Here is a 60948-nt window from a genome sequence, read left to right as displayed (position 1 = left end):
TGGAAGGAAGTCCCTGCTCACTATCTTTTGGGTGTTCAACTGCACGTTTAAAGGCTCATTTTTTGGGGGGGGGCACACTCTGCAGTGCTTAGGGTTTAGTCCTGGCTCTGCAATCAGAGATCACTCGAGGATGAGGGGGAACCATATGGGCGGATTCGAACCACCGTCCTTCTGGATGCAAGGCAAACGCCATCCCTCCGTGCTATATCTAAGACGCTGCCCCGAATCAGCAGCGGAGCAGCCGAGGCCACGCCCCGACCGGAAGAGGTGCTGTCGCGGGGAGATGACGCAAAGACACGCCGCGGGGCGATGGCGTAGCAGGCGTCGCGGAGCGATGACGCAGTCGGCGAAGCGCCGGCAGACCCGCGAGCCGAGGAGGACGTCGCGTTGCGCTGCTCACTCCCGGGCTTGCTGAGCCGGCGTCGGAGGAGGAGACGCCATGGCGGTGCTCCTGGAGACCACCCTGGGCGACGTCGTCATCGATCTGTACACGGAGGAGCGGCCGCGCGGTGAGGCCCGGCCCTGCCCTGACGCCTTCTTGCCGGGCCGCGCGGCCTCCCTCCCCCCCGCGTCCCCGCTTCTCGGGCGAGTCCCGCGACCGTCCCTTGAGGCTTTTTGGGCTTCGCGGCCGCCGCCCGCCGCCGAGTGTGTGTGTGTGTGTGTGTGTGTGTGTCTGTGTCTGTGTGTGTGTGTGTGTGTGTGTGTGTGTCCGTGTGTCTGTGTCTGTGTCTGTGCCAGGGAGCTGGTGGTCACCCCGGGCGAGCTGGGCGGGTCTGAATGCGCATGCGCACCGGCATCTCCACGCACAGTAGTGCAGTCTGCATAGACGCGGACCTTGGCTTTGGCGAAGTCTTGCACGAGAGCAGGGGATGGCTGTGCCCTGCTGGAAGGAAGAAGGGCTGCCCCGACGTGGGCACCGACCGACCCTTCCTCGGCAACCGATCCTCCATTCATTGGTCTGCGAGACTTAACTGCCTTGAAGCTTTGATTTTTATTTATTTATTTATTTATTTTTAAATGTTCCCTTTGGGGCCCTGGTGGCCACAGGCCTCCAGAACCCTTTGAACTTTTGGAAGCTGCGGCGTTGCTATGGAAACAGGAGGAAGCCGGTGTCCAATGGGGCTTCGCAGGAGCCTAGCGAGCCAGGAATGCAGAAGGCAGAAGGCAGAAGCTTGGAATGGTTCCCTGGAAAGACCACATGCTGGGGGATGGAGAGGGAAGTTTTTCCTAAGTTTGTTTTGGAAGTTTTCTTTTGCAGAATTCTTTTCTATAAGTTACACATCCCTGCATTGACTTAGTAAGGTTCCAATAATATATACATATATATGTACTGTATTTTCCGGCGTATAAGACGACTGGGTGTATAAGACGACCCCTACTTTTGCAGTTAAAACATAGGTTTAGGTCTATAATCGCTGTATCAGACAGAACATTCCTGTGCTGCAACTGTATGTACCACAGTGAGCCAATCTCAACAAGCAAAGGTTCAAAGGTTATACTGTCATAGACTTCCTCTCTGATTGGCCAATCTGAGCAGGCTTTTGACAGTGTAGATTCGGTACAGAACACTGTCTAATTTGCATGCATAAAAAGCCTGCTTGGATTGGCCGAGTTAGAGAGGTGGTCCCAGTAGTTTGGCAGTGATTGGTGCAGGATCGAGTTGGAAAATTCGTTTTGTGGCAATATTCAGACAATTTTCGTTTAGTGGCATATTGAAACATTTTTCGGGATATACTTTTAGATTGACTTTTTGTTTCAAAAGTCGTCTTATATGTGGGAAAAAACGGTACACTTTAAAAGCTGCATTTGCAGGCCTGGCCACTCTTGCTTTTAGCAAGATAATTGGCAGTAGAGCATAGAATGTATCATATCCTGGGGAGAAACTGAACAGATATCTCCCCCCTTGGAATGCAGTTTATTGAAACATGTAAGGGTACTCTGTGTCTGTTCTCACTGCATGCTCTATGCGAACTTCCACACGCAGACCGAGCGCCTCTCATGTGTGTTGTCTCACCCATTATGATTTTTTCTTTCTTTTTCACCCAGAGGGTGCCTATGGCAATTCTCTGTGCAGTGCTCCTGGAAACTTGCCAGGGAAGAAACCCATGCCTTTTACTTTCCCCCCATTCCTTGGAGCTATTTTCAGTCCCCTTTCTGAAGTTACTTGTGTGTCTTATCTCCTCAAGAATGTAAATTCCAGGGGACAAAAAAAGAAAAATTCCAAGAGGGCAAGGAACCATTTTATGTAGGTAGTAGAAACTTAGCTCAAGGTGGACTAAATAAACTAGTTGATTGCTTTATGTTTCTTTTTGGGTGGGTGGGGGGCTTGTTTTAAGTATGGTGAGATCCAGAGACTTCAAGGGTGATACAGAGAGCTATACTTATTTCTTGATTTTTTCTGTTTTTTTTTTTTTTTTTGGTTTTTGGGTCACACCCGGCAGTGCTCAGGGTTACTCCTGGCAGTCTGCTCAGAAATAGCTCCTGGCAGGCACGGGGGACCATATGGGACACTGGGATTCGAACCAACCACCTTTGGTCCTGGATCGGCTGCTTGCAAGGCAAACACCCGCTGTGCTATCCTCCAGGCCTCTGTTTTTTTTTTAATGTGTGTTTTTATGTTTTGTGTGTGTGTGTGTGTGTGTGTGGTGTGTGTGTGTGTGTGTGTGTGTAGCAGCAGCTATCAAATGAGTGGGCCATTTTCCTTGAAGTTGAAGGAATTAAACAACGAGAATTGGGTACAAGTGAGCACAGAACTAGGATAAGTAGTGTTTCTGCAGAGATAACTTGCAGTAATGAAAATGCAGTGTTTGAATATATTTATTGGTATGGGATAGGCTATTTACTCTTTATATATCACTGCTTTCTAATATGTAGTAACATATTCAGGCTTAGTTTCTTCTTTCCTCTTTCTTCCTTTACATTTTTACTATATAAAACTTTAAAACGTACAGAACTAGACATAGGCAGGTGTGTCAATGGTGTCAATGACAGTTAAAAATTATTATATTATTTTTTTTTTTTGTAGTTTTTGGGGTCACACACCGCAGTGCTCAGGGTTACTCCTGGCTCCATGCTCAGAAATTGCTCCTGGCAGGCACAGGGGACCATAATGGGACGCCGGGGATTCGAACTGATGACCTTCTGCATGAAAGGCAAATGCTTACCTCCATGCTATCTCTCCGGCCCCTAAAAATTATTTTAATGGATGGACATGGAAACTTAAGCTGAGTGAACTGAGTCAGGGGGAGGTAAATTGACACAGAATAGTCTCATTCATCTGTGGGATTTAAGAAAATAAAAAGTATGTTAATAATCTAGAGACAGTAGAAATGAGTGCTGGAAGGACCAGTTTGTGATATGAAGCTTATCACAAAGAGTGGTGAGTGCAGTTAGAGAAATAACTACATTAACAACTATCATGACAGTGGTAATGAGTGAGAGAAGTAGAATGCCTGTCTCAAATACAGAGAGGGGCTGGGGGAATAGGGAGACGCAGGCATTGGTGGTAGGAATGTTGCACTGGTGAAGGGGTGTGTTCTTTTTTATAACTGAAATCCAATTGCAAACATGTTTGTAATCATGGTGCTTAAATAAAGATATTAATAAACAAATATTTTTAATTGAATCACTTCGAAATAGTTACAAAGTTGTTCCTGGTTTAATTTTGGTCATATAACGTTTTACACCCATCCCTTCACCATGCACATTTACAATGTCTCCATTTTCTCTTCTGTCCTTCCCATGGCACATTTTCTTCCTGTCCTTCCCATGGCAGATTTCTCTCTCTCTGCTACAGCTGTCTTGGTCTGGATACATTAGAGAATTTCTTGGAATCCTCTCAGGAAAGTGTGTGTAGGGATTAGCAGTTTATGATAACGGGAGCCACACACACTTGTGTGGGAGAAGAGTGTGTTCTAGTTTGTTACAGGAATATGGGGGGTATATATGCAGAATTTTTGCCAGTCACAGGTTTTTTTTTTTTTTGGCTTTTGGGTCACACCTGACAGTGCTCAGGGTTTACTCCTGGCTCTATGCTCAGAAATCACCCCTGACAGGCACAATGGACCATATGGGATGCAGGGATTTGACACACTATCCTTCTGCATGCAAGGGAAACGCCCTACCTCCATGCTCTCTCTCCGGTCTCTGCCAGTCAGTTTTTTATGTTATGTAAAAAAAAAGCTCACATTTTTTCTTGCAAAGTAAAACATATCTCTTGTCTGACTAAGAAACAGATTTTTATAAGAGGGCAGTAAAAGAGACAAACTTGAGGGCCGGAGAGATAGCATGGAGGTAAAGCGGTTGCTTTGCATGCAGAAGGACGGTGGTTTGAATCCCCGGCATCCCCGATGGTCCCCCAAGCCTGCCAGGAGCAATTTCTGTGCGTAGAGCCAGGAGTGACTCCCTGAGCACTGCTGGGTGTGACCCAACCCCCCCCCCAAATAAATAGACAAACTTACTTGAAAGAGATGTAAGTCTTTACTTTGTAAAGCTTTTTTTTTAACAACCCATGGCTACTTCAGGCCATACTTCAATGTTATATCGGAGGTAAAAAATTAGCAAATCACTGAAACCCGTTAGAGATGTCCCAAATCAACATTCCTTTTAATTGACTAGCAGTCGGCTTAAAACTACAGGCTTTTAACAAAATAGTCTTATGAGGATTGGGGTCCGAGTGGGGGCGGCAGAAGCCGTAAGGATCTGCCTTGCCCGCCTAGGATGGACAGACCACGGTTTGATCCCCTGGCGTCCCATATGGTCCCTCCCTCATGCCTACCAGGAGTGATTTCTGAGCGCATAGCCAGGAGTTACCCCTGAGCATCACTGGGTGTGGCCCAAACCCCCATCATCGCAAAAACATTTAATCAGTGGCTATATTTGCCTAATATCCCACAAATGAATGCTATAGTTTTATGTCAGTGATCAGTTTTTACTTTGAGTTTTTTTAGATTTTTTTTTGTGGGGGCCATACCTGGCTGTGTTCAAGGGTTACTCCTGCCTCTGTACTCAGAAATCATTCCTGCAAGCTTGGGGTGACCATATGGGATGCTGTAATCGGATCCAGCTTGTCACTGCGCAAGGCAAAGCCCTACCCACTGTGCTATTACTCTGGTCCCTAAAATACTTCTTTATTATTTTTATTATTTGCGTTGATTAAAAATAAAATGTGAAGTCTAAACAGAGTCCACGTGTTGAATGAGGCTGCTCTTTGCCGGAGGTTCTGAAAAAAGGATAATTGCAGAGAAATAGTTCACAAACAGTCTAAGTTTCATCGGTGTCAGCTCACTTTATTCTCTCTTGGCTTTTCTCTGCTGTGAGCCTCTGTGCTGTCTGTGTAATACATGTCTTTTCTCTCAGGAGCTCTGTCTGTCTCTTGCTGTCTTTCAGCTAAGCTTCCTATCCCGAGCAGCTTATTGCTGTTCTGGCTCTCTGCTTTTTTTTTGCTCCTCCTCATCCCAAGCAGACTCATTCTTTATTCAGAGTATCTGGGTTGGAGCCCAACTATTCTAGTCTACACCATTCTATTCACTGTTCTTTTTTTTTTTTTTTGGGTCACACCTGGCGGTGCTCAGGGGTTACTCCTGGCTGTCTGCTCAGAAATAGCTCCTGGCAGGCACTGGGGACCATATGGGACACCGGGATTCGAACCAACCACCTCTGGTCCTGGATCGGCTGCTTGCAAGGCAAACGCCACTGTGCTATCTCTCTGGGCCCTGTTCTTTTTTGTTTTTGTTTTGTTTTGTTTTTTTGGTTTTTCGGGCCACACTCGTTTGATGCACAGGGGTTACTCCTGGCTAAGCGCTCAGAAATCGCCCCTGGCTTGGGGAGACCATATGGGATGCCGGGGGATTGAATCGCAGTCCATTCAGTGGCTAGCACTTGCAAGGCAGACACCTTACCTCTAGTGCCACCTCACTGGCCCTCTATTCACTGTTCTTTACAGGCCCTTGCTGTAGTTTCACTTGCCCTACAAGTTTCTGCTTTGAACTGTTAAACTCTTGTGGCATTTTATTTATTTTTTTAATTTGTTTTCTATTTTGGGTCACTCCTAGCAATCCACAGAGGCTCCTCCTGGCTTGGGCTCAGGGGTCATTGTCCTTATGGAACCAATCTGTGCCAGGTTGAACTCATGCTTCCTGCATGTAAATTATGCACTCCAGTCTGTTGAGATCTCTCTGGCCACTTGTGACATTTTATGTTTTGTGTGTGTGTGTGTGTGTGTGTGTGTTTCCAACCACCTAGAAGGGACTCAATTTTTTTTTGTGTGTGTGTGTGTGGTTTTTGGGTCACACCCGGCAGTGCTCAGAGGTTGTTCCTGGCTCCGGGCTCAGAAATTGCTCCTGGCAGGCATGGGGGACCATATGGGACGCCGGGATTCGAACCGATGACCTCCTGCATGAAAGGCAAACACCTTACCTCCATGCTATCTCTCCGGCCCCAGGAACTCAATTTTTATTGGATGAAGTATATCTAAGACAGTTGATATATAATAATTGGATGGGTTTTTGATTAAGGAACATTTAATCACAATGGAAGAAAGTGGTCCTAGGTATTTGATTTTCTCTAACATATATAATTTATACCCACTTCAGATCTCTGGGTCCCATCACATCAGTGCATCCTTTTTAATTCCTTTTTTTATTACAAGACCGATCTTTTTTTTTTTTTTTTAAAGTCAGTCAAATTGAGCAGTGGGGGGTTATATACCAACTTTTGTGATACTAATAAGTTCTGATAAACCACTGCCATTGGACCAGCCAAGACCAATCTTTTAATGAACAATTATTTATCCCTAGTAAATGTATACCTTGTATGAATTCAGGAAATACGGACAAAAGAGAAGAAAAAGATAATTTAATGCCTTTTGTTGTTGTTGGTTTTTGGGACACACCTGGCAGCGCTCCAGCTACTCCTAATTCTGCACTCAGAAATTACTTCTGGCAGGATTGGGGGCAATATGGAATACTGGGGATTGAACCTGGGTCAGCTGCATGCAAGGCAAATGCTCTATCCACTGTACTATCACTCCAGCCTGTATGTTGCCATTTTAAAGGCATTCTGCTTTCTCAGGGTTTTGAATCTGACTTGTAGAGTGTTTTTTTGTTTGTTTGTTTGTTTGTTTTGTTTTTTCGGGCCACACCTGTTTTGTGCTGAGGGGTTACTCCTGGCTAAGTGCTCAGAAATTGCCCCTGGCTTGGGAGGACCATATGGGACGCTGGGGGATCAAAATGTGGTCCTTCCTTGGCTAGCGCTTGCAAAGCAGACACCTTACCTCTAGCGCCACCTCACTGGTCCTGTAGAGTGTTGTTTTTTTTTAATTTTAGAAATTAGATCTTGATGCTTTTATATGCATGAAAAAATTTTTGTATGATACTGATAAATTTAATATTTATTTTGTTTCAGCTTGCTTGAATTTCCTGAAGCTATGTAAAATAAAATATTATAATTATTGCCTTATTCACAATGTGCAGGTGAGTTGGTGGATATTAGTTATATCTGTTTTTAAAATTGAAACCGTTGATCAAATTTTGAATTAAAAAAGTATTTTATATATTGTAGAGGGATTTTATCATACAGACTGGTGATCCTACAGGGACGGGCCGAGGAGGAGAATCTGTTTTTGGGTAAGTTCCTTTATTTTTTAAATTATTTGTATTTGGCCACAGTTGGTGATGCTTGGGCTGATTCCTGGCTCTGTGCTCAGGATCCCTCCTCGTGAAGCTTGGGGGACCATCTGGGGTGCCGGGATCAAACCCAAGTCAGGCCAGGCAAACAGTCCACCTGCTGTGCTATTACTTTGGCCCAGTTCTTTGATATTTTATTGAACTAAAATTTAAAAAGTTTCTCAATATTGTTGAGAATATGGTTTATTTTCATCTGCATTTTAAAATATAGTTAAAATATACATTTTCTAAATAGAGCCAAAAATGAAAAGTATTTGGAGTCATAGTGACATTTCTATAAAGAGCAGGGAACTGAATATGTTGTCAGTATTTCTGTAATTCATGCTGAGAGCACTGCTCTTACATAATCTCACTGTATGTGCTTTCAGTCAACTGTATGGTGATCAAGCAAGCTTTTTTGAGGTGGAGAAGGTGCCGAGAATTAAACACAAGAAGAAAGGCACTGTATCTATGGTGAACAATGGCAGTGACCAGCATGGATCACAGGTTAGAATATAGGTGAAAAGGAGTTTTAAGTGGAATAGACGATGTGGGAGGAGCTGCCAGTTACTGCCCTCTGTTTTTGGTGGTGGGATTTACTGATGGTGCTCAGGGCTCACTCCTGACTCTGTGCTGAGGGATCACTCTTATGGGGCATAAGGGACTATAGTATATTGCAGGGAATTGAACTGGAATAGGCTGGGTGCAGGGCAAGAGCCTTTTACCCTGTACTGTTTCTCAGGAACCAGCATTATCTCTTCTTTACTGACATTATTTTTTGTTGTATGCAGTGCTGGGGATTGACCCAGATTCAGCTACATTGTGCAAAACAAGCGCCTTGCCCTGTCTCCCTGATTGTTATCTTTTTCTTTTTTAATTTCATTTAATTGATTTTTGTTTGTTTTCTGTTTTGGACAGTTCTGGGGATAAAAACCATGCCTTACACATGTAAGGCAAGGACTCTGCTGCTGGACTGCTTTTCTATTTTTTTCTTTTTGTTCTTTGTTAGACTGCTTTTCTAATTCACAAAGTTATCTTTTTTTTTTTTTTTTTTTTTTGGTTTTTGGGTCAGACCCGGCAGCACTCAGGGGTTACTCCTGGCTCTGTGCTCAGAAATCGCTCCTGGCAGGCTCGGGGGACCATATGGGATGCCAGGATTTGAACCACCGACCTTCTGCATGCAAGGCAAATGCCTTACCTCCATGCTATTTCTCTGGCCCCCCACAAAGTTATCTTTTATTTTTACTTGTTTTTTGGCGACATCTAGCCATGCTCAGGGTTGATTCCTGACTCTGTGCTCAAGGATCACTCCTGATGGGCTCAAGAAACCATATGGAATGTTGGTGAGCAAACCCGAGTCCACTGAGTGTGAGGCAGGCAACTTACCTGCTGGACTGTTGCTCTGGCCTTCAATGTTATCTTTTTTCCCCCAGCTGTCTTTTTAAATTACCCCAGAATGAAAGAGTTTCAGCTAGCAGTTAGAAGGAAAAATTGCACAATGTATAAAACTGTGCAATGTATAAAATGTATTTACTTGTGTAAATATATATAAACTTTGGTAATTTAGTTCTTTTCTGTGTTCTTTATCCATTTTGAAGAATGTTGATAATACAAAAATGTACAAAATAACACTACCCACAATTTCATCATCTAGGGATCTTCACTATTCACATTGTGACCCAAATAAACACATCCTCTTAATGTTTTTTACTTATTTTACAACTGGTCAGGTTGAACACCTTTTATTCAATATGCAAAAGATGAACACATTTCTTTTTTTTTTTTTTTTTTTTTGGTTTTTGGGTCACACCCGGCAGTGCTCAGGGGTTATTCCTGGCTTCACGCTCAGAAATTGCTCCTGGCAGGCACGGGGGACCATATGGGATGCCGGGATTCGAACTGATGACCTCCTGCATGAAAGGCAAACACCTTACCTCCATGCTATCTCTCCGGCCCCCTCATGATTTTTTTTTTTTTTTTTTTTTTTTAGATGAACACATTTCTACTTGTTTACCCACTTGTTTCTACTTAGTAAAAAGTATAAAGTGACTCAGCTTCAATACATTTAAGCAGTGAAGGAGGAAAACATCTACTCATTGGAATTTTTTTTTTTTTTTGGTTTGGGGCCACATTTAGCTGTGACTCCTATTGGGCTCAAGGGACCCTATGAGGTGTGGAGGATTGAACACAGGTTCGCTGCGTACAAGGCCTTATCTCTCTCTCTCTGTGTTCCCTCTGTACTTCTCTCCAGCCACTTTCAATGGGATTATTTGAGGATTAAACTAGATAAACTGCTTTCATGTGACTTATATATGTATGTATTTTTAAAAATTCTGTGTCTTTTTATGTAGTTTCTTATTACCACAGGAGATAATCTAGATTACCTTGATGGTGTTCATACAGTGTTTGGTGAAGTGACGGAAGGCATGGATATAATTAAGAAAATTAATGAGACCTTTGTTGACAAGGACTTTGTACCTTATCAGGATATCAGGTGTGGTTAAAATTTATTGACTGAATTTTCTGCAATATCTTAAGCTATGGTGACAGTGTCCAATAGAGTTAGATGCTACGTAACTCTAAAATGTAAATTAATATAGAACTGTTAGAGTCCTTCTAAAAAGCTTTTGTTTTTTTATACTTGTACGAATTATTTATACTTGCTTTTGTTGGGAAGAACTACTCTTTTTGTGATTTTAAAATACTGATTATGGGGCCCGGAGAGATAGCACAGTGGCGTTTGCCTTGCAAGCAGCCGATCCAGGACCAAAGGTGGTTGGTTCGAATCCCGGTGTCCCATATGGTCCCCCGTGCCTGCCAGGAGCTATTTCTGAGCAGACAGCCAGGAGTAACCCCTGAGCACCGCTGGGTGTAACCCAAAAACTAAAAAACTAAAAAAAAATACTGATTATGGAACAGTAGGAAAAAACTCTTAAAATTTTGAAATTTGCATATTACATCTTAGAGTAATGCAGAAAAATAAATGCAGCAAACAAAAACCAGTATCACTAATATTCTAGTAACATCCTTATACAATAAAATTTAAGAGCTTATGCTTTTTAGACATTGTAAAGACTTAAGACATGGGGCCCGGAGAGATAGCACAGCAGCGGTGTTTGCCTTGCAAGCAGCCGATCCAAGACCAAAGGTGGTTGGTTCAAATCCCGGTGTCCCATAGGGTCCCCAGTGCCTGCCAGGAGCTATTTCTTTCTTTTTTTTTTTGGTTTTTGGGCCACACCCAGAGGTGCTCATGGGTTACTCCTGGCTGTCTGCTCAGAAATAGCTCCTGGCAGGCACGGGGGACCATATGGGACAACGGGATTTGAACCAACCACCTTAGGTTCTGGATCGGCTGCTTGCAAGGCAAACGCCGCTGTGCTATCTCTCCGGGCCCCAGGAGCTATTTCTGAGCAGACAGCCAGGAGTAACCCCTGAGCACCGCCGGGTGTGGCCCAAAAACCAAAAAAAAAAAAAAAAAAAAGACTTAAGACATTTGTTAAAATAGATGAAATAATATAAAAGTAAATTTGACTTGGATTTCTTTTGTAAGGATAAATCATACAGTGATTTTAGATGATCCATTTGATGACCCTCCTGATTTATTAATTCCTGATCGGTCACCAGAACCTACAAGAGAACAACTTGATGTAAGTAGATTTCTCTTTTGATGGAATGTTCATGAATATTAATACTTTGTATATACATTTGTTCCCTTTTTATTTTATTTTATTAGGGCCCTGAGGGCCACATCCATGCTCCTCTTGATTACTCCTGTGCTCAGGATTCATGTATGGACCCTGTATTCAGGGAGATCATATGCGGTGCTGGGAGTCAAACCAGTATCAGCCACATGATACTCAATACATCTTAACTTCCGCTATCTTTTCCTCCAGCTTCTTAGTGTGTTAAAACATTTCATCTGTGTGGTTATCATTTTTTTTTTTTTTTTTGTGGTTTTTGGGTCACACCCGGCAGTGCTCAGGGATTATTCCTGGCTCCAGGCTCAGAAATTGCTCCTGGCAGGCACGGGGGACCATATGGGACGCGGATTCGAACCGATGACCTCCTGCATGAAAGGCAAACGTCTTATCTCCATGCTATCTCTCCGGCCCCGTGGTTATCATTTTTACTAGAATAAATTTAGTGTCACTTAGAGAGAGTCTTACTTTTCTAGCTATCTTTTTAGGTCTCATAGTGAGTGAGTGAGTGGGTGGGTGGGTGGAAAATTTTTATTGAAACTTAAAAAGATGTGAGGGGAGGGAGATATATATATGTTTCTCCAAAGTGGAAATAAGCAAAGAAATATAGTGACAAGTAATTGAGACACTGCATTCAAGGGAAAACATGGTGTTGTAAAAGCAAGCTTCCTTCCAGATTTGTTTGTTTGTTTAGGGCTTAGAAATTACTCTTTGCTTAGGACTTTGTACTCAGGCATCACTCTTGGTGTACTCAGAGGACCATATGGAGTGCTGAGGATTGAATCTAGGTTAGATGCAAGTAAGACAAGCAAGTGTCTTACCTGCTATACTATTTCTCTGGCCCCATAATTATTTTATGTTTCCTTAACACTTTTGTTAAGTCTTTTATGCAAAAAATTAAATATGGAAATGTGATATAGACATAGAAAATGTTTTAGTCTTTGATTCTTTTTTTTGTTTGTTTGTTTTTTGGGCCACACCCGGCGATGCTCAGGGATTACTCCTGGCTGTCTGCTCAGAAAAAGCATTTGGCAGGCATGGGGGACCATATGGGACACCGGGATTCGAACCAACCACCTTAGGTCCTGGATCGGCTGCTTGCAGGGCAAACGCCGCTTTTCAATCTCTCCGGGCCCTGATTCTTTTTTTTTTGTTTTGTTTTATTGGGCTGCACCTTGTGGGCTTGTTCTTGGCTCTGTGATCAGGGAACATTTTGAGTGGACTTGGGACACCATTTGGGGTGCCAGGGATTGAATCTGGGTCAGCTACATGCAAGTCAAACTTCTTGCCTACTGTACTATCACTTGGCCCTCCTCCACATCTTTTAAAGTTAGAGGTCTGCTTACCCAATTACCTTTGTAGTAGGATAGATACACCAAAACACACAGAATGGGATCTATTACTTAATATCTAAGATCACTGACTTCTTATTTAATTAACTGCTATAAATATGTTTGATTTCTATACATTTTGATATTATAAAGTCAATGTGAATACTATTATCAAATTAACTGAAATCAGTTATCAGTGCTTTTTTGTTTTGGATTTTGGGTTACTCATAGTCAGGGGTCTCAAACTCGAGGCCCGTGTCCCCAAATGGCCCTTCGTACATTTTGTGGCCTTGCCCTAGAGGAATCTTTTTTTGTTTTGTTTTGTTTTAGGTGTTTGGGTCAAACCCCCCAATATTCAATGTTCAATGTTCAATGTTACTGACTTTGCACTCAAGGATCACCCCGACTTTGCCTCCTGCGGCCCCCAGGTAAATTGAGTTTGAGACCTCTGCTCATAGTGGTGTTTGGGAGACTGAATGCAGTGCTGGGATTGAACCAGAGCTAGTAGTGTGCAGTCTTAGTACCTTAGTTCCTTTTACTAGCTCTCTGGAACAATATGGGATGCAGAGTATCGAACCCAGGTTTGCTGCATACAAGCCAGATGCCCTAACTGATGTATTATTGCCCCCCCCCAATTGTTTCTATTCAATATCACTTTAGAAGTGATCATGGGATTAAATTTTATGTATATTAAAGAACATTTCAAAGTTTAAAATTTGATTTCCATGCCTTTCTTAATATTTGATGGACTAAAGCAGGGGTCCCCCAACTATGGCAGTCTACATGTGGCCTGCCGGGTGTGCTTGTCACTGCTGCCAGTACTGCTTAGCATTCGACTCATCCTGGACTCTTAGTGCGTATGTGTGGGATGTGCCTGCACTCTCCTACTCCCCTTCTTCTCTCTGTCTCTTGACTCAGCCTTTCAGTCTTGTGCAGGGTTCCTCAAAATATGATCCACCAAAAGCAGCCCATAGTTCCCATTGTAATACTGGTAACTTCCAGGATTGGAACCACCGACTTTCTGCATGCAAGGCAAATGCCTTACTTCCATGCTATCTTTCCGGCCCCAGTTTTTTTTTTTTTTTTTTTTTTTTGGTTTTTGGGCCACACCCGGCAGTGCTCAGGGGTTACTCCTGGCTGTCTGCTCAGAAATAGCTCCTGGCAGGCACGGGGGACCATATGGGACACCGGGATTCGAACCAACCACCTTTGGTCCTGTATCGGCTGCTTGCAAGGCAAACGCCGCTGTGCTATCTCTCCGGGCCCCGGCCCCAGTTTTTTTAAACTATAGTTCGGCCCTCAAACAGTCTGAGGGACAGTGAACAGGCCCCTTGTTTAAAAAGTTTGAGGATCCCTGGACTAAAGTATGTATCTTCCTTGTGTCTCAGATTTAATTATTTTCAGTGACTGTGATTGGACCCGTGGGGTCTCACATATGCAGGGCAGGCTCTCTATTGCTGAGCTACCATACTCTGCTCCCTTGGTTCTTATTTTTTGATGTGGGGGTTTGGGCCACACCCAAACCTCAGAGGTTACTTCCTGGCCCTGTATTCGGAAATCGCTCCTGGCAGGCTTGAGGGACCATATGGGAAGCCGAGAATTGAACCTGGGTCTGTCCTGGTTGGGCTGCATGCCAGGTAAATGCCCTCCTGCTGTGCTATTGCTCCGGCCTGGTTCTTATTCTTAAAATATATACATATGTGTAAATTCTGCTTTACAGAGTGGGCGAATAGGAGCAGATGAAGAAATTGATGATTTCAAAGGAAGATCTGCTGAAGAAGTAGAAGAAATAAAAGCAGAAAAAGAGGCCAAAACTCAAGCTATTCTATTGGAAATGGTAAGATAGTTAATCTTTGTTCAAGTGGTCTGACTTTATTTTGTGGGGAGGATTGGGAAGAACCTCCCCAGTGTTTCTGGGAGCCTAGGAGTACACCCTCCAGCTTGGGGTTCCATGTATTTTGCGAGTATTTAATGCTTACTTATTGTGACCTACTGTCACAATGTTACTTTTTGACCATCTTAAAATGTTAAGAAGCTGTTTTCTGATTAGGTTTTATATGTTTATTGTACAAAAAAATTTTTCTAGAGAGTAGTAAGTGCTCTTTTAAAAAATGGGGTTTAAAAACTTAGAAACTGAGTTTCAATAGGTTTTTTGTCTGTTTGTTTCTTTGTTTTGGGACCAGATCCAGTGGTGGTCAGTGTCAGTGGTTAGTTCTGGCTCTGCATTCAGGAATCATTCCTGGAAGGCTCAGGGTACCATTTGGGGTGTTGGGGATTGAACAAGGGCCAGCCACATCAAGCAAATACCCTACCTGAAGTACTGTTGCTCCTGCCCCTTAATTGTTTATATTCATATTATTTTAAAAGTGTTTATAAGATTGAATTTTATGTATATTAAAGAACATTTATTTTTCACAACTGAAGTATTAAGATTAAATTTTGGAGTAGTTATGGAATATTATAGGATAAAATAAACTTCAATAGAAATTGCCCACTCTTGAGGCCGGAGAGATAGCATGAAGGTAAGGCGTTTGCCTTTCTTTTTTTTTTTTGGTTTTTGGGCCACACCTGACGTTGCTCAGGGGTTACTCCTGGCTGTCTGCTCAGAAATAGCTCCTGGCAGGCACAGGGGACCATATGGGACACCGGGATTCGAACCAACCACCTTTGGTCCTGGATCAGCTGCTTGCGCGTTTGCCTTTCATACAGAAGGTTGGTGGTTCCAATCCTGGCATCCCATATGGTCCCCTAAGCCTGCCAGGAGTGATTACTGAGCGTAGAGCCAGGAGGAACCCCTGAGCGTTGCCGGGTGTGACCCAAAAACCAAAAAAAGAAAGAAAGAAAGAAGGAAGGAAAGAGGGAGGGAGGGAGGGAGGGAGGGAGGGAGGAAGGAAGGAAGGAAGGAAGGAAGGAAGGAAGGAAGGAAGGAAGGAAGGAAGGAAGGAAAGAAATTGTGCACTCTAGAAGGAAGGTATGTATTTTTTATTTTTGTTTGCTTTTAAGCTATATGCAATAGTATTCAGGGCTTGTTCCTGGCTCTGCACTCAGGGATCACTCCTAATAGGGCTCAGGAGGTCACCTGGGTTTGCTGGGGATTGAACCCAGGTTGGCCCAGTACAAAGCAAGCACCTTATCTGCTATACTATTGTGCTGGCTCTCATTTTAGCATTTTTAGTGGGCCAGAGTTTTGCTTTCCCTTCCGCTACTAACATTGTATAATTTTGCTGTCTTACTTTTTTTTTTTTTTAAACTTTATTTATTTATTGCTTGATTGGGTTTTGGGTCACACCTAGTGGTGCTCACGGGTTCCTCCTGGCTCTGTACTCAGAAATTGCCCCTGACAGGCTGGGGGACCATGAGATGCCGACAATAGAACCAGGTCCCTCCTGGGTCAGCCGCATACAAGGCAAACGCCCTACTATGCTATCTCTCCAGCCCCTGTCTTTCTCCTTTGGGAAAGAAGTTTTTTATTTGATAAGTCCTTTAATATTATAGCAAGGATGATTTGGTGGTGATGAGTTGCTTTCATTTATTTATATCTATCTATCTTGCTTTTTTTTTGTTAGTTTTTAGGCCAAACCCAGTAGTATTCAGAAATCACTTCTGGCAGGTTAGGGGACCTTATGGGATGCCAGGGATTGAACCCAGGTTAGCCGCATGCAAGGCAAACATCCCATTTGCTGTGGTATTGCTCTAACTCCTCAAACTTGCCTAAGATGACTTTTTTTTTTTTTTTTGTGGGAGGGAGCCAGAAACCCTTGTGGTGCTCAGCGCTATTTCTGGCTCTGTGCTCAGATAACACTCCTGGCAGGCTTGGGGGACCATATGGAATGCCAGGGATCGAACCTGGGTTGACTGCATGCAAAACAAATACTGTACCTGCTGTGTTATCACTCTGGCCCAGTTACCTAATTTTTTTTTTTTTTTAAATCTCTAAAGCTTTTACTTTGGGTATACATTTTTATGTAAACCTAGACTAACCACACTAGATGGCTTTAATGCGTGTACCCAGAGGTGCTCAGGGCCACAAGGAGCACCTTGGTAGGTGCTCAGGGGCCTCCACGGTTGCACCCAGTCATGCTGGTGGCCATTGTGGACCCTGGTGAGACACATGGAAGGCAGGCCGCCTAACTACTATCCTATTTTCCCTTGCATTGAAAAAATCTGTCATAAAATATAATGTGATAGCCGTGATATTCACACCAGAGTCCAATGAGAATTAGCTGTTAATATTGTTGTTGCCAGGAACAATGGAACTTTGAATTTGGAATTCTTTCTTAGATTTCTTTCTTTCTTTTTTTTTTTATTTTTTATTTTTTTATTTTGAATTATGAGAACAAAAGATGCAAAGAAAGAGGACAAGGTAAAGTTACAGTGGAAGGACAATCAGCCATAACATAATTCTCAGAAGAAGTCCCCTTGCTGATATCTTAACTTTGAACTTTCAGCCAAAGAACGTTAAGATAAATAAAACAGAATCCATGTGCAATTACTTTGTCCCTCAAGTCCCCAGATTGTAGCACATTATAATATTTCTTAACAGCACACAAGGCAATCTAAAGCCATAAAACTTACATAACTCCTTAAACATTAGAGGCATAGTATTTTTTACATTTCCATGTACATGCATATTAGCTTAAGTTAACCTCAAATTTTAAGTGGGTACATTTAACCTCAAATTTTAAGTGGGTGCATTTTAAGAATTAGAGTCAAAGGAGCACAGTAAAAATGGTGTTAGAGTGACAATTGTTGTTTGCATAGGCCCACCAAAATATGAGAGGCATGGAAAGGAATAACCTTGGCCTAAATACAAAGAGATCCTACCCCTGAAGTTTCCTGGCATAAGACCAACTCTAGGCTTCAGGCAAGTTATCGTCCGATCCAAGACATTGTCCATAGTGCCAACACACTTTTCACACAGTCTCTGTTGTTGGTATCATGTTTCTGTATTAAAGATTCTGGAATCTGCATATCCTAAATTGAAGTCATGATGTGGAGTGTCTTCTCGTTTCACCTCACCATGAAAGGGCAATGCAGGAAGCCCTGTCCTGTAAGCAGGTCGTTGTTAAGTCTTCTCATTGTTAAGGGAAGTCTCTTCAGCAGGACGATGTCTGAGCAGTGGTAGGGTCTTCCGTGGTAGAGGATTGCTTCCAGGTGATGTTATGGACAAACCTCACAATTAAGGGGCAATGCAGCAAGCCCTGTCCAGTAAGCAGGTCATTGTTTTTGTTAAGTCTTCTTAGTGTTAAGGGAAGTCTTTTTTTAGTAGATCGATGTCAGAGCAGCTGTAGGGTTTTCCCTGGTAGAGGAATGCCTCCAGGTGATGTTATATACAACCTTGGATGTTTTGTAGATGTCTTCTCTAGATCAGGGGTGAATGGAGAATGCCCATTCTTCTGAGGCCTGTACCAGGTCTTTATGTCAATGTTCAGGGTGTAAGGTCTCATTGCACTACAAGATTTGTGTGTTCCCATCTCTATTAGATAAGAACTTATTGGTATGTATAGTATTTTCCCATTTTAGTGTGCCTAAGCAAACAAGAAATAAATCCACATGGTGCTATCAGATATATGGGGACGTAAGAACATTTCCAACAATACCCATGACTTGGTTCAAACATAAGCATTAAACTGAGGGATTCTTTCACACCAAGTTTCATATTGAGCAGTTCACAAAGAGAAGATAAAAAACATGGGGGGGGGGATCATCACTGTATAAGAAAATATTCAGCAAAAGTTATAGCCGTCAAAGAAAACACCCATAAAATGTTGAAGAGACATAAGTGTCCTTTTTATGCCTTTTAAAATAGTTGGGTGGGTGTTAACTCCAGGGCACCACTTTGATCTGTGACTTAGGACTCTACAGTACTTAAGTTAGAAAGGGTAAATGAGGAGTAATGATGATAGAAGTTAAGGAAGTTAAAGAGAAATATGACCTTATGAAGGGGTATGCAAAAGGGCAGAGTAAAAATGGACATTCTTTTTTTTTTTTTTTTATATGTTTTTTGTGGTGCCTATCGATATAACTGGAGTCCTCACTGGATATTTGACACTTCTTTTGGTACTGGTGGAGTGTTTCACCTTCTTGTTCTCATTCACTTCCCAAATTGATGATGAGAACCTCTAGAAGGATTCTACCCATTTTCGGGGTATTAGACCCTTACCCCAGTTTATTTACTTTCTCTTTTTCAGGCAAAACCACGTAACTTGAACTAGCTAGCCCTGCCCCCACTTACAGGGGGAAATAAGGGAGGCAGCAAGACCAAACTGATGCAAGACTACTAAGTAGTAGGTTAGATACAGAGGGGACCATATATTCTAGCCGCCCCGAGGGTGAGGGAAGAGGAAATGGGAGGTAGGACAAAAACGGAGGGTTAGGGAGGACAATTTGGGGATGGGAAGCCCCCCTGGTTTTATGTAAATATGTACCTAAAATATTATTGTCAACAATATGTAAGCCACTATGATCAAAATAAAAATTATATTAAAAAAAAAAACAAACCACTCCAGAGAATTCCAAATTAAAAAAAAAAAAATGGACATTCTGCATACATAAAAACATAATTCAATGATAGTGAGTACTATTAATGTTTTCTATATTTTGAAAATATAGACTGGACAGAGATTACCAGTGACTTCAAGAAGCAACCCCACTAGGCCTGGTTAAGAAGGCCTCCGGCATGGCGGGGGCCTGCCAAACCTCCTCCTGCTAGACTCCTGGCTCCCAGGAAGGAGAGATCCTTCAAGAAGCTGGGAGGCCAGAAGTCTTTTTTTTAAAGTTTTATTGTAACACTGATTTACCAAGTTGTTCATTCAGTCCTTTCAGGCATTACATGTTCAAACAGCAATCTCACCTCCAGTGTGAGCTTGCCTTCCAGTGTCCCCAATCTCCCACCTACCACCCATAGTCTACCTCCATGTACATTTACTTTTAATTGTTTATTACAACACAAAGGCAAATGGAATTAGCAAAACTGAGATCAATACAGGTCAATTTGGAATAATTGTTCTCTCTCTCCAGGGTGTTACTAGAGTCAGTATCTAAGGTTTGCTGGGCTGTGGTTGGGGCTAGTTGAGCCTTTGAGGATATTGGGTAATCTCACTGAGATTGATAGATTACTATGGAACTTTCCAGCAGATTTTCTATAAGATTTACTTCTCTGAGCTCACAGTTTAGAATGTAAATTGGATAGTTTTAGGAAATCAGCATTGTAGACGTGAATACGGTATTTAGAATACAAATAAATGAAGGAATTGACTTATATTCTTCTTATTTATTATTTAGGTGGGAGATCTACCAGATGCAGACATTAAACCTCCAGAAAATGTTCTGTTTGTGTGTAAATTGAATCCAGTGACTACAGATGAGGATCTGGAGATAATATTTTCAAGATTTGGGCCAATAAGAAGGTAATCTCTCGAAGTAGTGAGTCAGAAAAACTAGGTACTGGCAATTTTCTTTCTTTTTCATTTTTTTATTGTTTTTGTTTTTGGGCCACATCCTGGTTCTGCACTCAGAAATCTCTCCTGGCAGGCTTGTGGGACCATTTGGGATGCTGGGGATCGAACCTGGGTCTGTCCCCTGAGTAGGCTGTGTGGAAGGCAAATACTTTATCACTATGCTACCACTACAGCCTGGTATTGGCAATTTTCTAATTAATTTTTTGATGAGTCTGTAAACTTTAATTTTATTCTGGCATATTTTGAAATTAAGCTTTTTTGTGGTAGGTGTACCAGCCCTGTTGGCTGGCTAGGGTCGACTTCCTCCTCCTGATGCGTTCATTTTTCTGTGGTAGGGGACCAAGGATGTGCCCCCAGCTCCTGACTGGGACAGAATGGGTCCCAGGCTGATGACCAGTGAGAGTTTATTCCCTTACAACATACAGGAGTCTGGGGTCCATCCTGAATTAGCTGCATGCAAGGCAAACACTTGTATTATCTCTCCGCATCTGTATTGTTTTTATTTTTCATTTGTAGACAATTTATATACTGACTGCTTGCCAGTGAGGAAGATGAGGATTTACTTCTGTGACTATCTTGTTTTTTATTCTCACTTCCTGTTGCTTATGTCATATTTTCGATTAGATCCTTGTTCAGTATTTACATTTTATTTTATATTCATACACTGTAACAACTGTGAAGTACATGTTATAATGTGATTACTTTTCCTCTCCTTATGTTTTATTTACTTTTATTATTCATGTTTTTATTTTATTTATTTACTTATTTTTGGTTTTGGGGCCACACCAGTCAGTGCTCAGGGGTTACTCCTGGCTCTGAAATTGCTCCTGGCAGGGCCAAGAGGACAATTTGGGATGCTAGGGATTGAACCTAGATCGGCTGTGTGCCGTACCCTCTGTGCTATTGTTCTGGCCACTATTTTTAAAGTTTTGTTTATTTATTTTTGTACTGTTGGGCTGGACTCAGGGCTGACACTTGCAAGGGAAATGTATCCCTGGGTACATTTTTTTTTTTTTGGTCCATACCTGGCAGCATTCAAGGGTTATCCACTGTGTTCAGGGTTCACTTGTAGTGTGTGTGCCAGGGCTCCAGATCTTGTTCCAGATTGAACTGGAGTCACCTGCATGCAAGGTAAGTGCCTTAACTCTTACATAATCTTATAAGCATACTTTATTCTTTTAAAGTTAGATTAATGATATATGAAGAAATGGATAAAACAAGGTATTTTTTAAAATTAATTAAAAACATATTTCACTGTGTGATACCCAGTTACAGTTGAGTTTCAGTCATACAATATTCCAGCACCATCCCATCTCCAGTGCACATTTCCACAGCCAGTGTCCCTAGTTTCCCTCCCACCCCTGCCTGCCTCTGTGGCAGACATTTTTCTTTTCTTTCATCCTTTTCCTTTTACATGCTGTGGTTTGCAATATTGTTACTGAAGTTATCATCCTTATCACTTTACCTCCATTCAGTACCTAGATCTAAATGAGGTATTTTCAACCCTTGATTAAGAGATTAGTTCAGTATAGTAGTTATCCTTATATGGTTAGCTTTAAACTTGGTTTACATTAAAATTCAAGATTTCCAAAGCATAAACATATTGGGCATTTATATATATATGACTATACATTACAGTATATGAGCTGTTCTGTCATTATATCATGAGTAGAATTTATGATTAAACAAATTAGCAGTTTATTTTACTCTTGCCAAAAGAAAATTAAAAATTTTTATTTTATGCATTAGGAATTCAGGATGATAGCTCTGGATAGGACATTTAAAGTAGAATAAATAATAATGAAACAATTTGGAGAAATGTCATTCCATGAATTTAAATTTTACCTCTTTTATTTTCTTCACTTTTGAAGAGTAAAAGTGAATGCCTTTGCTTTAAAAATCGCATTTTTTTTCAAACTTGCTTTCAGTTGTGAAGTTATCCGGGACTGGAAGACTGGAGAATCCCTCTGTTATGCTTTTATTGAATTTGAAAAGGTAAGCCATAATTATTGGTATTAAGTTGGTGTTTGGGGCCCGGAGAGATAGCACAGCGGTGTTTGCCTTGCAAGCAGCCGATGCAGGACCAAAGGTGGTTGGTTCGAATCCCGGTGTCCCATATGGTCCCCCGTGCCTGCCAGGAGCTATTTCTGAGCAGACAGCCAGGAGTAACCCCTGAGCACCGCCGGGTGTGGCCAAAAAAAAAAAAAAAAAAAAAAAAAAAAAATTGGTGTTTGATATTGTTTTCATCTGATTAAAAAAATGTGGCGAAACCTGGATTGTGGATCATTTACCTGGGGGCCGGTAGTGATTCTTTTTTTTTTTTGGTTTTTGGGCCACACCCGGCACTGCTCAGGGGTTACTCCTGCCTGTCTGCTCAGAAATAGCTCCTGGCAGGCCTGGGGGACCATATGGGACACCGGGATTTGAACCAACCACCTTAGGTCCTGGATCGGCTGCTTGCAAGGCAAACACCGCTGTGCTATCTCTCCGGACCCCCGGTAGTGATTCTTGAGTGCAGTCAGTAGTAAGCCTTGAACATTGGGGGGTATGACCCAAACAACCAAAACAAAACAAAACAAAACAAAAATGATTCCTCTTAGGGCAGGGCCACAAAATGTTGTACAGAGTGCTGTGAGTTTGAGACCCCTGGTTTAGATGGTTTAGGGGTTTAAGTACTCTTAAGACCCCAGTTCTATTTTTTTTTTTCTGGTTTTTGGACCACATCCGTCGGTGCTCAGGGGTTATTCTTGGCTCTGTGCTCAGAAATTGCTCCTGGCAGGCACAAGGGACCATATGGGATGCTGGGATTCGAACCACCATTGGTTCTGGGTAGCGCTTGCAAGGCAAACACCCTACTGCTGTGCTATCTCTCTGCCCCCACAACTCAGTTCCATTCTTTATACCATATGTGGTTTCCCCAAGTGCCACAAAGAGTGACCCCTTAGCATAGAGCCAGGAGTAGCTTCTGATCACTGCAGGGCACCCCCACGGCACCCCCCCCCCCAAAAAAAAAAAAGGACCTGTAACAAATTCGCTTTCCACCTGTTGCTGTGCAGAAATGACAGGCTTTTCTCAGAACAGGCTTAATAGAGAAAACAGGTGGACATGGAGGCCAGGGTCCTTACAGCAAAGCCGTTGGAAAATTCAGGCAGCTTTCAACCAACAACCATCAACACAACCAACAACAACCACCAACACCACCAACTAAACCCCCCCTTACTCCAGCTGGGGTGTTTATACCCATCCTGGCCACTGTTTTTCAATTCGATATAGGACTCTAATTGAGAGACTGCTTCACTCTTAAAGGGACAAACCCTTTTTTCGGTGTGTCATACAAGAATATAAGAACTCTTGTATGAAAAAAATAAGTCTGTAAGCTGAGAAAATTAGTTTGCCAAGCTTCCTAACTACTTTTCCTGCTATTAGTTTCTGTTGCCATTGGGCATTTGATAATTTCCCTATGGAGTTTCTTTTTTTTCTTTTTTTTTTTCCCCTTTGGTTTTTGGGCCACACCCACGCTCGGGTTACTCCTGGCTCTGTTCAGAAGTCACTCCTGGTAGGCTCAGAGGACCATATGGGATGCCGAGGAGCAAACCCAGGTCTGTCCCCCCAGCCCCCCTATGGAGTTTTTTCGTCTGATGGATATCATTCAACATTATACTCTGCAGATCCATCCACTTTGCGCGCGCGTGCGCGCACACACACACACACACACACACACACTCTCTCTTAACATTATACTCTCCAGATCCATCCACTTTGCACTTGGCACACACACACACACACACACACACACACACACACTCTCTCTCTCTCTCTCTCTCTCTCTCTCTCTCTCTCTCTCTCTCTCTCTCTCTCCTCTTTGTCTGATAGATATCATTTAACATTATACTCTCCAGATCCATCCACTTTGCAGCAGATGCCATTACCTTATCTTTTCTTAGTACCCCATGATGTAAATGTTGTAGTTTATTGATCCAGTCATCTGTTGGAGGGCATTTGGGTTGTTTCCAAATTTTGGCTATTGTATCTAGTGCTGCAATGAACAGAGGAGTTCAGATACCTTTTCTATGTTGTGCTTTGAGTCTCTAGAGTATATTCTTAGAAGTGGAATTGCTGGGTAATCTGGAAACTCAATTCCTAGGTTTTTTGAGGAATGTTATATTGTCATCCCCAAAAGACTGGATCAGTCAGTATTTATGCCAGCAGTGAATGAGGGTCACTTTTCCCCTAGTCCTCATCAACTCTGGAGATGGTGATTATTTGTGATATGTGCCATTCTCTGGTATGAGGTGATATAGCTCATTGTTGTTTTTATTTGCATTTCCCTGATGATTAGTGATATAGAGCATCTTTTCATATGATATTTTTTGGCCATTTGCATTTCTTTTTGAGCAAGTTCTTGTCATCTCATCTCCCCATTTTTTGATGAATTGTATAAATATTTTTGTAGAGTTCTACCAGTGCTTTATATATCTGGGATATTATTAAACCATTTTGTCAGATGAATGGATGGGCAAATAATTTCTCCCTATCTGTGGCTTGTCTTCTGGTCTCTCTTTCCTTTGAGGTGCATATTCATACCAAGTGGATAAGTTAAACTTCCTATCCTTTAGGTCAGATATTGCCATTAATGGACTGTTTGGTTTGGGTTTGGGGGTGTACCCTGCAATGCTTAGGGACCAGTGGTGCTGGAGTGGACCTGTGGGCTCTGGGATGCAAAGCCACCTACTCTAGCTCATTGTGCCATTCCCCCAGCTTTCCAATATTTGTATGTGATTTTACTTTTTGTTTATTTAGGGCCACATCTGGATGTGTTCAGGGTTTACTTTTTTGGGTGGGCGAAGCACACCCAGTGATGCTCAGGGGTTACTCCTGTCTCTGCACTCAGAAATTGCTCCTGGCAGGCTCGAGGTCATATGGGATGCTGGGGATCGAACCTGGATCCGTTCAGGGTCGGCCTCGTTCACGTCAAGCCTCATCCCTCCATTCTCCCTAGGTAACTTGACCTTACCTGCAAGACCCCGCCCATTCCTGGGAGGGGTCTTGGAAAAGGTAGATAAGGCCTTTGACCCAGGGGATTAGGTGCTCTTTTGGTCTTTTGTCAGCATGGAGGTCAAAGGGAAGATGGCTGAAAGGAGTTAAGATGCAGGGCTAGCTAAGAATGGCTGTGCTTAAAAGGTTATGATAGAGGCCACGCATGTGGTGGATAGGGTATGAATAAAGTTGATGCTTCCTGATGCCTGTCTCTGGATGAGTGATTCCGCCGTTCACCTAAACCTGGGACCCTCCAGCTGAATGGGGATTGGGGAGCCACGTGGCCTGGGATGGCAGAGAAAAATCCCTCCATCCATCCACCTCCATCCAGCTCCATCATTAATTATTTAATGCAACACACGGCAAACACCCTTCTGATGTGCCAAGCTCCAGCCCCCAGTTTGCAGATTTTAAGTAAAGGAAATTACGTTTATAAGACAATTGGCAAGTAAATTTAAGTAAATTTAATTCTGCTGGAATTTATTTGCCTTGGTTCAAATCCTGACTCTCTTACGCATGGAATAATCTTTGGCAGTTTTTGTACCATTCTAAACTGGTTTTCTCCTTTGAGAAATGGCATCACTGAGTTGTTATCAGAGTTCATTGAGGATAGTAAATACAAAGATACAAAGCATTTACTAACATTTAGTACACAATAAGCTTTTTTTTTTTTTTGGTGTTTGGGTCACACCTGGCAGCGCTCATGGGTTACTCCTGGCTCTATGCCCAGAAATCGCTCCTGGCATATGGGATGCTGGAATTCGAACCACTGTCCTTCTGCATGCCAGGCAAACACCCTACCTCCATCTTATCTCTCCGACCCTATCACATAATAAATAAGCTTTTGCATATGCTTAGTAGTGCCAGCCTTTTTGTATTTTTCATATTCTAGCTACAAAAAATTTTTTTTTTTTTTTTTTTTTTTTTTTGGGTCACACCTGGTGCTGTTCAAGAGTTAACTCCTGGCTCTGCATTCTGAAATCACTCTGGTGGTGCTCAGGGGACCATATGGGATGCTGGGGATTGAACTGTGGTTGGCCACATGCAAGACATGAACTTGAACTGCTGTGCTATTGTTTCAGCCCCCCCAAAATCTATTTTTTTTTTTTTTTTAGTTTTTGGGTCACACCCGGCGGTGCTCAGGGGTTACTCCTGGCTGTCTGCTCAGAAATAGCTCCTGGCAGGCACGGGGGACCATATGAGACACCGGATTCGAACCAACCACCTTTGGTCCTGGATCGGCTGTTTGCAAGGCAAACGCCGCTGTGCTATCTCTCTGGGACCCGAAATCTATTTTTATGAGTTTGTTTCTGATTGCTATTAGGAAGAAGATTGTGAAAAAGCATTCTTCAAAATGGACAATGTACTTATAGATGACAGAAGAATCCATGTGGATTTCAGCCAGTCAGTTGCGAAAGTTAAGTGGAAAGGAAAAGGTATGTTGGTTCATCCTTCTTCCATCATTTCTGTTCTGCTTTGCTTACTTTTCTCTCTTTTTGACTCAGTGCTTTAAATGTGGAGAAACAGTAGTGCTGTTAATGAGGAGTTATTGAAGTAACTTCTGTAGTTTCTAATGCCACATAGCTGCTCCCTGGAATCTGTATCTGCATTATGTTTAATTTCCCTTTTGTGATTCCCAGACAGCAGCCAGAGGTTTATTGCAAGGACCAAAAAATGTGACGTGACTTGAACCCGTTGGTGCTGCTCGGTACCCTCCATGGCCACACCTAGTGGTGTTTAGAGACCAGGTGCCAGGGATGCATGCGCCTTAGCACCTGTGTACTATCTCCAGAGTCTCAGGGTTTTATACTTAGAGTCGCTACACCACTCCCTTCGGCGTATTGTTAAGGCATTGCCACCATTGTTATCCCAAGGTCTCTTCCTCTCTTTGGCCTCATGTTTTAATTCAATCATATTTACTTTAAATCTAGTTTTAGGTAAAGTCACAGCCATGATGACCCTTGTGGCTTTGTTATGTAAAATCGTCATAGCTCGGGCCCGGAGAGATAGCACAGCGGTGTTTGCCTTGCAAACAGCCGATCCAGGACCAAAGGTGCTGAGTTCGAATCCCGGTGTCCCATATGGTCCCCCGTGCCTGCCAGGAGCTATTTCTGAGCAGACAGCCAGGAGTAACCCCTGAGCATCACCGGGTGTGGCCCCAAAAACCAAAAACCAAAAAAAAAAAAATCATTATAGCTCATCATCACTGCAGTGCCCATGACTCTCCACTTAGTTCTTTCATCATTTCTCATTAGTCTGCTTCCTCCTTCTCCACCAGCTCCCCCATACTTGGTACTTTTAGTTTGGTGCTCAGAAGCTAAGGATGCGTCACCCCACAACATTGGCTATTCCCTTGTTTGTTTCTTAGTATATCATACATGAGTGAGATCTGTGGACAGATAAGGATTTCAGTCCTCATGTCTCTCAAACCTAGAACCCTCTCAGATCTCAGACTTAGGATCCCAAGCCCTCAATTTCCTTTGGACTTTAGGGCATTTGTATGGGGGTAGAGGGGGACTACACGCGGTTGTGCTCAGGGGTTACTCCTGGCACTGTGCTCAAAAATTGCTCCTGGCAGGCTTGGGGGGTGCTGGGGATCGAACCCAGGTCGGCTGCATGCAAGGCAAATGCCCTACTGGCTGTACTATCACTCTGGCCCCAAGCTCTTCAGGATTTACTAACTTCTCTAAAATGTTTCATTTTTCAGCCTGAGTATTGACTAATTTGAAAGTATTGTAATAGCCATATATACCATTAGGTGGCAGCATATGACTATATATACGGTATGTGTATACTGTCAATTAAAATACAATGGAAGATGACTTGGGATGGTTTTTTGGTACTCAGCCCCCCTCCCCCCCTTTGTTTTTTTTTGGTTTTTCGGGCCACACCTGTTTGATGCTCAGGGGTTACTCCTAGCTGAGCGCTCAGAAATTGCGCCTGGCTTGGGGGGACCATATGGGACGCCAGGGGATCGAAGCGGTCCTTCCTTGGCTAGCGCTTGCAAGCAGACACCTTAACTCTAGCACCACCTCGCCGGCCCCATTTTTTTTTTTTTTTTTTTTTGGATTTTGGGTCACACCCAGCAGCACTCAGGGATTACTCCTGGCTCCACGCTCAGAAAATTGCCCCTAACAGGCACGTGGGGGCCATATGGGATGCCAGGATTCGAACCACCGTCCTTCTGCATGAAAGGTAAACCCCTTACTTGGTTCTCAGCCCTTTTTAAAAATTTTTTTGATTTTAGTTTTGTTTTTTGGCCACACCCAGTGATGCTCAGGGGTTACTCCTGACTATGTGTTCAGAAATCGCTCCTGGCTTAGGGGGACCATATGGAAGGCCAGGGGATCTAACTGCGGTCTATCCTAGGGTTAGTGCATGCCACTTCTATGGCCCCTTAAATTATTTTTTATTTTATTTTATTTTTTTGGTTTTTGGTTTTTGGGTCACACTCGGCAGTGCTGAGGGTTTACTCCTGGCTTCTAGGCTCAGAAATCGCTCCTGGCAGGCCTGGGAGACCATATAGGATGCCGGGGTTTGAACCACCATCCTTTTGCATGAAAGGCAAATGCTCTACCTTCATGCTATCTCTCAGGCCCCATAAAATTTTATAATTTTTTTTTTTTTGGTCACACCCGGAGGTGCTCAGGGGTTACTCCTGGTTGTCTGCTCTGAAATAGCTCCTGGCAGGCATGGGGGAGCATATGGGATGCTGGGATTTGAACCAACCACTTAGGTCCTGGGTCGGCTTCCTGTTAAGGCAAATGCCATTGTGCTATCTCTCTGGCCCCAAATTTTATAATTTTTTAAATTTAAATCTTACCACCACTGTCAGCCTCCCATTTCTAATGTTCCCAGAGTCCATCCCATGCCACCACTCCCCGCCCCAGTCTGCCATCACAGCAGCCACCTTTTTTTTTTTGGGCCACACTGGTGACACTCAGGGGTTACTCCTGGCTATGCGCTCAGAAATTGCTTCTGGCTTGGGGGACCATATAGGATGCCGGGGGATCGAACCGCGGTCAGTCCTAGGCTAGCGAGTGCAAGGCAGATGCCTTATGGTTTGTGCCACCACTCCAGCCCAGAAGCCACCTTTTTTAAGTTTGCTTGTTAGAGTTGAGTTTAGGTCTCATGATTTTAGTGTTGTTGACTCTGTGGCTTGGATATTTAGTTCTGTCCTTTCTTAACACCATCAGTGCACCTGCGTCCCCTTAGCTCTAGTATTTCACATCTGTCTTTCTCCTCCTTCACTCAGTTTCTTCCCTTCTTATTGTACTCTTGGGCCGAGTCTTCTAGGCAGCCCCATTTAAGCTATTGGATTCCTTCATATACTTATCACAAATAAGTGAGACCATCCTCTAATTATCCTTCTTTGGGATTTCTTCATTTAACATAATATTTTCCAGTTCCATCCATGTTGCTGCAAATTGCAGGATTACATCATTTCTTACAGTATTCCATTGTATATGGAATTGTACATTGTATATTTCATTGTATATGGGACATCAGCTTGTCTGTTATTGGACATGTAGGTTGATTCCAACTGAGTTCTGTGATGAATAGCAGTGTGCATATACCTTTGGATTTTTTTTTTTTGGTCACGCCCATTAGTGCTCAGGGGTTACTCCTGACTCTGTGCTCAAAAATCGCTCCTGGCAGGCTTGGGGGACCGTATGGGATACCAGGATTCGAACCACCGTACTTCTGCATGCAAGGCAAATGCTCTACCTCCATGCTATCTCTCTGACCCCCTTGAATGAATGTTTTTCTGTCCTGGGGATAGATACCCAAAAGTGGAATTGCTGGGTTATATGGGAGCTCGATTCTACGTTTATGGAGAACCTCCTTAGCCTTCTTTCTGTTCTCTGATATATATGCCAACTGTAAAGTAGTTCTCATAGATATTTTATAAAGTAAGTGATCCCTTTTGATCAATTAGGTGATTTTTCTTCTTTTTTTCCTCCAAAGGTGGTAAATATACAAAGAGTGATTTCAAGGAATATGAAAAGGAACAGGACAAATCATCTAATTTGGTTCTGAAAGACAAAGTCAAGCCTAAACAAGAGTATCCTTTATGAGACCAGCCGTCTGTGTGTGGTGATGAGTCTGCAGATGCCATGTGGCATGTGTTTGTTCTGTAAGGTCCTGTGGCTCTAGACCTGACAGGCCCTGACTCCTGACACTAAAGAAACCATGTGCTTTATTGTTACCTCTCAAATATACTCTTTGCTATTTAGATATTTTTCCCGTACAGAGTGGAGAAAATTATGATTGAAAAAAAAATCTTTAGTATCATTAAATTTTTTTGGTTTGGGGCCACCCCTGATAGTGCTCAGGGACTATTACTGGTTTGATGATTGGGCCTCTCTCATGCAAAACATGTATGCCAGCCTTTCCTCTGAGCATGCCTTCAGCCCTTTAGTATTATGCTCCTAGCTTTCCTCTCATTTTTTTGTTTTGTTTTGTTTTTGGGCCACAGCTGACCATGCTTGGGTTACTCCTGGCTATATGCTCAGTTATCACTCCTGGCAGGCTCAGGGGAACCAAATGGAATGCTGAGGATCAAACCCAGGTTCGTCCTGGGTCAGCTGCATGCACGGCAAATACCCTACCTCTGTGCTATTGCTCCAGCCCCTGTATAATTTTTTTTTTTTTGGTTTTTGGGTCACACCCGGCAGCACTCGGGTTACTCCTGGCTCCACGTTCAGAAATCGCTCCTGGCAGGCTCGGGGGACTATATGGGATGCTGGGATTCGAACCAGTGACCTTCTCCATGAAAGGCAAACGTCTTACCTCCATGGTATCTCTCCAGCCCCTGTATATATTTTTTAATGTATACTTTTCCCTACTTAATTTTTAACATTCTTATTTGAATTTAAGTACAATGACATACACTTAAGTTTATGAAATTGTAATTAAACTCGAAAAAGGTTCATCTTCTGTACTTTTCATCTTCTATAATTTTCTGGCATTATCATTTTAGTGTCTTAAGGATATTCTTATATCTTTTAAAAAATTTTTTTTTGGATCACACATGGCAGCGCTCAGGGTCTATTCCGGGCTCTATGCTCAGAAATCGCTTCTGGCAGGCTCGGGGGATGCTGGGATTCGAACCAACTTTCTTTTTGCAAGGCAAATGCCCTACCTTCATGCTATGTCTTTGGCCCCTACTTACAGTTTTTTTTTTTATCTTTTTGTGTTTTGTGTATGGGGGGTGGTGGTGAGAGTTTTGCCATACCAGGCTGTGTTCAGATATTGCTATGGCAGTTATTGGAGGTCAATTTGCCATGTTGAGTTGAGGACAGCCCTGGGTTGGCTGCGTGCCTTATGCCATGTGCTATCTGGCTCTATTTTATTTATTCTATGTTTTAGAAATTTTTTTTTTTTTGCTCTAAAGTTATATGTTAGCCTCATGGCCACCTTGGTTTACTAGTTGTGTTTCTTTTCTTTTTTTTTTTTACTAGTTGTGTTTCTTATGTGTTGCCAGTGTCATGGCCTAATTTATCCTTAACTAGCTGCTACAGTGCAAAATATGATCTGATATTAGATGAGCAGGAGGAAGACTCGAAATCAAGTCATTCGCACACAAGTAAAAAGCACAAGAAAAAAACCCGTCACTGCTCTGAAGAAAAAGAAGACGAGGACTACATGCCGATCAGAAATACTAATCAGGTAATGTACTTTTCCATGTCTAGACTTCACTGAAGAAAATGAACTTTATTTTGTTGTTGTTGATTACATATCAGAGTTGTGATCTAAGGAAGATGTTCTTTTAAATAGGGAAGAGTATGTTCCAAACCCCAACACAGAGCATTTCATTAGGGTAGTTGACTTTTATGTTTATTTTTGTATATGCCACATAAAGCACCCAAAAAATATCTTTTTCTGGGGGTGGAGGAATTTGGGCCACATTTCAGAGGGTGCTGGGGCAATTCAGAGGTGCTTGAAAGGGACTATGTTGTGCTAGGGATCAAACCAAGGCTGTCTGAATGCAAAGCAAGTGCCTTCATTCCCCTGTGCTATCTCCCACTGCCCAAAAATTATTTAGAGATGCATGTTTTGCTAGAAAATAGTTGGTAAAGAGTTAAATCATGCTAGAGAGAGAGTACAGCAGTAAGGGAGTTTGCCTTGCACATATATGACTAACCCATTTTTGATACCCAGCATCCATTATGGTCCCCTGAGCCTATCAGGAGTGATCCTTAAGCACAGAATCACGAGTAAGCCCTGAGCACCACCTGATGTAATGACCCCTCCACCACAAAGAAGTTAAATCAGGTTATCTACTCATTTTTTTTTTATCAGCCAGTATCTTAGAAAATGACAAGAACTATTGAATTGTGTGAATGGTTTATGAACCAGTTTGTGATGTAGCCCCACAAACACTGATTATAATAATTTTGTGTTTCTTGGTTTTGTTTATTAGTTCTTGGGTTACACTCAGCATTGGTCAGGAATTACTCCTGGTTCTGAACTGAGGAATTACTCCTGGTGGTGCTAGGGATATAGTTCCGGGGATTGAACCTGGGTCAGCTGAGTGCAAGGCAAGCATTCTACCCACTGTACTATCTCTCCAACCCCCTAGACTTTTAAGGACAGAACTAAATATTCCAAGCCTGGGTCAACAATGAAATCATGAAATCCCTTTAAAAAAAATTAAAAAGGTGCCTTTCGGGGCCTGAGAGATAGCACAGTGGTAGGGCATTTGCAAGCAGCTGATTCGAGCAGACGGTGGTTTGAATCCCGGCATCCCCCATATGGTGGCCCATGCCTGCCAGGAGCGACTTCTGAGAGCAGAGCCAAGAGTAACCCCTGAGCACTGCCGTGTGACCCAAAAGCCAAATAAACAAAGCAGGCTGGGGTTGGGGGTGGTTGAATGGGATGGACTCTGGGAACTTTGGTGGAGGGAGGTCGACACTGGTGGTGGGATTGGTCCTGAAACATTCTATATCTAAAACCCAGCTATGAAGGACTTTGCAAATCACGATGGTTTAAAGAAAAAAATTTGGGGCTGGAGAGATAGCATGGAGGAAAGGCGTTTGCCTTGCATGCAAAAGGTCGGTGGTTTGAATCCCTGCATCCCATATGGTCCCCTGAGCCTGCCAGGAGTGATTTCTGAGCATAGAGCCAGGAGTAACCCCCGAGTGCTGCCGGTGTGACTCAATAATAAAACAAACAAAAAATTGTTGATGATTGAGATCTGTTCATACAATGTCCAACACCCACTGCTTTACGAGTGCACATTTCCGCCACTAATAAAGTCTTCAGTTTTTCTCTTGCTCTCCCTCCTGTCCTCTCTTCTCCTTGCTTCTGTGGCATACCTTTTGTTATTCTTTCTCTCCCTCGCCATCTCTTTCCCTCTTCCCTGTTTTTTCTTTTATTTTTTTAATTTTTTTTTTTTTGGTTTTTGGGCCACACCCGGTGGCGGCGCTCAAGGGTTACTCCTGGCTGTCTGCTCAGAAATAGCTCCTGGCAGGCACAGGGGACCATATGGGACACTGGGATTCGAACCCACCACCTTTCGTCCTGGATCGGCTGCTTGCAAGGCAAACGCTGCTGTGCTATCTCTCCGGGCCCTCTTCCCTGTTTTTTCCTTTTAGTGTTTGGTAGTATTGTTACTGAAGGGTATCATGCATGTTACTTTATCTCCTTCCAGCACCCAGTTTTTGTTCAGAGTGATCATTTTCTTTTTTTTTTTTTTTTTGGTTTTTGGTTTTTGGGCCACACCCAGAGGTGCTCATGGGTTACTCCTGGCTGTCTGCTCAGAAATAGCTCCTGGCAGGCACGGGGGACCATATGGGACACCGGGATTCGAACCAACCACCTTTGGTCCTGGATCAGCTGCTTGCAAGGCAAACGCCGCTGTGCTATCTCTCCGGGCCCCAGAGTGATCATTTTCAACTATCATTACCCCAGATTTTTCTTTTTTTTTTTGATTTTTGGGTCACACCTGGCAGTGCTCAGGGGTTATTTCTGGCTCCAGGCTCAGAAATTGCTCCTGGCAGGCACAGAGGACCATATGGGGCGCCGGGATTCGAACCGATGACCTCCTGCATGAAAGGCAAACGCCTTACCTCCATGCAATCTCTCCGGCCCTACCCCAGATATTTTTATATTCCTAATTCTATGTTGAATAACATACAGAGAACTGGAGAGCTAGCTTAATCGGCTGAGTACATGCTTTGCATGTGGGAAAACTTGATTTTATCTCTAGCATCAAATGGTCCCTATAGCACTGCTGGGAGTAGCTCCCTGAGCACTGGATGTGCATAAAGCTTAAACCAGTAAAAATGTGTACTGAATCTAGGAAATATATAGAATAATTGTTATTCATTTCCTTGAATCCCAATCCTAATCTATAGTTAGCCATCATTGTGAATTTTAAGCCTTGACCCTTACATCAATTGTATTTATACTTACGGTGATAAATTGGGGTTTGTGGAATTGTCCAAGTTTTGCCTTTCCTCTGATAAATCTTCAAGATAAAGTTGAATTGTATGGGACCATAGTGATGGTTCAGCAGGTAAGGCTGATCTTACAGGTGGTGACCTGAGTTCTGTATTTGAGAACCCATATGGTACTCTGAAGCACCACAGGGTGTGACCCAAGAACAAACAAAAATTAAAAAAAAAAAAAACAACAAACAAAAAATGTTTTATTTTATTAATTCTCTTTTTTCTTTATTATGCTACACCTAGTGTTACTGAGGACTTCTTCCTGGCTCTGTGCTCAGTTGTCACATTTGTTGGTGCTCAGGGAGATTGTGTACCACATTGGAAATGAAACCTGGGTCAGCTATGTGCAAGGCAAGCAAGCGCCTTACCTGCTGTACTATCTCTCTGGCCCACAAATATCTACTGAAAGAACATTGACTCTGTCTTTTAGATGTCAGCTACTTGCTGAGCTAATTGTAATTAAGTACAGAACACAGGCAGAAATGGAATTATTTTAGTAGCTCTAAAGTACTGCTATTAGTAAGAATAGTTTTAAGTAACTCATTTTACTGTCTCTCGAGCAGTGGATTAGTCTACTTGCCTTAACTCAGTTTTGAGAAATATGTATATTAAAATTTTATTGGAAACATATCTGCATTGTCTTAAAAAATGTTTACCTGAGGATTTGGAGAGGAATTGTTATAAACTGCTAAAAACTCAGACTAAACTAAGCAGTACATATCTTTTTAGATCAACTTGTCTAAAGAATCTTGTTGGTTCGCAGTTCCAATAATATCTGACTTAGAGAATTCTTACTGAATCTTATAGTTGAATTGCAGATCAGTGATGAAACCACATTTGGGAGCTGGGGGATAGGTGAGCAGGACATGGGGAACAAGAAACACAAAGTCAGAGAGATCCTGCTACTGTAATTGCCCTAAGCCTTGCTTCAATTTCAGTGGTGCTGCTGCTTCAGGCTCTTAATTTTGGATTTGTCCTTGGGTCCACCCTAAATCGTGGTGACAAAGTAATGGCGTTGATAAGGAAAGTGAGCTGTACCTGAAATTATTAGAAATTATTCGTAAAAATTTGCAAGATAGCACAGCAACGTTTGCCTTGCAAACAGCCCATCCAGGACCAAAGGTGGTTGGTTCGAATCCCGGTGTCCCATATGGTCCCCCGTGCCTGCCAGGAGCTATTTCTGAGCAGATAGCCAGGAGTAACCCCTGAGCACTGTCGGGTGTGGCCCCAAAACAAAACAAAAAAAAAATAAAAATAAAAATTGCAAGAGTATAGGTTAGTAGCAGAATTGAGATTTGAGTTGTGGAGACAGCCAGTTATTGGGGGGCTATTTTATTGGGAGAGCTTTTTTTTAATGATTGTGCCCACATCGTGCTGAGTTTGCTCGCACCTCTTTCTCTGCCCTGACAGGACATCTATCGGGAGATGGGATTCGGACACTACGAAGAGGAAGAGAGCTGCTGGGAGAAACAGAAGAGCGAAAAGAGAGACCGACCTCCGCACCGGAGCCGCAGCCGCTCGGGAAAGGGACAGCCACTACGGCTCGAGCCACAAGGCCAAGTACCAGGCCGATCCCTACGAGAGGGAAAGGAGTAAAAAAAGAGACCGGAGCCGGAGTCCCAAGAAATCCAAAGAGAAAGAGAAATCCAAGTACCGATGAACCCAGGGCGGGTGTCTGACGTGTTCCTCGTTTCTCGCTTCAGTTCCTGCCCCGAGCCAGGCCTGCTGGGCGCACTTCAACTGCCACTTTTTCTGGACTTGGCTCCCGGGCACCAAGACAGAAGCAGCAGCTAGACATTTTCTTTGTGTACGTTTTCTACAATTTTATTGTTATACATAAGAGTAGTCTTCATGCAGAAAGTCTTTCACATTTCTCACTTTTTTAAAAAAAGTTTCATAATTATTAAAAAAAAAAAAAAAAAAAGCACGAGTCTGTGAAGATAAAAGGATAATAAGGGGCCAAGGTTTTTTTGTTTGTTTGTTTGTTTGTTTGTTTTTGGGCCACACCCGGCGGTGCTCAGGGGTTACTCCTGGCTGTCTGCTCAGAAATAGCTCCTGGCAGGCACGGGGGACCATATGGGACACCGGGATTCGAACCAACCACCTTTGGTCCTGGATCAGCTGCTTGCAAGGCAAACGCCATCTCTCCAGGCCCGGAGCCAAGGGTTTTAACCCTGGCCTCGGGCTTTCCCTCGGCCACTCCCCAGCTCTCTGAGTGTGACTCTCAGAATACTAGTAATCAGAAGCTAGAAATATATATGTATGTATCTGTGTGTGTGCAGCCATTTACCTTTATTTTAGAATTCTCTTCATGTCCTCTTCTAATAATTTTTTTTTTTTTTGGTTTTTGGGCCACACCCGGCGGTGATCAGGGGTTACTCCTGGCTGTCTGCTCAGAAATAGCTCCTGGCAGGCACAGGGACCATATGGGACACTGGGATTCAAACCAACCACCTTTGGTCCTGATCGGCTGCTTGCAAGGCAAATGCTGCTGTGCTATCTCTCCGGGCCTGAATAATTATTTTGATATTTGTGTTGATTTCTTGTCACTCACTATAGTTTTGCAACAGATGTATATTCCTCCGTGAAACATTGTTTTCTCTGGTTTCTAATTTGATGTAAATGGCCTGATGAGTGCACGTTTCTGTGACCCGATTTTATCTATCTGGTGTTTTTGTGGCATCCATTTTTCAGCACTGTCTGATGTTTCATGAATAGACCACAATTTACCCATTCTTCTGTTGATGGGCATCAGGTTTGCTCGGTTTGTGCTTTAGGTATCGTGAATAAAGAAGGCTGTGCTGAGTGTGGTTGGCTTGGTTGTGCGGTTTGACTATTTTATCTTTACAAGATGATGCCAGTTTCTATGGCACAGCAGCCATCTCATGTTCCTCTCTCCCATGCACTAAGCAGGTCACCTTTGCTTTTACAAAAACTTCTTTCAACACTTCACATGTTAGACTTCAATTTTGCCAATCTTTTGGATGAGAAATTGTATCTTACCATGATTTTCTGCAAGAAGGCGACTGTTATCTTTTGTTTTTCTGTTACCATCCTTTTCTCCCTATCTCTGGCTTTTAGCAGTTTTTAGATTTTTTTATTGTGCTTGATCCAATGCCAATATTTACCTCTGGATTCTGCTCGGGCTCATCCTGTGGGTTGTGTTTTCATTAGATTGAGAATTTCTTTTGGCTGTTGTTTTTCTTCTCTCCTTTCTCTCCTTCCTTTCTCTGACTCTTAATTAGTTTCATTTGACCACTTGAAGCTGTTACAGAACACACTGAGACCCTGTTTCGCTGAATATTTTTTCTGTGTTCCATATTGATAATAAGTTCATCTTTTCTACTAAAAGATATCTCATCTTAATTCCATCAGCTTTTTTTTTTTCTTGCTGCAGACATAATGTAGTTTGAATTTTTTAGAGGTGAAGTTTCTTTTGTTGTTTTGTTTTTGGGCCACACCCAGCGGAGCTCCGGTTACTGCTGGCTCTACACTCAGAAATGGCTCCTGTCAGGCTCGAGGACCCTATGGGAATGCCTGGATCAAACCCAGTGTGCAAGGGAAATTCCCCACCTGCTCAGCCCCCAGACATTGCAGTTTCTTTTTTTTCTTTTTTTTTTTTTTTTTTTTGGTTTTTTGGGCCACACCTGGCGGTGCTCAGGGGTTATTCCTGGCTGTCTGCTCAGAAATAGCTCCTGGCAGGCACGGGGGACCATATGGGACACCGGGATTTGAACCAACCACCTTTGGTCCTGATCGGCTGCTTACAAGGCAAATGCCACTCTGCTATCTCTCCGGGCCCCAACATTGCAGTTTCTTTTTTTTTTTTTTTTGGTTTTTGGGTCACACCTGGCAGTGCTCAGGGGTTACTCCTGGCTGTCTGCTCAGAAATAGCTCCTGGCAGGCACGGGAAACCATATGGGACACCGGGATTCGAACCAACCACCTTTGGTCTTGGATCGGCTGTTTGCAAGGCAAACGCCTCAGTGCTATCTCTCCGGGCCCAACATTGCAGTTTCTTACATCCTTTCTATGTCTTATCTTTTCTCCTATTTGGGGATGTCAGTATATAGAAACAGTTCCTGTAAAACTGCTCATTGTACTCAGACATGCTATCACTGAAATCAGTTCTCATTCATTCCTGTTGCTTCCTTTCTCTCCTTACTCTCAGGTCGTAATTCACATGCTTTGTGATCTTTGGATTTTATACTGTTGGGTGCTGAAGAGATTTAAAAAAAATTTATCTTGGGGCCGGAGAGATAGCATGGAGGTAAGGCGTTTGCCTTTCATGCAGGAGGTCATCGGTTCGAATCCCGGTGTTCGATATGGTCCCCCGTGACTGCCAGGAGCAATTTCTGAGTCTGGAGCCAGGAGTAACCCCTGAGCACTGCCGGGTGTGACCCAAAACCACACACACACACACACACACACACACACACACACACACACACACACACACACAAATTATCTTTAGATAGTGTTGCAATTTGTTCTGGGGACTATTTCTGGGAGGTACTTAGACCTTTTTGTAAAAGCTTCTTTGGAACTTCAATGAGGTAGGATCAGGATGGCTTTTAATCTGGACTAATTCAGCACTTCACTGAGCCTTTACCCTGGAAGAACTTCTTCCTGATGCTAGGTTTGTTGTTCTCTCTATTCTGGCTGTCAGGAGCAAATATTGTCCTGAACTCTGTGGGCCCCTGAGTCCTATATTTCCTACTGGTTCTTTCCCACCCTTAGTTTTTTTTTTTTTTTTCCTCCCATGTGTACTTGGATTTCTGATCAACGAAGGAAGATTCAGAGGAACGACCTGTACCCTTGGTATCAGGACCAACCCCCTCCCACCCACCCCCAGTTTCTGGCATGCACAGCATGTGCTCAGCCCATTGAGAAATGTCTCAGGTGTCCAAATCTCTTTAACTTTTTAGTATGAAAAACTTCAGACAGGAACAGAAAAGTATAATGAACATCTATATACATTCTGCTCAGATTTAAAGGTAGCATTGAATAATTTGCAACTTAGTTGAAAAAACCATGGTAGGAACAGAGAGATAGTAGAGGAGATAAAACAGTTTGACTGTGTGGCTGGCATGCTATGTACCCTAGGCATAGCCAGGGGTCACTCTGTACCACTGGGTACTTACCAAGGAGAAATGCTATCATGGTCTTTAGCTGCATTTTCTAAAAAAGCAAGTGTTCCATATAGTACAATGCTAAGAAAACTAACCATGATCCTATATAATTAATATAAGCTGTGTAATGATTTTTTGATAGCCCCAAGAATATCATTTTATATGCTGCGGGTTTTTTTTTTTTTATTGTTTCTGTTTTGTTTTACTTTTGTGCCATACTTGGTAATGCTCATATCTTACTCCTGGTGCTACAGTTAGGAATTACTCCTGGCAGTACTTGGGAAACCATATGAGTTGCCAAGGATTGAATCTGGATTGGCCAAGTGCCAGGCAAGCACCTTGCCCACTGTACTCTCTCTTTAGCCCCATTTTTTGTTTTTTTGTTTGTTTTGTTTTGGGGGCACACCCAGTAGTGCTCAGGTGTTAGTCCTGGCAGTGCTCAGGGCACCATGTGGGACATCAGGGATTGAACATTGGTCTGCAAGCAAATGCCCCATCTGCTGTGCTATTTGGCCTCTTGGTTTGTTTTTTTTTTTCAACCCAGACTTAGTCAAGTTTATTGTATGTTCCTTTAATTTTATTCTCAGTATAGGAAGGTTTTTATTCATTCCTCTGTTTCCGTCCTCTTGTTGCTTCATTTCTGGAATTCTGTGCAATGTCTTCCCACTGTCCTTTAGCCTCTCTTTTCTGTTAGCTGGAACTTAGGCTCAGATGTTTGAGTAGAATTAGGATGTGTGCCTGCTGCCTGGTGGGCACCTTGGCTTCATGAGCCCTGCCTGCATACCCCAAAATAGAATTAGGGGATGTATCTTAGAACATTTTTTTCAATTTAATATCAAATTAATCAGCCTTTTTAATTTTTGTATTTTGCTTAAGAAGTTATTTTATTGGAGGGGGATTGGCCACATCCCAGCAGCACTCAGAGGTTACTCCCTGGCTCTAGTTCTCAAAAAACCTGAGCTCCCTGTGCAGGCTCGGGGGCACCATATGGATGCTGGGATTTCAAACCCTGGGGTCTAGGTCCTGGATTGGCCGCATTGCAAGGCAAATGCCCTACTGCTGTGCTGTCACTCTGGCCATCATGTTTAAGAAATTATTAGAGAGAGGGTTTTATATTCTAAAAGTTATAAAGAAAGCGTTGTTCTTTACATTCATTCTCCATATTGAATGCTGTTGTACAGGACAGCTGTGACCCAGGATCCAGATTAACTTTCTTCGAATGACTTGACTCCTGTTCACCTACAACTCCTCTTCTGCCATCTAAGTTTCTGTGTATGTGTAAGTTGCATTTCATGGGCTTAAATGTTTTTGTGATTTTATGTTTATGCTAAGTGCCAATACCAAATAATCACATTTCTTTTTGTTTTGGTTTTTTGTTTTGGTTTTTTTCGGTTTTGGGGCCACATCTGGTGGCACTCAGGTGTTACTTCTGGCTCTGCTCTGCAGAAATCGCTCCTGGCAGGCTTGGGGGATTCAGATGGGGTTGCTAGGGATCACAGTGTGCAAAGCAAACGGCCTACCACTATGCTATATCTCATCAACCCCACATATCTTTGATTTTATAAAAAGTCTTGAGTTTAAGGGGGCCCAGAGCAGTGGGCACAGCAGACACAGCCTTGCACGTGTCTGACCTAGGATAGACCGTGGTTCGATCTCCTGTCGGCGTTCCCATATGGTCCCCCAAGCCAGGAGCGATTTCTGAGTGCATAGCCAGGAGTAACCCCTGAGCATTACAGGGTGTGGCCCCAAAACAAAAAAAGAAAGTTTTGATTTAAGCAAGTGTCCCCTCTCGTGGCACTTTCAGTACCCCGAGTTTCTTCACTCAGAAAGCTTTGGCTCTTCATTCTTTGAGATTTTGGAACCATCTTGCTAGGTTTCCAAAAATTTTGTTTAGCCTTGAATTGTATTTGCACACAGCATATCACTTCGGGTAACAAGCAGTTTCATCTAGTGAATCTTCCTCTTCACAGTGATAACGTAATTCTCCATTTAATTCTTTCACTTCTTCGCAAGAATTTTTCTTGTGAAGATTTGAATATCTGTGTTCGATTTGTTCCTAGTTCCCAGACCCTTTCTTTATGTTCTGTTACATTATCTTTTTAGAATAAAAGTTTCCTTTCCCTAACAACTAAGTTGCTACTGTTTTGATTACTGCTCTTAAATGCAGCAAATTTGCTAAAGTTTTTGTTTGCTTTTATGTTTTTGTTTGCTTTTTAGTAGTACCTATAAATAATTTTTTTTCACTTTTTTCTTTGCCTAGTCTTTAACAAATAAAATATATGTTTCGGAGCCCGGAGAGATAGCACAGCGGCATTTGCCTTGAAAGCAGCCGATCCAGCACCAAAGGTGGTTGGTTCGAATCCCGGTGTCCCATATGGTCCCCCGTGCCTGCCAGGAGCTATTTCTGAGCAGACAGCCAGGAGTAACCCCTGAGCACCGCTGGGTGTGGCCCAAAAACCAAAAACCAAAACCCAAATATATATATGTTCAACAAAATACAAATAAATGGAACTTCAACAAATTAAAAAGATTTCGCATTGCAAAAGAAACAGGCTTTAAAAACTACATCTGGCTAACTGGGAGATTATTTGCACATAATACATCAGGAAAGGAATAATTTCCAGGATTTATTAAACACTAAACAAAGCTCAGTAACAAAAAAAAAAACCTGTAATATAATCAAACCATGGGAAGAGATGAACGGATACTCGCCCTAAGCATACTTAGAGATAGCCAGCGGGCATGTGACATGTTCACTGTCACGTATCAGGAAAGTGCAAAGCAAGTCAATAGTGAGATATTTCACACCCATGAGATTGGCATATGTCACTCAGGCTGGAGACAGCCCATGCTGGGGAGAGGTGTTGTGAAAAAGGAATATCACACACACTGTGTGTGGGAACCTTGTTCCGCTCAGACATTGTGGAAAACAGTCTGAAGATTCCTCACCGATGGAAGAATAGCACTGCCCTACCTGTTGTGCTCTCTCTCTCAAATATTTTTAATAAATGGGTTGTCCTTTGCTTCCTGAAAGCTGTATTTAATTTCTGTGCTTTTTTCCACTCATCATAAAAAAAAACATTCTCAAGCCTGACACTTGTTACCCTCCTAGACTGAGTCATGCAGAATATGTAATAGGTAGTAAAATCGAAATCTCAGAAGCTTCACCTTTCAGGTCCTAACTGCCTTGGTGGAAATTTTAGAGAAGCCCATGCTTCCTGTTGTTAAACAAGAGAATTTGGAGATCCCCTTGCTTTTTAGAATTTACTGATTTTAAAAGCAGAAACTCAGTTATTCTTGTTTTTTGGGGGAGAATTGAGGCCTATACCCTTCTTTACTATTGGTTAATATTACTGGTACTGAGACTTGTTCCTGGCTCTATGTTCAGGGATCACTCCTGACAGGGCTCAGGGACTATATGGGGTGTCAGGGATTGAACCCGAGTTGTCATCCTCTCTATCCTGGTCTATCCAACTCTCTGGCCCCCTCAGTTATTCTTGTTAAATGAGTGGTTTTTAACCTCACCTTGGGTTGAATTTCATTTGAAGTTGCCTCCACTCCTTCTTAGGCTGAGGATGTGTGCAAGGTGGAGACACAAAGGACTACCGATAGGCTCACATCCCAGGGATCTGTACAAAGAAAGAAGTGAAAGGTGCTGCTGTGTTGTCTTGAGCCACAGGAAATGCTGGTTCCTGAAAAAATAGAAGTCGTCTTTTGTTTTCCTTCAGAACCTCCTTAGGAGAGAAGTTGGGATTTTGGGTCAGAAATAACTTGTGCATGGAGGAGTCAGAAGGCTAATAAAGCTGGAAGGCACTGGCTTGGGTTCAGTCCTCAGTACCCATATTGGTACCTGAACCTTGGCAAGAGTGATACCTGAGTACAGAGCCAGGAATTCACCCTTAGCATAACCCTGTGTAGGAAAGGAAGAAAGGAAGGTATGGAAGGGAAGGAGGGAAGAGAAAGAAAGAAATGGAAGAGGTGAAGGGAGGGAGGGAGGGAGAAAAGGAAAGGAGGGTAAGGGAAGAGGAAGAGAGGGAGGGAGCAAGTAGCTGTGGAGCAAGTGCTCTGCTAAGGGGCATCTTGGAGGCCAGGGAGGGAGGCAAGTGCAGAGGGAGGACTGTGCAGCATCATGAAGCTGGGTCTTGCTGAGGCAGGCCGACCTAACTCAGGAAAGGGATTTCCAACTGGGAAGTGGTACCATAACCATTGAGCAAAGTTACTCATGGAGTTGTGGATGGTCATAGCTAACTTCCCCAGATGATGTCCACTGCACACAATTCAGTCATGTCCACACCCGCACAGCCCCACACCACAGACCACATCATACCAGTGGGCTTGTCAAGGGAGAGATGAAGTGCCTGAGCAGCTTTTACTCTCCTCAAGAGGCAGGAAACATCACTTGTGAGTCCGAGAAATAGTACTACAGGTACTAGCCTGGCAGACCCTGGGTCAATCTGGCACTATAGAGTCCTTTAAGTACCACCAGGAGTAGTCCATGAGCACAAGAGTAGCCTTCCAGGACCTCCGTGGGTACCCTATCTAAAAGATAAAAGGGTCTAGAACAAGAGTACAGCAGGTAGGGCATTTACCTTTAGTATGGTCTACTTGAGTTCGGTCCCCAGCGTCCCATGTGGTCCCCCAAGCACTGCCAGGAGTAATTTCTGAGCGTAGAGCCAGGAGTAAGCTCTGGGCATCACTGTATGGCCCAAAAAGCAAAACAAAATAAATATAAAAAGAAAACCAATAGTGTGGGCATCCTGAGTGGACAGGTGTACAGACAGGTGGTGGGCTGTGGGTGGCCCTCCAGCCTGCATTCTCTGCAGACCCTTGGGTATAGGTGCTGTACCCCTTGATAACCATCTTATTCTCTGCAGCCGAGCAGGGTGATGGAAAAGGATGGGGTTCCCTTCAACCTGCTGAGGCCTCACCTTCCAGGAGGCACCTCAGGTTGGAATCTCCAGCACTACATGGGGTCCCTGAATTATGCTAGGGGTCACTTTTTTCCCTCGGGGTCACTCCTGAGCACAGATGAGGCCCCTAAAAAGCAAAGGAACAAAAACCACAATATGTTGAAAAGTTTTTGTTGCCCCAAACTAAAAACATCAGCAAAACTGTGTGCCAAGAGAAAAGTCAAGTACTGGCCTACGGGAATAGCAAGATAGCTCAAGAGGCCGAGAGCTTGCTTTTCGTCACGGGTTCCTGGAAGATCCCTGGCCCTTGAGCACCTGGGCTGGCCCTCATGCAAGGAGCCAAGCAGCAGATCCCTCCCTGCAGCACCAAACAAGAAGTAGCGTGGGAGCCAACAGTTCCCTAACAGTCTATCCCAAAAGTGCAGGAATCCTATGAAGACCGCATGAAAGTCAGTGCCAACAAGTAAGTAAAAGCACATACAGGTGGAAGGAGGGAACAAAAGAGGAAAGCAGCCTGTTGAGTAACATAGAAAAAGATCTCAAGATCACTGGTCATCAGGGGAAGGGAAAATCTCCAGAATTGACTATATTGATTGGCAGAGACCAATATTCCACCACCTGCAGTCATTGGTCAGGCTCACTGAGGGAAGGATTCTCGGGGGCAGGTGTCCAGTGTTTGGCAGGGCTGTCTTTTAGCATGTCCACGACCATTCTGCACGCCCAAGTGGTGCAGTCTGCTCCTGAGACAACTTGCAGCAGAAGATGGTTCTAGACACACACAGGCGCATTGGGGAGGGTAAGAGGCTCAGCCCTGCAGGCCACTGAGCAGCACTTAGCCTTCTTGACTCTATGTTCATGGTCGTCTGGGGTGGGGAATCTACCCAGACATGTAGGAGCCACTGTCTCCACACCTCTGGCCACTTCCTGGTGGCACAGATCGCTGTCTCACCACAGGTGGGACGGGCAGACGTGATGGGGTCAGGTTGAAGACCAACTTTCAGTAGCAGAAAGAGAAGTGGGCCAGGCCCTCTGCCCACTCTTTTCTGGGTGCTGCCTGAAATACAGGCGGGACGAGTGTCCACGATGAGGCAGGGTGATGCTTCTGTCATCTCAGCTTCTGCTGGGTAGTCTAAGGGAAGTCAGTGACAACTGGGGCAAAAATCTTTATATCTTATTCATTTAGGAAGAAATAACCTGATTGGTGCGTGTGTGTGTGTGTGTGTGTGTGTGTGTGTGTGTGTGTGTGTGTGTTCAGACATCTTGGCCACATCTGGCAGAGTTGAAGGTTTACTCTGGACTCTGTGTTCAGAGGTGACCTTCAGTGGTGCCCAAGACGCCATGTATTGCCATGTATTGAAAAGTGGTCTCCTGCCTACAGTCCATTCATTCAAACCGCCGAGCTCTCTTTCTGGCTATGAGTCCACTCTTTTTTTTGGTTTTTGGGTCACACTGGGCAGTGCTCAGGGGTTGCTCCTGGCTCTACGCTCAGAAATCACTCCTGGCAGGCTTGAGGGATCATATGGGATGCTGGGATTTAAACCACCATCCTTCTGCATGCAAGGCAAATGCCCTGCCTCCATGCTATCTCTCTGGCCCTTCTTTTTTATTGTTGTTGTTGTTGTTGTTGTGTCACATTTGGCTACACTTATGGATTACTCCTGGCTCTGTACTCAGAAATTACTCCTGGCAGGCTAGGGGGACCATATGAGATACCGGGGTTCAAACTCAGGATTGGCCGAGTGTAAGGAAATGCCCTACACTCTTTTATCGTTTTGCCCCACCCCCGTGAGTCCATTATTACTTTTTTTTTTTTTTTTGGCTTTTTGGGCCACACCTGGTGGCACTCAGAGTTTACTTCTGGCTTTGCACTCAGAAATTGCTCCTGGCAGGCTGGGGGTGGGGGTGGGTCATATGGGACTCTAGGAATCTAACCCGGGTTCATCCTGGGTGGCAGTATGCAAGACAAACACCCTACCTCTGCTATCTCTCCGGTCCCCCCATTATTTTTTTAAAAAATATATTTACTTTATTTAAGCACCTGTGGTTACAAAATTGTTCATGATTTGAGTTTCAGCCATAGAACATAAACTACCTTTCACTAGTGCACATTTCCCACCACCCAATTTCCCTTCCACCCACTTTCCCCTTTTGCTTCTGGGCAGACTCTTTACACACTCTCTCTCTCTCTCTCTCTCTCTCTCTCTCTCTCTCTCTCTCTCTCTCTCTCTCTCTCTCTCTCTCTCTCTCTCTCTCTCTCTCCTCTCTCTCTCTCCATTTTCTTTCTCTCCCTTCCCCCTTTAGATACAGTAGTTTGCATTATTGCTACTGAGAGATATCTCCTTTCAGCACTCAGTTCTTTTTTTTTTAATTTTTAATTATGAGAACAAAGATGCAAAGAAAGAGGACAAGGTAAAGTTACAGTGGAAGGACAATCACCCATAAACAGAATTCTCAGAAATTCCCTTGCCGATATCTGAACTTTGAACTTTCAGCCAAAGAACATTAAGAAAAATAAAACGGGCCGGAGAGATAGCATGGAGGTAAGGCGTTTGCCTTTCATGCAGAAGGTCATCGGTTTGAATCCCGGCGTCCCATATGGTCCCCCGTGCCTGCCAGGAGCAATTTCTGAGCATGGAGCCAGGAGTAACCCCTGAGCACTGCCAGGTGTGACCCAAAAACCACAAAAAAAAAAAATAAATAAATAAAACAGAACCTATGTACAATTACTTTTTCCCACAAGTCTCCAGATTGTAATACATAATATTTCTTAGCAGCACACAAAGCAATCTAAAGCCATAAAACTTATGTAACTCCTTAAACATTAAAGGCAAAGTACTTTTTTACATTTCCATGCACATGCATATTAGTTTAAGTTAACCTCAAAAGTTTAAGTGGGTTGTTTTACTTAAGGATTAGAGTCAAAGGAGCACAGTAAAAACGGTGTTAGAGTGGCAATTATTGTTTGCATAGGCCCACCAAAATATGAGGGACATGGAAAGGAAAAGCCTTGGCCTAAACACAGGAGACCCTACCCCTGAAGTTTTCCTGGCATAAGAACAACTCTAGGCTTCAGGCAAACTAGTTTGTCCAATCCAAGTCATTTTCTGTAGTGCCATTACACTTTTATTTTTCACACAGTCTCTATAGTTGGTATCATGTTTCTGTATTAAAGATCCTGGAATCTGCATATCCTACATTGCAGTCAGGATGGTGAGGAGTGTTCTCTCGTTTCACCTCACAATTAAGGGGCAGTGCAGAGAGCCCTGCCCTGTAAGCAGGTCATTGTTGTCAAGTCTTCTTTTTTTTTTTTTTTTTTTTTGGTTTTTGGGCCACACCCGGTGATGCTCAGGGGTTACTCCTGGCTATGCGCTCAGAAGTCGCTCCTGGCTTGGGGGACCATATGGGACGCCGGGGGGATCGAACCGCGGTCCGTCCGAGGCTAGAGCAGGCAAGGCAGGCACCTTACCATTAGCGCCACTGCCCGGCCCCGTCAAGTCTTCTTAGTGTTAAGGGAAGTCTCTTTTGAGCAGGTCGATGTCAGAGCAGTGGTAGGGTCCTTCCTGGTAGAGGATTGCTTCCAGGTGTTGTTATAAAAAACCTTGGATGTTTCGTAGATAGCTTCCCTGGTTCAGGGGTGAATGGAGGATGCCCATTCTTCTGAGGCCTGTGCCAGGTCATTATATCAATGTTCAGGGTGTAAGGTCCCATTGTACTACTAAATTTGTGTGTTCCAATCTCTATTAGATAAGAACTTATTTGTATGTATAGTATTTTCCCATTTTAATGTGCCTATGCAAACAAGGAACAATGCCATGTGGTGTTATCGGCACATATGGGGGTCATAAGAACAAGTCCAACAATCCCCATGACATGGTTCAATCATAAGCATTAAACTTATGAGGGACTCTTTCACCAAAATTCCTTATTGAACAGCTCACAAAGAGAAGAAAAGATAAAAAGTGGGTAGAATCGTCACTAAAAGAATACTTAGTAAGCGTTATAGCTGTCAAAGAAAATACACATAAAATATTCAAAAGACATATGTGTCCATTTTATGTCTTTTGAAATAGTTGGGGGTTGTTAAATCCAATGCCATACGACAGGAGTTTGTTTCCCCAACCCTCCCCCCAGGGCCCGATTTACCAGGCCCAGCCCTGAAGACCAGTCTGGCGTTGGGGGATCCCCTGGATTAAGTGGTCAGCCCAGGGGGCCTATGGCTAGCTGTCCTGCTCAGAGGCCCCAACATACCTATGGAAGACACCCAGAAGTCCTAGCATGTGGAGTCTTCTGAGCACTCAGTTCTTATCCAGAGTGTTCATTTCCAACTATCATTTTATAGTGGACCCTTCTCTACCCTATCCACTATTTGTGGGAAGCTTCGTACCATGCATGAACTGGTCTTCCTGGTCCTTATCTCTATTGTCTTTCATGTTATTCCCGTACTATCCTTTCCCCCTCCTATCCCACAAATTGTGTCTATTCTCCCTCTGACTCATTTGCTCAACGTAATACTCTCCATATCTATCCATGTAGAACTTCTGGTGGGAATGCCGACTGAGCCAGCCTTGGGGAAAACAATATAGATATTCCTCAAAACACTAGAAATTGAGCTACTATAAGACCCATCAATTTCACTCCTAGATCTAAGAGTGCTCTAAGATTCCAAAAACATAATGCAGAAAACTCCTCTGCACCCCTATGATTATCGCAGCTCTATTTACAATAGCAAGAATATGGAAACAACCCAAATGCTTGAGAATAGATGAGTGGATAAAGAAACTGTGGTACATTACTGCGTAATGGAATACTATGCAGTTGTTAGGAAAAATGAAGTCATGTGAGTCCATTCTTTTCTTTTTTTCTCTTTTTTTTGCTTTTTGTTTCTTGTGAGTTCATTCTTTTTTCTTTTTTCTTTTTTTTTTCTTTTTTCTTTTTTTTCTTTTTTTGCATCACAGGGGTTACTATGCTCAGAAATCGCTCCTGGCAGGCTCAGGGGACCATATGGGATGCCGGGATTTGAACCACTGACTTTCTGCATGCAAGGCAAACACTTTACCTCCATGCTATCTCTTTGGTCCCCGAGAGTCCATTTTTTTTTTTTTGGTGGTTTTTGGGTCACACCCGGCAGTGCTCAGGGGTTATTCCTGGCTCCAGGCTCAGAAATTGTTCCTGGCAGGCATATGGGACCATATGGGGCGCCCGGATTTGAACCGATGGCCTCCGGCATGAAAGGCAAATGCCTTACCTCCATGCTATCTCTCCAGCCCCGTGAGTCCATTCTTAATGAGATCATACAATCATCATGTTTCTAGTCTAAATAATATCACCAATTAGTTTCTGAGTCCAGATTACTGGAGCCTTTTCAGGATGAGGCAGACTCCCTTTGCAAGGAGCTCCATTTACCCACATCCGCTTCTGATCAAATTATTTTTTTTATTTATTTATTTTTTTTGTTTTTTGGGCCACACCCGGCAGTGCTCAGGGTTTACTCCTGGCTGTCTGCTCAGAAATAGCTCCTGGCAGGCACGGGGGACCCTATGGGACACTGGGATTCGAACCAACCACCTTTGGTCCTGGATCGGCTGCTTGCAAGGCAAACGCTGCTGTGCTATCTCTCCGCCCCCCCCCCCTTTTTTTTTTTTTTTTGCTTCTGATCAAATTTAAGTGGCCTGGCCTCACAACTAATTTTGTTGTTGATTTTGGGCCACACCTGCTGAGGCTCAGGTTCACTCCTGGCTCTGCCTCAGAAAGCACTCCTGGCAGGTGTGAGGACCACATGGGTTGCTGGGGATCAGAAATCACTCCTGGCAAGCATGGGTGACTATCAGAGCTGAACTGCCAGAGATGGACCCATGCTGCTGGTGTCCACGGAGCCTTGCAGGCAAGACTCTGACAAGTACCTTATTCTTGCTTATTAGAGAAGCCTAGGGGCCTATGACAAACCCCTGGGCTTGAAGAGAGGTAAAGAGGGAGAGAGAGCTGGTTTGGGATCAGGTTACAGTCAGTTTGAGGGCCAGGTAAAGTATAAGGATACAAGTGAAAATAGCTAAAGGTCTGTTCAGGGAAAAAAGCTGTAGTCAGGGGTAGAAACCATTCAATCCATTTACTCTTTTAAATGTCTCCACTCTCCACCAACTCTCCACCCCAGTCTGGAGGTGTGTGTGTGTGTGTGGGGGGGTTGTTATAGGGTTGACTAGCCACTTACTATTAGGGTCTTATTTTATGACTGGTTCTGGACTATAGGAGCAGAAGTGACCATATGAGTTATTAGGGATTGAACCCAGGTTGGCTGTATGTAAGGCAAACACCCTACTTGCTTTGCTATCACTTTAGCCCCCTCCCACAACAATTTAGAATTCGTCCTCCCCCTGGGCTTGGATGTTAAGAGGGATGCTGAAGTCTTCTGACCCAGCTTCAACTATTTTTTGGGGGAGGGGAGAGGACCATGCTCAGAGGTTTCTCCTGGCTCTGCACTCAGGGATCACTCCTGGGGTACCCTATGGGATGCTGAGGAATCCAACCTGGAATGGATATGTGCAAGGCAAATGCCCCACCTGCTGTACTGTCATTCTAGCCCCCCCTGCTCCAACTTTTAGCAAGTATTCAGTTTCCTAGTGCTTTACAGTCTCCTAGAAAAAACTTTCTTTTTTTTTTTTTTTTTTGGTTTTTGGGCCACACCCGGCAGTGCTCAGGGGTTACTCCTGGCTATCTGCTCAGAAATAGCTCCTGGCAGGCACGGGGGACCATATGGGACACCGGGATTTGAACCAACCACCTTTGGTCCTGGATCGGCTGCTTGCAAGGCAAACACCGCTGTGCTATCTCTCCGGGCCCAGAGAAAACTTTCTTTAGTTGGCTCTCCTGGGCCTGAAAATCTATGTCTCTGTTATGGAAGAAATAAAGAGGGAGGAATCAGGTAAACCAAGACCTCTGATTGGTCTCTTATTTACATATGTGATCCAACTGGTTGCTTTACAAGACCTTATTTGAATATGATCATGTGAGCTGGCATTTTACAAAATCCTTTAACCAATCAGATAGCAGAAACAGCTGAAGGGTGTGGTTTTAGAGTACATATAAACATAGATCAGGAATTAAATTAAATTAATTCAGTTAAGTTGTTGGAGTTCTTATCTTGGGCACTGATGTTGCTAATGTTGAATTTCTATTGAAAACATTAATACTGCTTGCTGAGGATTCCGAAGAAGAATCAGTTGACAAAGATGTCCCTGTGTGCATTATAAATAAAGAGTTGTAACAGAAAACATCTGGTGACTGATGTGCTATTCATACTAGCTGTCCACAAGAACTTCAAATTAGCGCCATTACACTGGTCTCTTGGAGAATCGGGTTCTGAGACAGCATCTTTGGTGTTGCTGTTAATGCCCTTGAATTTCAGTGGAAAAGCTCAGCTTTTCCTTCAGCTTCTGCTGAAGAGTGAGCATCAAAAGATATTTCCACCATCCTGTTCCACATTCCCATCTTCCACAGGATTTGAACTGGATATATTAATGGCAGGTTACTCAATTTTAGTTTTTTTTGGTCAGTTACAGTGTTTTATTATAGTTCATTTTTAATATAAAGCTGGTTTTCCTAGAATACTTCTTTATTTATTTTTATTTTTTTATGTATTTTTTTATTTAAACACCTTGATTACATACATGATTGTGTTTGGGTTTCAGTCATGTAAAGAACACCACCCATCACCAGTGCAACATTCCCATCACCAATGTCCCAAGTCTCCCTCCTCCCCACCCGACCCCTGCCTGTACTCTAAACAGGCTCTCCATTTCCCTCATACATTCTCATTATTAGGACAGTTCAAAATGTAGTTATTTCTCTAACTAAACTCGTCACTCTTTGTGGTGAGCTTCCTGAGGTGAGCTGGAACTTCCAGCTCTTTTCTCTTTTGTGTCTGAAAATTATTATTGCAAGAATGTCTTTCATTTTTCTTAAAACCCATAGATGAGTGAGACCATTCTGCGTTTTTCTCTCTCTCTCTGACTTCAATTTTAGTTTAATCCTAAAATATTTCTGTTTTGAAAACCCGGCATGATTTATGAGGGATTTGGAAACCAAGACACTAGGTTTCTATCTTTTTTTGTTTTGTTTTGGGGTCACACCCAGCAGCATTCAGGGGTTACGCCTGCCTCTATGCTCAGAAATCATTCCTGGCAGGCTCAGGGGGACCATATGGGATGCTGGAATTTGAAACACCTTCTTTTGCATGCAAGGCAAACACCTTACCTCCAGGCTATCTCTCCGGCCCTGGGTTTCTATCTTGATGCAGTGATTTATTGAGTGAACATGTCAGTTTACGCATCTTTGATGACACCAACTGAAAAGGAAATACTAATTCCTTGGCCTTATAGCACTAGGGTTTGGGACACTGTGATGAAAAGTTACAGATGTGCAGGCACAAATCAAATGTCAGTTATAAGAAAAATCTAGGGCCCGGAGAGATAGCACAGCGGCATTTGCCTTGCAAGCAGTCGATCCAGGATCAAAGGTGGTTGGTTCGAATCCCGGTGTCCCATATGGTCCCCCGTGCCTGCCAGAAGCTATTTCTGAGCAGACAGCCAGGAGTAACCCCTGAGCACTGCCGGGTGTGGCCCAAAAACAAACAAACAAAAAAACAAACAAAAAAAAAAAAGAAAGAAAAATCTAAGTCAAAGTTGGAACTAATTCTGACAAATGACTCTCCTTTCTTTTTTTTAAGGTCTTACAGCAGTGTCTTCTACTTTTTTTTTTCTTTTTTTGGTGACCCCAACATGATTTGAATACTTCTACTTTTTTGTTGTTGTTTTTTGGGCCACATCCAGCAGCACTCAGCAGATACTCCTGGCTCTGCACTCAGAAATTGCTTCTGGCAAGCTCAGGGGACCATATGTGATGTGGAGGGATTGAACCCAGGTTCATCCTGTGTTGGCAGCATGCAAAGCAAATGCCCTACCATTGTGCTGTCACGCCTGCCTCTTTACTTCTGCTTTTAATTGAATTTTTATTATAACACCATGATTTATCAAATTGTTGATAATTTATTAAATTGTTGATAATACAGGCATTAAATATTCAAACACCAGTCCCACCACCAGTGTGACCTGTCCTTCATCAGTGTCCTCAATCTCCCACCCACCATCATAGCCCTTATAAGCAAAAATAATCTTTTTTGTTTGTTTTTTTGGGCCACACCCAGCGGTGCTCAGGGGTTACTCCTGGCTGTCTGCTCAGAAATAGCTCCTGGCAGGCACGGGGGACCATATGGGACACCGGGATTTGAACCAACCACCTTTGGTCCTGGATCAGCTGCTTGCAAGGCAAACGCCGCTGTGCTCTCTCTCTGGGCCCAGCAAAAACAATCTTACTTGATATTTGTTTGTTACAACACAAAGATCAAAACTTAGATGAACATGGGTTAATTGGAAATTATTGTTCTATTTCTCCCTGGTGTTACTAAAATCAATGTCTAAGGCTTTCCTAGGCCATCCTTAGTGTTAGCTGAGTCTTCTGTGTTACTATTTAGGCTCACTGAGCTTGGTAGATTACTATGAAACTTTCCCCATCAGATTTCCTGTGATATATTGGGCTTCTGACACTATTATAAAATATTGGGGTATCTGCACAGTCCAGGATTTATAGATCTAAAACAAATTTGGTGGTTTAGCAGTTTGAAAAGATTAAATCGTGTAGCAGAGCCATTTCTGTCAGAAGGTGTAGGGGTGGCCCTGGGTTACTGCAGTTCATACTTGCCCCTCCCGCCCACCTCGTGCACTCTGAACAATTTTCAGAGGGGTGATCTAGGACTGCATTTGCCTTGCATGTGGCCAACCTAGGTATGATTCCGGTATCCCATATGGTCCCTCTGAGCTTGCCAGGAGTGATTTCTGAGCACAGAGCCAGGAGTGACCCTGAGCACTGCTGGGTTGGCCCCACAACAACAATGACAATAACCAAAAAATATTCTATTTACCCAGTTTCAGGGCCTTGTGACTTGCTGTTATGGAAATTAGGGGCCTCCTCTACACCCCAGTGTACCTCTTTCCACAAAGCCCTCTCTCTCGTCTCGTTTCTTCCGGACTCCTGCAAAGCTGAGTTTTGGGAGCAGCTGAGTTTGGGGCTGCAGTTGGTAGCAGCCCCTTCCCAGGAGCACCTCCGATGGAAGATTCCTTCAATGGAGCCCGAGTTGGGGTCGGCCTGGAAGTTGTCCCGGGCTTGGTAGGTCTTTGCTGCTGCCTGTGGTTGTGGCTGTGCTCAGACCCTCAGCCAGAGCTCATTTTGCATGTGGTTTGATGTGGAATCTGTGACTCATGCTGAGTCCAGGCATGACTCTTTCCCTCATTTGATTTTTTTCCTTCCTTTTCTCTTATTATTTTTTTTTAATTCAAAGCAAAATCTTTGCAGCTGACAGTGACTCTGGGGTCTAGGAAATGTCATGCTGACATGAAGTGATTCTGGAAAGCCACGCGGTCCAGATGCATTAAATTCCCTCCACTTCAGCAACCCCTGGAGAGAAGAGAAAAGAGTGAGCTAAGCAGAATACCACCCTCTCTCCCCCAAAAGGGAGAAGGCAAGTGGTAAGCTGGCTGATGAGTGGCTGCTCCCTGGCTACCAGTCAGATTGATACTGTACAGACATGGTTTGAGCTGGTTGGGGAGAGACACAATCTAGGAGGTGGGGTGGGGCAGGGAGCATGTACCTCAGGTCAGCAGTTACCCAGACATCTCATTGCTACCTCTGAAATTATTGTCAGATTAAAAAAAGAATTAAGGGGGCCGGAGAGATAGCATGGAGGTAAGGTGTTTGGCTTTCATGCAGAAGGTCATCCATTCGAATCCTGGCATCCCATATGGTCTCCCGAGCCTGCCAGGAGCGATTTCTGAGTGTGAAGCCAGGAGTGACCCCTGAGTGCGGCCGGGTAACCCAAAAACAAAACAAAACAAAACAAAACAAAACAAAAAAAAGAATAGGGGGCTAGAGGAATAGCACAGAGGGCAGGGCATTTGTCTTACATGTAGCCGACCCAGGTTCAATCCGTGGATTCCAATATCACTACCCCCAACCTTCTTCAAGCGATTCCTGAGCACACACATCCCCAGAAAAAAGAATGAGGTGAATGACTTTAATATTCAGCAGGCGAGATCCATGCTCATTTCACCAACTTGGGTTTCATTTTAAGAGGCTTTCTGGGATGGGCTGGATGTGTAGCCTAGAGCCTAAACTCAGGCTTTGCATAAAGGGTTTGATTCTTGGGCTGCATAGTACTCAATCAGAGCACAGAGCCAGGCAGAGCAGAGCCCCTCAGCATGAACCATGGGTTTGGGGCCACACCTAGTGGTCCTCAGACCTTACTCCTGGCTCTGTGCTAAGGGATCACTTGTGGTGGTTCTTAGGGGTGCAGGGAATAAAACCTAGGTTGGCTGCATTTATGTAACATCTCTTAGACCCCCCAAACAAATTTGGGGTGGGGTTCACACCCAGCAGTGCTCAGGAGTTACTTCTAGCAGGCTAGGAGAACCACATGGGATGCTGGGTACCTAATGCAGGTCAGCTGTGTGCAAGGCAAATGTTCTATTCACTGTGCTATCACTCTCCCCCAAATAAAATTTTTTTTTTTGGTTTTTGGGCCACACCCGGTCTTGCTCAGGGGTAACTCCTGGCTGTCTGCTCAGAAATAGCTCCTGGCAGGCACGGGGGACCATATGGGACACCGGGATTCGAACCAACCACCTTTGGTCCTGGACCGGCTGCTTGCAAGGCAAACAACGCTGTGCTATCTCTCCAGGCCCCCAAATAAACTTTTTAAAAAGGTTTTTGTGGACGAAGGATACTTTTGAGGAAACTCTAGTTTAAGTAGAGAGTCCTAAAAGGATTTTGATCTTGTATCCTCAGGACTCAAATGCTCTGCATTTTCTCTACAGGCCTCCGGGTTGTGGGAAGAAGCTAATCCAGGTGGGTTTTTTTATGCTTGGTGTCGGACTTTCTGGCAGAGCAAGACCACGTATTTTTCTTTCTGGAGGATGCTTCTGGGGCTCAGAGATAGCCTGTGAGATCCTGAGAGAAGTTGAGTGCTTCTTTTTTGGGGGGTGGGGGGCTGAATTTTTGTGGTACCAGGGATCAAACCCAGAACCTTCATACAAGGCAGGTGTTACTGCCTACCCACATTCCCAACCTGGAGGTGAATCTTTCACTGGAAGGCACCAAGAAAATGCTGGGAGATTTCCTGACAGTTGTTAGAAACCTCAGCCATGTCCCCACAGCCATGAACACGGTCAGTTGATTAGGATTTGGTGTTGTCAACACACAAAGCACAACCTATCAACCTGTCAGGCAGACAGTCCTGCCAGGAGAGTTGTTGGTAAGTCTGGGTGTTTTGTTTTTGTTTTTTATTTCGTCTGCTGTTTTTTTGTTTGTTTTGTTTTGTCCACATGTAGCATTGTTCAGGAGCTCCTCTTGGTTCTTTGCTTGTTGCTCCTGGCAGAGCTGTGTGGCATCAAACCCTGGTTTGTACCATATGCTCCATCCCTTTGAGCTCTATCCTTGAGCCTAGAGGATTCTACTTGAAAAACTTTACTTTTGGGTTATTCTGGAATATGGATCAGGACTTTAAATGCTTGTGTGTATGGCTTGAATGAAGGTCAGGGCAAGGGTTCAAGGAGGAAACCAAAGACCAGACTTACTTTTCATCCCTTGGCATTTTCACAGCAGCCCAAGGTGGAAGTGTCCTGGGGTCTGTTAGTTAGTGGAAGAATGAGTAAGTAGAGTTGATCTGGCAGACTATTATTCAGTGGAATATTATTCAAGCTTAAAAAGGAAGGAAGGAAGCCAGGGTGTGTTTGTGGTAAAGTACACAGGGCCTCTGTGTGTGAGGAACTGATCCCCCAACTTTACCACACCACCATAGTCAAATTGGAGGGAAGGCAGGGGACCCAAAGAGGAGTATGACAGCTGCTAGAACATGGATAAACCTGGATAACATCATGCTGAAAGAAACAAGCTATCACAGAATGAAAATACTCCATGATTTTGGAAAGTTATTCACTCACCTCAGCACATTTATAGGGACTGAAAGCAGGCTGAGGTGCAACCGGGGCTGATGAAGCAAGGATGGAATGGGAAGTGAATATTTTCATGGCCACTCTCTCCTTTTGGGAAAATGAAGATATGTTGGGTTGTTTCATGCCACTGAACTTCCCTCTTCAAAAGAACTCAAAGGATGCATTTTACTAAAAAAAAAAAAAAAAATTCCTTAAGAACAACAACAACAAAAAAAATCCCCAAACATGGGCCTCCAGGACTGCAGGCCTGTGACTTCCTCAAACCTAACTGACACATCTCAGTGTGTGAACTGAACCGAAGTGCCTTCTGCCACTTAGAGGAGACCAACTTTCTCTGTCCCTGGTCTGCATTTCTCTGCGACTGGCAAAGACATTGGGGAACAGACTTAGAGTTGGGGCATAGACGATACTGGGCATAGGAGGCATCGGGGGTGCTGACATGTGGCTTTATCTGTGACCCCAGGAAGCCCTGGGAAGGTCCCTTGGAACCAGTTAACTTGGGAGCTGCAGGAACCTGGGTAAGTCATCAGAGTTTCTTTTCCTCCTTTCAGAACTCCAGGGATATTGGGATAATAAACAAGGGACCTCCAGCTATTATGCACCCCACACACCATGATGCTCTACATCTCTTTGTAATTTTTGTTTTGTTAAAGTTTTAATTAATTAAAAACTAAAAATAAATTAGACACTGTGAATTACAGAGTTTTGCATACAAATGTTTTTTTTTTTATGTTAGGTTTTATTTATTTTTTTGGTCACACCTGGCAGTGCTCAGGGGTTACTCCTGGCTCTATGTTCAGAAATTGCCCCTGGCAGGCACAGGGGACCATATGGGATGCCGGGATTCAAACCACCATCCTTCTGCATGAAAGGCAAATGCCTTACCTCCATGCTATCTCTCCAGCCCACAAATGTTTTTGGCATACAAATTTCCAACACATCCCACCACCAATGTCCTTAATCTCTTAAAAATGTTTTAAAATTTAGTTGAGTTTCAGTCATAGTTTTCTAATACCCATCTCTTCACTTCATTCATTTTCCAATTTTCCTCAGATTGTTCCACCCTCCACCCACTCCCAGCCTGCCTCTAAGGAAGATACTTTTCTTCTCTCTCTCTCTCTCTCTCTCTCTCTCTCTCTCTCTCTCTCTCTCTCTCTCTCTCTCTCTCTCTCTCTCTCTCTCTCTCTCTCTCTCTCCACTTGTTTCCTTTTCCTTTTAGGCACTGTGGTTTGCCATACTGCTACTGAAGGGGTATCATGTATATCACTTTGCTTCCTTTCAGTTCCCAGTTCTTGTCCAGAGGGATCATTTCCAACTGTCATTGTCATAATGGTCCCTTCTCTGTCCCACCTATCATTTCTAGTGTCTTTGGGTATTATTCTCATAATAAGGGGCTGTTTTTATTTTCCTTTTCTCTCTCTCTCTTTTTTTTTTTTTTTGTTCTTGGGCCACACCTGGTGGCGCTCACAGGTTACTCCTGGCTCAGTGCTCAGAAATTGCTCCTAGCAGGCAGGCTTGGGGGACGATACGAGATACTAGGAATCAAACCTGGGTCCTACCTGGGTCAGCTGGGTGCAAGACAAACTCCCTAGTGCTGTGCTATCACTCCAGTCCCTCTTTTTTTAATATTTCATAGATGAATGCGATCATTCTATGTTTGTCACTCACCCTTTGACTCATTTTACTCAGCACGATATTCACCATGTCTATATTTCTCCATGTTTGCTTGGCCAGTCTAACCTTTATTTAGCTTATTAATTTGCTTCTCTTTGTGGTGCTGAGTTCAGGCTCTGTCCTCCCCCAATCTTCAGCCTCCAGCCTGTTCTTTGAGTCTCTGTTTCAAGTCAGAAAAGACAGACATTGAGGCTACTGGCTCTCCACCTGGGGGGGCCCCTGAGGCAACATATCAGACTCTATTTCCACTTCTGGCTTATGGAATTCCATTATTTCTCCCCTGTCAAGCTCTGGTCTCGGGCCATCTCTGAATATCTCTCCACAGCCATCCTCTGGCTAACATGAACTCACCAGACACTGGGAGGCTTTTCAGAGTTGCTGTGGGGTAAGTTCCAGTCAAGATTGAGGAAGAAAACTCAAATGAAATGGTTCACACTTTCAGATCTTAAAAATAGAAAGAAAAATAAAAAAAAGAAGTTTCTAGTCACATTGCATGTAGCTCAGGGGCCATCACCTCTGAAGGAGACACTTGTGACTGACTGGAGGTGTGGGCAAGTGCTCTCTGGCTTCTCCTGCATTTAGAAGTTCTTAAAGGAAATGAAGTTGATTTGAAAGTCTCACGTGAGGAAAAAAATACCCACCACAAACAAAAACAAAAACAAAAAAACCCCAAATCCACTCTAAACTACTCAGAAGTTCATTTCAGTTACTTTGGGGGGGTGAAAACAGCTCTTCTGGCCCCCCACATGTCAACATTTGATAGTTTCTCAGAAACGGAACTTCTCTGTGGAGCAGCTGAGGTAGGGCCTCTTGTTCCCCTGTCCCAGGACTTAAAAAGAACCCTCCTAGTTTCACTTTGTACAATATTTGTGCTTCTGTCATTTTAGAAGGTAAAGAATTCGCTGTACCTGGGTTTTTCTATTTCGGTGATGACAAAGACTTAAAGGCCTTAGCGAGAGCGCAGAGCAACACAGTCCTTTGGGCCTGTCACTTTTGTCTCTGCCCTCCCTGCCTCTTCCTCCTTTACGACCCTTCTTCTACCCCTGAGAACCTCAGATTCTGCACTGGGAAAGGGATCTCCCAACTGGGAAGTCGGGGCACACATGGGAGTGATTTGAAGGCCAGGAGAATCTCAAAGAACATGCTCAGAGTTTCTGCATGTTCACAGTTGCCTGCAGCTGTGGTTGTTCTGCAGCCCGAGAAGACGACTGTCCTGAGAAGGACAGAGACTTAGGCCAGGAGCACAAGGTGAGGAGGGGACCTTCTCCCAGTGTGTGTGTGTGTGTGTGTGTGTGGCAGGGAAGAGGAGAGGAGAGGAGGGGATGCTGGAACAATCCAGGGGGCACAGCCTCAGGTGCAATTTTTGTTTTTGGGTCACACCCAGCGGTGCACAGGGGATATTTCTGGTTCTGTGTTCAGAAGTCACTCCTGGCAAGTTCGGGGGACCATATGGGATGTCAGGAATCAAGTCTGGTGCAATTTGTTCCCTCACAGGAGGTAGGTTTTCAGGTGAAGAAAACCTTCCCAAAGTG

At 43.6% G+C, this 60948-nt stretch overlaps 1 protein-coding gene across 1 annotated transcript; it reads left to right on the top strand.

Moving 5' to 3' along the window:
* The first annotated feature begins 364 nt into the window (after nucleotides 1-364).
* On the top strand, nucleotides 365-36982 carry PPIL4 (peptidylprolyl isomerase like 4). Its single transcript, XM_049789347.1, is given in 15 exon segments — nucleotides 365-509; nucleotides 7405-7472; nucleotides 7561-7625; nucleotides 8054-8171; nucleotides 10016-10158; nucleotides 11215-11311; nucleotides 14414-14530; nucleotides 19978-20102; nucleotides 22082-22148; nucleotides 26515-26626; nucleotides 30159-30255; nucleotides 31715-31862; nucleotides 36056-36162; nucleotides 36164-36609; nucleotides 36810-36982. Coding segments are annotated over 14 exon segments (1476 nt in total). The 5' UTR covers nucleotides 365-439; the 3' UTR covers nucleotides 36306-36609; nucleotides 36810-36982.
* The last annotated feature ends 23966 nt before the right edge of the window (nucleotides 36983-60948 follow it).

Source organism: Suncus etruscus, chromosome 15 (assembly GCF_024139225.1).
Source record: "Suncus etruscus isolate mSunEtr1 chromosome 15, mSunEtr1.pri.cur, whole genome shotgun sequence".
NCBI lineage: Eukaryota > Metazoa > Chordata > Mammalia > Eulipotyphla > Soricidae > Suncus > Suncus etruscus.
The sequence above is the reverse complement of the archived record's forward strand: the minus strand, read 5'-3'. Positions and strand labels throughout refer to the sequence as shown.